We start from the raw sequence: 60,948 nt of genomic DNA, 5'->3' as shown, positions 1-60,948 counted from the left end.
GCAGAATTTTAAACAACAGGATCTAGTGGAGTGACCGACGATGTTGGGACCTGAAAGATGCAGGGGCTACTCCCAGCTCAGCCGACAACTGTCCTCCTACCCTCTGTGACCACAGCTTTCACAGTGGGTGTCTCAGTTTTTTACTCTAAAATAAGGGCAAGGGCTTTTCAAAGTTTGCCTAGCTATAAAACTCTAAGACTTACACCAACTTTTTGTTGATCGTTTCTTCAACGTTAGGGTTAGAAGTATACTTTACAAACCAGGAGGAATGAGCTTGTTTACTGGGTCAGGGTGCTAGGAGTGGGGCCCCTGGCAGGCCACAGCCAAACCCCTTCTAGAGTCTTTCTCCCCTGGGACTGGCTCTCCAGTTAAGAGCATTCTTCTCTCACGGGCTGGTGGTAAAACAGGCCTGGGGGTGCCTCTAAGCTTGGGAGGAGAGCCTGACCCCGGACAGTGTGTGGGATGACACGTAGTCTGTTTCTCTTTTAGATGTCCAGCAGCAAAGCCGTTCCTTTCTTTTCCTTGGATCTGCCTTTCCTCGCCATTGGGGTGGTAAGATCTCAAAGGCTGAGTTCAGGTTGTAAGCGCGGGCGAGAGGGGACTAAAGGACCACTGAGTCTTTTCTAAATGTTATAATGGGCCAGGGCTTCTCAAATCTGCTTGCACAGAACAAAGAGCAGTGCTCAGGCTCCACCCAGAATAATTAAACCAGACGCTGCAGGCAGGGCCCAGGCATCTGTATTTTTTTTTTTTAAAGTTCTACTGGTGATTCTAACATGCAACCAATACAGAAAAGCCTGACTTTAAGTCATACATCTCACCTGTAGCACAGGTAGAGGGAAGATTTCAAAATTAACACTACAGAATTCTTCAAATAATTCTGCTGTGAATGGTGGAACATGTTAGATTATTTATAAAAATATAAAATAAAAGACAAGAAACAAAAACACATGATTGCTAATGTTTTGATTGTATTCAAATTTTTATTTTTTGAACAAAAAACTTAAGACAATGATTTTAAATAATAAACATGGTATATTCTAGACACTTGGTGTTCTTTTTTTAGACGGTTTATTAAATTTGGACTCCTACAGTTCTGCTGTGATGCTTTCTTCATCATTATAATAACATTTGATATTATTTCTTGCCATTTTATCATCGCTCTAAACTTGCTAAACAAAGAATCACTCTGTCTGCTTAAGTGAAGCTTCACTGGAAGGAAATACTCCACTACCACATTAAAAACACACATATACAGAAGAGTCATTTTTTATATTTACAAACACAAGAAGTCTGTCCAGCCATTTGGGTTTTGTTGTTACACTGCCCATACCGAGATCAGCAAAAAGCTAAGGAATAAGCAAGATTTCACTTCAGCAGTGCAAAGGATGGCATCAACCAAACTTCGTTAAACAAACAAACAAATTACAAACACGGTCAGCAAAATTCAGCTTGCCTGATACTGACTTAAAAAAATAAACAGAGTGGGTCACAACTAGACTGGTTTTCGCTATGCAACTTTCCTCAGGGAACAATACTACCCCCATTTCACGTAGAAAGGAATATGCATCAAAGCCTTTGTTCATGAAGAAAATGCCCTTCAAACAAATTCATCATAAGGCAAAAAAACAAAACAAAACAAAAAAATGAAAAAACTGAATGAAGCAGTTTGGCCCAGAGAAAGCTTGTATATACCGTATATACTCAGTATACACACATTTACAGATATACTGCAATTTAAACCATGTATATACTCATTAGACAATTAAATGAAATTGGCTCAGTGAAAAAGTGTTTTTTATAAATATGCAGTTATTGCTAATATGTGACACATTATGCTTTGACATGGAAATTGCAGTAACTTAAGAGTTTGAAGCTGCCATATTGCCAGTGTCAGCCCTGCAGCAGGCATTCACATGGACAACATGCCATCCAATCCTGAAGAAAGAGCAAAACGTCCACTACAAAAAAAAAAAAAAAAATGAAAGGCTTATGCACTGTCCCTTACATTTCTGCCTATTCTTTTTTTTTCTTTTAAACAAAAACAAGTCCAGCTCACCACAAGTTAAGCACAACCTGACAAGCAAGTTTAGCGGCATGATGGGGAGAGAAGAGTGAAATACAGCATGCATTTACAACCAGAACTTCTCTAGTCTATTTTGTCATACAAACTGGAATACAAAAATCCAATTTAAATAAGACTAGTAAACAGTAATAGTAAATTAAAAAACAAAACAAAACACACAAACACACAGTAGACTTAGTTGGATACTGATTAATTTTAAGAGTAAAACTCATCCTGTCCCCTCTTAATACTCTACTGCAATTTATTTATTGATGGCTAGAATATTTATTTACTTAAAAAAGATATTAAATACCTGTATCATGAAATTACATTCTTTTTAACAATAAGACAGACCGTGTAAGAAAATAGCTCATGTGTGAAATGTGTCTGAAATGCATTTTTCCTCACAACTATCAAAACATCCATTCACACTAAAACAAACCCCCCCACCCCACCCCCTGCAAAAAGTTAAGGAAAGATGGGATGGGTCAGGTGAGGAGCAGGGAAGGAAAGACTTACCAGCACAGTGATTAACAATGGTTCAAGACAGAACCAACACGAGTTGGTCAAAAAGATGCCTTCAAGACATGGCTACAATTAAAAACCAAACTCAACCACTTTTGGTTCGTTGCGGTGAGACCGAAAAAATATTTCTCACAGATTCATATAAATACTAGACTCCAGCTCTTTTGTTATTATTATTTTTAAAGTTTTTCCATTTGTTTTTGCAAGGCCTAGCTACCATATTACAGTCTATATTTCCTCTGCAACGACTACAAGAGGTAGGCATAAAGCATGAAAAAGTTTCTCAGTTAGTACCTCACTGCAGGCAGTTCACTGCATTAATACCTTTCACTTTAGACATGAAAAGGGATTGCACCTTCTGCTCTTTTCGAGTCCCCTAAACAAAGCTGTTGCCATCCCATACATATTCTAAATGAGTGTACTCACCAATAAGAAACTTTCTCTACTGAAGGATACTGTCATAGTGTTTGTTGCAGAACATTCATATATATATAGATAGATTTATTTATGTATTTTTAAAAAGTAAACAAACAAACAACAACAAAAACCGAACCCAGGTTCCTAGAACCAATTCTCTTGATTCTCTACTTCCACAAAATAAAGTATAACCATTTGGCCAAGACTACAGATGTGGTTTTTTTTTTTTTTCTTTCCTTTTCACAGATGCAAGTGCCATGCAAAATAAATTAGAGAACAGATACCAAAACATACATGTGATAAAACTACGGAAGGTAGATTTTTTAAAAGCATTTATATAAACATAATTTATAATCCTCTTTTTTTCCTTATGTACAGTCACAAAGCTGTGGTTAGACATCTAGGATTTCCTCGGCTGTGCCTCCACAGCGTAGTCTGTAGCGACCAGTTCTCCAGCTTATCGTTGGGTCCCATAATGCCGACAAAAAAATGTATATTGTCATGGATTCACGGATGAACCAAGCTACTGCATAATCAAGTTTTGAAAAACACAGTGTGCCACCCTAGGAATTAAAAAAATTAATTATGTACTGTCAGACTAAAGACACAGTTTAAAAAATGAGATTCTTCAATTTCACTCTTTTAAATACACTATACAAAGTCAAGTCTGCTTCTTAAGATAATTCAACTGTCATGCTATATTGGTTAAGGAAATGTTAATTAGGAAGAAAAGCAGCATTAAAATAACTGCTATCCTAACATATTCTTAGTTTGAAGACTTGTTGATTTGCTTGACATCACTCTTTTTTTTTTTTGGAGCCTTAATAAAAGTGATTGTATAACCAGCTGAAAGTTGAAAATCAAGTTCCATTTTGTGTCCACGTTCCATTAAGGAAAGTAATGCTTAAACCTGATTTTAACCTTCACTGGGAGGCTGAAGAATGGCTCGGATAGATTTTCTTCAACCTCTTCTAAATCAAAAGTGTTTTAGTTCCACCAAATGACTGCCAACTTTCCCAAGCCTATCCACGTACCTGGACACCCCTGAGTTGAATGTAGTCAAATATAAACCATGCCAGGCAATGACACATGAAAAATACCATAATATCCCATCTGAATACATGGTGGGCTGCCCATCCAATAATTAAACTGGCAACAAAGCACTCTGAAATTGGCTCACAAATTATTGTTGCAGGAAGCATGTTAATTCGCAATTTGGTCCACCTTAAACAAACAAGCAAAAAGGGATTTTCTTTAAACAACAGCCTGGTTACAAGACTAATCAATTTTTCTCAAAATGATCAGCATTTTATCCTGTTATATAAAAGCCTTTTATATAAACTTTAAAGAGTATTTAATGAATCTCTTTTCTATTTTTATTTAGTATCTCAAAGAAAAAAGTCTATCAATTCATTTGTATGGCCTATACTCTGATGAATAAAGATCATAAAATTCAAAGGGTAGAAAGTTAGAAAATAGAGATTGGCATAAAAAAATTCAAAGCCTCAACATCTCTTTTTTGAAAGCTTTCAGTGTTACATAGGAAAGAAAATATATTTGGACGTTAAATTTATTTTAATAAGGAAGTTAACCTCTCTTTTTTGGAAATAAACAAAATCTGACTTTTAGTTTTTTTTTTAAAACGAAGTTAAAACCATGTAAAAATTACTCTCCCTTCCCCTTTTCTTTTAATAAAGTATAAAAAGAAGAAATCCAGCTGATTTACCTGATCATTCTGGATTGAAACTGAGAAATTGAATACGAGCCAGAGTTTTGCATTGCAACTTGAGTGGACATTGCAAACCTCCAACCTCTGAAAATTAAGACAATTATAAAATGAGCTATGATGATGAACACATGCAAGCATGACTGATTATGCATTTATTCATCCTTATAAAGAGTAAGAAGCATTATCTACAGTAGCCAAGATATGGAAGTACACACACACACACACACGCACTAGAATATTACTCAGTCATAAAAAAAGAATGAAATCCTGTTATTTGCAACAATGTGCAGGGACCTAGAGGGTATTATGCTTAGTGAAATAAGTGAGACAGAGAAAGACAAATACTTAGTGAAATAAGTGAGACAGAGAAAGACAAATAGTCTGTTATCACTTATATGTGGAATCTAAAAAATAAAACAAATGAATGACTAAACAAAAAAGAAAAGACTCACAGACTTAGAGAACTAGTGGTTACCGGTGGGGAGATGGAAGGAGCGAGGGGCAACATAGGGGAAGAGGATGAAGAGATAGAAACTACCTTGTATAAAATAGGCAACAAGGATATATTGCACAGCGCAGGGAAATACAGCCATTATTTTGCTATAACTTTAAATGGAGTATAATCTATAAAAATACTGAATCACTATGTTGTATATCTAAAACTATATAATACTGTAAATCAACTATATTTTAGTTAAAAAAGAAAAGTGAGCAACTGCCAGTGTTCAGGGTGAGCCTCGTCCCAGGATAGCACCCTACGTAGGGTATATCATACTTATACACATTTTAGTCATTACAGAGGCCCATGATAGTACCACCTAAGAAATGGAAGGAACAACTCCTCAGTTCACAGTTTAATAAACTTAAAATACAGACATTCTGAAAGTACTAAATGGAGTGGTTCCTGTATTTAATAGTTTAGTCTCTGAACACTATTAATCAAAAAAAAAGGGGGGGGGGCAGGGTGTGAAACCAAAAGTGGTATTCTGTATCTCATGAGAAACGCTATGAAACCATGGACCACATTAACACCATCAGGAGAGAAGTTTAAAAACATACTTCGATTTTTAAGATCGCATCTTTAGTAAATTATCAGACAAGGAAACGACCCCCTTTAAAAAAGCAAATGAGTGTCATTGTGTGATAGAGAAATGTTATTAAGCCAATCATGTGACTCATTAGGTGGCTTCTTAGCAAAGTATCAAATAATCTACTGAGAAATTTCAAAATTTGAAATCATATTCTTTAAATTTTCACCTACTGGCTTATGACTGCACTGACATTTTTAATTCTTCTAAAACACATAAAAATTTACATCCATAATAATGAAAATTTATAATCACAGAGAAGCTTCAATTTAATAACTTCAAACCACGCAGTTTTTTTTTTTTAGGGTTTAAATGTATTTATTTTATTTTTAAATTGAAGTGTAGTATAACATTAATTTACAATGTTGTGTTAGTTTCAAGTGTACAGTAAAGTGATTCAGTGTGTATGTATCTGTATGCTATACAGTAGGTCCTTGTTGTTTACCTGTTTTATATAGTGTATATGTTAACCCCAAACTCCTGAGTTATCTCCCCCCACCCCTCCTATCCTCGTTGGTAAACATAAGTTTGGTTTCTATGTCTGTGAATTTATTTCTGTTTTGTAAATAAGTTCATTTGTATCGTTTTTTTAGATTCCATCTATAAGTGATATTATATGATATTTGTCTTTCTCTGTCTGACTTACTTCACTTAACATAATCTCTAGGTCTAACCATGTTGCTGCAAATGACATTACTTCATTGTTTTTTATGACTGAGTAATATTCCATTGTATATTCAGACCACATCTTCTTTATCTATTCATCTGCTGATGTGCATTTATGTTGCTTCCATGTCTTGGCTATTGCAAATAGTGTTGCTATGAACATTGGGATGCATGTATCTTCAAATTAGAGTTTTCTCCAGGTATATACCCAGGAGTGGGATTGCAGGATCATATGGTAACTCTATTTTTAGTTTTTTTAAGGAAACTCTATACTGCTCTAGATACCACATTAATTTGAAGAATGTAGAGAAATTAGAACATTTATTTGCTTCATTAGTATATAACTGAATAATTAATAGGAATTACATTCTAAAAGTATTAAACTATTCTGTATTCACTAGCAAAAAATAAAATAAAATAGCTCTTAATCCATGGGTTTAACAAACAGAATAAACCAACAGAAGTTAGGAACCAAAATGTAACAGCCTAATTTAATTTAGTTTTCTTACCGGTCAGCTATTGCTTTGGCCATGAAGTAATCTTCAGCAATGTATTGAGCAAAAGCTATAAGCCCTCCTGCTTGATCTAACACATCCTTTCTCATTAAACAAGACATTCCCGTCACACATTTGAAACCAGTGACATTGGCAGAGATATAGGACCTTGGATGAGAGGTTCCAAAATACACCTGTCAAAACAAAGCCAAAAACATATGTATACAATTAGAATTTTATGTTAAAAGTATGATGTTTATAAATTCTTTTTCCTAATGAATTTAAGTATGATTGGGTGAATATTCTCTTATTCTTACATAAATTACCTGAATAAAAAGTGGTACAAAGTAATATTTACATATAGCAAGCAGTCAATAATTTCTTATTTGATTGACTACACTTGTTATTATCACCATTACAAAGAAGTATTTACTTCTAGGAGGGAAAAGTATATTTTATTCTCAAATAAATACTGTCTTCTCTAAAACTCCAAGATTTAAAGATTTACTGAAGTAAAACTTAATTTGGATTTAAATCAGACAGGTAAAAAATATCACTCACTTCATATAAAATATTAATATTTAACGTATTGTTCTCAGAATGTTCATGTAGATATACACACATCTACATATATAGGTATACGTATGTACATGTATATGTGTATATGTATGCATGTGGCTACACACATGCGCACATTCATACACACAATACTTATAGGTACATCAACCAATAGGACAATCTTATTTCTTAATTCCTTTTCTTGTGTCAAATAGCTAGCTATTTCCTGCCGGAGTCACTGAGCTTCCCAACTTCCCCATTTTTCAATGTATTTTTCATAAATAGGGTGGATACTAATATTCTGTCTTCCATTTTACTGCCCTTTTCCTAGATGTGCTTTGAAGTCATGAGAAATGCAAACTACTTAATTAATGGTAGAATTAAATGGTCATCACCCAACTTATCAGATATAAAACCTATTTATTATTTACATCTTAGATATGCTGCCTTTTGTAATTAGTCATCTTTCTGTATCCTAGGGGAATTGGTTCCAAGAGCCCTGTACCAAAATCCACCGATGCTATTTGCGTATTATCTACACCTGTCAGATTACTTGTAATACCTAATACAATGTAAATGCTATGTAAACAGTTGCTGGCACAAGGCTAATTCACATTTTGCTTTTTGTAACTTTCTGGAATTTTTTTTTCCGAATATTTTCGACCTACGGTTGGTTGAAGCCACAGATGTAGAACCCACAGATATGGAGGGCATTCTCAATGGCAGAAGTCACATACATGGCGTAGAACAAGGTAATTCTCAGAAACGATTACATATGTGATTCTTGCTACCTAACCTATGTCCAGACTGGAATGAAGCCCTAGTATTTGTAGGATGGGAGTGAATCAAACTTCTAAAACCAGAAGCACACATCTTAATTGCTTAAGCAGTTATTAAGTGAGGTTTTAGGAATGAGGTGGGACTAGGTACTGTGTTGAAGGCTCCCAGGACTTCTTTACAGAGTGGAATAATTCCTTTGGCCTATCTCCATTCACTCTGTATGACAGAGTGACCTTTAGGGATTAAACTTTTAAACTAAGGGAGAGGGTATAATCTGGGAGATATCTATTATTGACATACAAATCAAGTTGGATATTTCCAAAACAAAAAACACAACATGGTGCATAAGAATAAAAAGTTTTTGATTTTAAAGTAACTACCCAGAGCCTCTTTTACTAACCAAAAACTGGTATTTAAGACTAATGATTTCTTGCAGCGGGACAAATATACTCACAGGCAATATTAAGAAAGACCTCATGGTTCAAATTCCCAAAGATTAAATACAAGTTTCTACAATGTACCTTTCACCCTCAGATGATTGCAATTCAAAAGAACATAAATGCAGATATGCTTAAAAGCAAGTTGGTATATTTAGAGACTGAAACTGTATATCCTTCCCTTATAACATTAAGTCTTCCCTCCTGAATGTTTAACAGTACAGGAATGGTTAAGTATAGGACATACATATGATAGACTATGATAAAGCCAATAAAAATTATACTTTTATAAAATAATATTAATGATATGGGGAAAAGTTTATGAAGTGACAAAAATAAGATATAAATTATTTTGAGTATTATCTCCACTTTGTTTTTTAGAAGGTACATAGGAAGAAAAAAAGAGAGTCCTAATGCTAAAAGAAAAACAAACAACCTTAATTTTTAAAAATAGAAACTTCCTCTAATGGTAGGGTTCTGGGAGTGGTTTGTGTTTTGATCTTTTTGCTTATTATATTTTTCCCCATAACTTATATTTTCCTACACATAAGTTTATATTTCTGTTAAAAGGTGAGGAGTAAAAAGGGAAAACATAAAATAAGTTGCTCAGATAATTTTTAGAAGTCTGTTATAGCAGGAAATCAAATGGATTTTATAATGACTTGTATGAACAATTTTCCTTTTTTTATATATTTGAAATACTTCATGATACTTAAGCATTTCTTCACTAATGAAAACAGCTACTCTCAACTTGAGGATGCCAGAACTCAGCAGGTTAAAGCAGACTTAATACAGTTAACTTCAGGTAGCTCATCCCAACTCTCAGCATAGTCTCAAGCTTCTGGAAGATTAGGGATCTGATAACAAGAATATTATTTATAACCATTGCACTTACCTGTTCTAGCGTGGCGGCAAAGCCCTGTCTGTCTGCTACATATGGCAGCCCGTGAACCAGGCCTACTTTCTCTGTCATTTGGTTAACCATGTCCGTGAGTGTGTCTGGAATCACTAGGTTGCAAAAGAAAAAAAGGTGCAGAGGGAGAGAGGAAACAATTTCCTTTTAGTAAAATGCCCACTAATGTAAAATATAATTTATGAGTTATTAAATTCTTAATAAATGTTTTTCTTTGTATGTGGGTCTAATAAAATGAATCTCAATCACCTTTCTGAGTAGAATACAAAATTTCAGAGAGGTTAACTTATGGTAGCTAATTTATTCTGGACACTTGCAGGCTGGTACATAACTAATATGTAGCAGGGGCAGGATGTACCTTGAAAACGTTAACAGTCCGTTTCTGAACCTCCCAACTGGAATAACGGACAATATGTCCTAGTACAAAAGGTACAGGAGCAGAGGTCAAAGGGGCTCAGTGTTCACTATGACTCCTCCATTCCAACCATAGGGAATGAGCCTCCTCTTTCTGGGGGTATGAGATATTTTCTCTCAAAACTGCTAATTGGAATTGAATGAGAATATACTTGACAGAGACTGATACACTGAAAACATAGCAAATATATGATAGTAAATAATTTAAGATAGCAAATGTGAAAAACGAATGTAATCTCTGACCACGAATTGACAGATCTGTCATGATCTAATTAAGTAGGAGTGCCACACTTACTATTAATTTTCAAATTTGCACATTTCAAGCTGATAAAATTTAAATCATTTTCCCATTTTTAAATAGAAAAAAATCTCATATCATTTTATACGACTTCATTTTTATTTCCTTCAAGTATTTAAGAACTAAATCTACTGTATAAAAGTGTATTTGGACCTTAAATACAGGTAGTCTGGGTAGTGGTTCTCAGCTACTGCCCTGTAGGGGACATCTGGCAATGTCCAGAGACAGTTCTGGCTGTCACAACCAACAGCGGCTACTACTGCATCTAGTGGGTAGGGGCCAGAGATGTTGCTAACATCCTGCAGGACAGCCCTGACAACAAAGAATTACCCAGCCCAGAAGTGCTGAGGCTGAAAAACTTGAGGCAATTAGAATATAACAGAATATTACAGAACACCAAAATTATTGTAAGTATAAATGTTTAAAAATGCAAAAATACAAATTATAATGTCAGTATATTGATATTGAAATTATAATTTCAATATAATTGAAAACATTATTATTGAAATAATTCCTGATAAAATCAGCTAGGTAAAAAGCCATGAATGTATTCTAATAAATGTATGTAATTCTAGTAAAATACGCACCTATTAATTTCTGTCCCTTTGCATGAGACAGTACATTGCGCATGCCACAAACAGATTAAAGTAAAAGATGTCACATGAATAAGGGAAAACTTACACCTATGAAAAAGCTCATAGACTATATACCGGACCACGACTATTTTTTTTTTTTTTTGGCTGCATTGGGTCTTTGTTGCGGCGTGCGGGCTTTTCTCTAGTTGCAGCGAGCGGGGGCTACTCCTTGAGGTGTGCAGGCCTCTTACTGTGGTGGCTTCTCCTGTTGCGGAGCACGGGCTCTAGGCGCGCGGGCTTCAGTAGTTGTGGCTCGTGGGCTCTAGAGCGCAGGCTCAGTAGTTGTGGCGCACGGGCTTAGTTGCTCCGCGGCTTGTGGGATCTTCCCGGGCCAGGGCTCGAACCCGTGTCCCCTGCATTGGCAGGCGGATTCTTAACCACTGCACCATCAGGGAAGGCCCGACTATTTTTTTTTTTTTAATAGTTGGAATTTTCTCTTCAAAATGAAAACATTTTCACACATGTAACATTCTAGGTTAGTATAAAAAACATCAAAATCTTAGTAAGCATAACTTGACATATTACCATGAAATAATGATAAAATGAATTACTTTATTAGGCAAACAAATAGGATTGATAAATGTATTCTCAGACTGCTCTTGGCGTTTTATCATTGAATGAATAGTTCTGCAAAATAAATAAGAAAAACCTCACCTCTTATTCCACTATCACAAATCCATATAAGATCATACTTTGCAACTTCATATCCTGGCATTAAATTGTTAATTTTAGGATTAATGCCAACCTTTTTGCCACCTAAAAATTTTAAAGTACAGCAGTGAACAATTCATGCAATATTGGAAATATTTTCTATTATACATATACATAGTAGAGAGAAGTAAAAAGTACTTGCAGGTTTAATAATTTAAACAAACATACTTTAACATTATGTTTCTCTTGAGACACAGATGTAGAGAACAAATATATGGACACCAAGGGGGGAAAGTGGCGCAGGGTGGTGGTGGACACTGGTGGTGGGATGAATTGGGAGATTGGGATTGACATGTATACACCACTATGGATAACTAATAAGAACCTGCTGTATAAAAAACTAAATAAAATAAAATTCAAAAATTCAAAAAAAAAAAAGAAAATAGTAGGTGAAACCATCATACATAAAAAAAAGCCAAAAAACCCATTATGTTTCCTATTATTCATAATAATATATTTAGAAAAAAATTGTTCATTCTCAAAAAGAAAATTACATCATTTATCTTTGAAAATTCATTAGTTTCAGTTTTCTAATTCTTAAGTGCTTGCATTAATAGTAAACATTAATCAATATTTAATAGCAAATATACCTCTAATGAGTCTTTAGAATAAGCCTGTAGGCTTTTGGAAAAATATTCTTTTTGAAATATTACAAAAATGAATTCTATCCCTCAGTCCCAATTATAATCAATGAGATACAGAAAAGGCCATAGATTGAAAATATTAAAGAAACAAAAATAACAGACTCTCATGTCTGACTGACGAGTGAAACACAATTTGGGATAATTCTGTTAATCCTAGATATGAAAAAAAAACTTTGTCTTTATAACTTAAGTCTTCTCAAAAGGACAGAAACACCTTTCACTGTATCTAACAAACATGCGTAAAGTAAACATGCTAATAACTTAATGGGTGTCTAGCACCCTAATCTATAGTTTAATGCAAAGAAGATTACTGATATTTAATATATTAAAGCAAAAAGGTTATTGTAGAATTTGTTACTTACCTATAAACAATCTAGCATCAACATTTGGATATTTTCCAAGAAGCTTCTTACACACATCAATGGCTGGATCATCATGATCTTGGACACAGAGGAGTACTTCATACTAGTCAAAGAACACATTTTATGTAAATTAACCTCTTTTCCAAAGATAACCACTTATTATTAGCATTTACTGATAGATGAAAAAGCATTAAGAAAAACAAGCAATTGTACACACAAAGTTTAAAAGTTAAGAGAGTATTCATAATGGATGCAGACACTTAAAGGATTATCAAGTGTTGCTTTAACCGAAAACAGCTTCTCCAGAAGGGGCCTGTTTGCAAGCCAAAGAGAGAATGAAGAGATTGGCAGGGCCCACAGCTGAAGTCTTGCCATTGCCAGATAGGCATGGCCTAATGATTCAACTGGATTCTAAGCTTCTCCATGGCCTTCATCACTGAAGATTTACTAGATGCTCACAGGGTGCCTAGCAGTGTAAAAGCAACATAGAAAGCAACCAAAATGAACACACCCTTCGTTCCCTAGCTGCTTTGTCTCTGAACTTAATATCATTTCATCAAGGTGCTAAAAATTACATATTGAATACCACTATGATAAATTTAAAGAGGTTTCCCAAACTCTTCACAAGGACAAAGTGAGATTAGATGTTTTGTTGTATAATAATTTTCTGAAGTAAAATAGAATCTGATTTGATTAAAAATGTATCCTGAAAAGCACACTTAGCCTTTTAACTATGAAAACACCCAGGATTTTATTTTGCCCAGACCCATGTTTACTCTTTTTTTTTTTTTTTAATTTATTTATTTAATTTTTTTGGCTGCATTGGGTCTTCATTGCTGTGCGCAGGCTTTCTCTAGTAGTGGCCCGCTGGGGCTACTCTTTGTTGCGGTGCGCAGGCTTCTCATTGCGATGGCTTCTCTTGTTGCGGAGCATGGGCTCTAGGCCTGCTGGCTTCAGTAGTTGTGGCTCACGGGCTCTAGAGTGCAGGCTCAGTAGTTGTGGCGCTCGGGCTTAGTTGTTCCGCGGCGGGATCTTCCTGGACCAGGGCTCGAACCTGTGTCCCCTGCATTGGCAGGTGGATTCTTAACCACTGCGCCACTGGGGAAGCCCTATGTTTACTCTCTGATTGTACACTAAGGAAGTCATTTCTTAGCACTTGGCTGGCTGTGTCAAAATTACCCTCAGACAATTTTTTTAAAAAGAGAATACTGGGCCCTACTCTTAAACTTCTGAATCAGAGCATCTGAGGGGATTCTGACATGTAACTAAGTTTATAAAATCTTGAGCTCTAAGATACCATTTAGTAAACTACTGAATTTTTTTAAAGTGTTTGCTTTCACACATACAGATGCTACTCTATTATTTTGTGGGCTATGTATTCTAAGCAGTAATTTTTTTCAAAAGTGGTGATAAATTCATGCTGACTCAATAGCAAATTTCCAACCAAACCTTCTTTCTAAGACAGATTGAACATTTTTAAGCAAAGGAGGAAGGTTAATTATGTCCATGAGAAAATAACAAAGCTATGTGTTCTAAAAAATACAAAAAGTTGAGGACGCAATTTTTTAGGTGTCTAATATACAGGGACTAAAGCTAAGGTAATGGGAAGGCCTGTTTGATTTACTTCCATTGATAAGCATACACAAGTAAAAAGTGGAAATAAAATGTGTACAGTGCCTTGAGCACAATAATTACTGTTCACCTAATATATTGATACATTATCTCAGCAAAAAGTGGCAGCATAGAATTTAGTGGTTGAGCACATAAGGACCAGGACTAAGGTAAATAAAGGAAGTTTAGCTAACAAGGTAAGATTTTCTTTTTCAAGTGAAAAAAAAGTTTTCTCAATAATTAAGTAGAGACCTGGATGGACCTAAGAGTCTGTCATACAGAGTTAAGTAAGTCAGAAAGAGAAAAACAAATATCGTATATTAACGCATATGTGTGGACCCTAGAAAAATGGTACAGATGAACCTATCTGCAGGGCAGGAATAGAGATGCAGACGTAGAGAAGGGACGTGTGGACACAAGGTTGGGGGAGGATGAATTGGGAGATTGAGATTGATATATATACACTACCATGTGCAAAACAGATAGCTTGTGGGAAGCTGCTGTATAGCGCAGGGAGCTCAGCTTGGTGCTCTGTGAGTGGGATGGGTGGGATTGGGGGGGGTGGGAGGGAGGTCCAAGAGAGAGGGGATATATGTATACATATAGCTGATTCACTTTGTTGTAAAGCAACTATACCCCAATAAAAAAAAAAAAAAAGTAAAGGGGAAAAGCAATGTATACTTTCCTCATACTTTCTACCTATAGTTATTACATACTCTATCCAATATCTACCTCTCATGATGACTGACCAAAATTGCCACCTTAGAGGTATTGAAATAATTAAGCAACTTTACAGCCACTGGTCTCCAGAGATCAGATAAAAATCTGAGAATGGGATGGGCACCATTCCTGCCACACCCTGAAACTTCTTCAAGGGTTGACTCTAAGTCCCATAAAAAGTCAGCCATCCTCCCAACCAAAATGTTTGCTTGAGCCAACAAGACGCAGACCTTAACGATGAAGATTAGAAAGGTTAAGTGACTTTCCAAAGGGTGTAAGTAACAATTAGCTTTCCTACTATAGTGAGTTGCTCAGTCAGGCTTGCTCTAAAGAGTTCATTGTTTTTCCGAACATAGCATAGTTTTATGCTTTTATAATTTATGCCGTTTTACAGGTGTAAGTAAATATAGTGAAAGAATATGTTTATAAGTAATACAATTCCATAAAATATTATTAAAAACCTACTCTTGGCTTTTTCCTCAGTAAGAGAAAACTCTGTAATATATAGTACTAGACATCTACTCAATGGGAAGAAAAAGGCTATACTAGGTTGTAGCAAAAACTTTTTCAGAAGTATATGGTGTTAGTATAAGTAAGGGAGGTATAGTTTACCTTTATCCAAATGCAAGATTTAAAGTTTTTGTTTTTATTGATTACACCTCTTAAACTTAATTTCAAATGAAAAACAAATACCTCCTGATTAGCCAGAGCGCAGATGAAACTCAATTCACTTTATCTAAAAAATGTTCAGACTCTTATTAAAGATATAACTTTCCCTTAGTTGTTTCTGATATTAAAAATTATACCAAATTGGAGGTAGTATTCCAAGTGTTTTCTAAAGTATCAGATTTTAACCAAGAATCTTCATTTTTCAGCTAGAATCTCTATGTTTGATCAACATTTAATTTGCTAGGAATTTCTGTACTTAAATAGTTAAATCACTCCGACTACACTGCAATTGGTAAAACATAAGATATTAAGTTGGTTAAAAGTTTTCTTAGCTAACACAAAAATAATTTTTCAGATATTTTTATACTATCAAAAGAACTAGGCATAAATATGTGTTCAAAAATACAGCATTTATTAAAAATATTATACTTTAAAAATATTTCAAGAAAACATTTATAAACCTGAAAGAGATATAAGGTATAGTAAATTCCACTATGAATGGGCACAGTAATGAATACATAAAATCTAGAAATAACCCCAGAGTATTTTAGATGAGGTTAGCCTCATCTTAGTAAGCTTGCTATACAAATAGCTAAACTGACTAATTTTCCCTTTTTGTTTTCAAACACTGAAATGACTAAAAGGCTAAGTACAAGAGAGGTATAGACAATCCGTAAACTGGTATTTGGTCCTTTGATATTTAAGAATTAAATATCTGAAACTGCAATAATTATAAATTCTACTTTGCTTTTATGAATAAATTTAGATACATAAATAATATTCAATTTAGATATATAAATAATATTAAAAAATCTCCTCACTGATTCAGCCCTGTAGATATTAGGAATGTAAACTCTACCATACTAAACCACATAAAATATCCTCTTAAAATAGAAAAAATTTTTCAACATATATTAATCGATTATATTGCATATCAAGTAAGAATACCTTGAATTATTTATAAATTACACACGTTTAAAAAAAATGTTATGATGATATTTGGATTACAGCAGAATATAATTTCTACAACAGGAAGGACTTAGACTCCAAATGTCTAGAACATTCTCTGGCACTGAGTAGATGATGAATAGATTTGTTAAGTTAATACGTTTGTCCTAGGGTAATTTTGAGTGAAAGATAGATGCTTCCTTTGAGTGAAAGGAAGATGTTTTGTAAGAAAACTGCTCTGAATTCAAAGTTTTGATAAGTTATATCAAAAACTTACTTACTTTCAAGAACTAGGTAGTTTACATGATTTTTCAAATTTATTTGGTAAAACGCTAATCTTTCAGACGTAGTAGTTTTCTTACACGTATTGTGCCGATCTTTCAATAATTGAACCTATTTTCAATCTTTTTAAATTCTTTATTGTCATCAGTGACAATAAAGAATCCAAGTATGGCACTGGACTTATAACATTTTAAACCCATTCTATATTTGCAAAAAAGAAAAGAAAGTCACAATTACCATAACCTCACTCTGTTAATAACTCTACTCATTCATTTTAAAATTCTTCATATGGCCAGAATTTACTAAAGTAAAGCCATCAAGACACTTTAGATGCAGATTACTGAATCCTCCTACTATGGCTGAATTTCTGCCTAAATGCCTTCTTCTATGCTGATGCCAAATGAGTACTCGATTTTGTGAAAAATGAATTGCATTCATTTTCTTTATTCTTATATTTTTTCCAAGAATTTTTTTTCCCCAAGGAATAAATATCAATATAAGGTGGATTTACAAGATATTTAAAGCATGGATATCTTTCAGGGCACTTAGTATAATAACAGTCTCACCAAAATTTAAACCTAGAAATTCAGAACAAGTGTCAGTAATAAATCTTCTTGCACATGTCTAAAATTAAACGAAATTTTAGAATTTCAATATGTTATATACATATTTCCAAATGGCCTCTAAGGTTCCAAATCAAATAACAGAGGGAAAGAGTTACATCCAGAACAAAAACGTTTCCATACTTTTATAAAACAATGTTCACATTTGACAAATGGAGAATATTAAAGTGCGCTGGGCCTAGCAGTCACACAAATGTTCATTTCATGACTACATGCCTCCTTGATGACACAAACAACTCATGTTCACACTCAGATTTGTGCGATTTCAGTGGTTTAACTTCAGTCTCCTATAGAATTGCCATTGCGTTTTGTCTTTTAAAAAGCAAATACAGTGCGGTGAGATCAACATTTCCCTTTAGATTGCAGGTACTTTGCACTTTTGCTCTGCTTTCTAAATGTTCTTTTTACGCAGCTAACAATTCTTTTGTAATTAGAAAATAAAATTATGAATTAGAAAAGAATGAAAACAATCTCTTGCATATAATGTTATTCATTTTTGTAATGGGTCAAACAGCTTTCTCCTCAACCAAATAAATGTCTTAATGACATAACTTAAGTGGAAAAAGAACTAAGTGAAAAACTAGAGCTCTGGAGATAATTCCAAACTGTATAAAAAAAAACTTCATTCAGAAGAAGAAATCAATTATTGATTCATCCCAAATGTTCATAGTTAATGGATACATATGTTCCTGGGGTTATTTTAAGAAACTCTTTAAACCCACACTAACTTCCAAAACCATTTTAAATTCCAGGACTATTATATCACAAGAGCAGCAACATAAAAATTCCATAACTAAGTTTTAAGAGTGGTTGAATAGGGAAAGGGGAAAGGGTTGCATGATGGTTAAAAAATTGAAATTTGTGAGATTAAGTTTCACAAGGATAAATGCATATGGTTCCACACTATGCTCTGAAATTTATTCATAAAAAATCAATGAAATCAATGAAATCAATGAAATCAATAATCAATGAAAATATTCTTTCATTCACAAAAATAAATTCTCCTTTGCATTTACTTATATAAGGTGAGGCTTGAAAAACTTCCATTTTTCTTATTGCAAAGCTTATTTTACAATTAATTTTGTTTGTCTCATCCTCCCTGAATTATCAAAGGCCACTTTTTGCATTTTTAGTTTGAAAAAAAAAAATCAAGTACCAATCTTCTTATTTCTTCTAATTATATATTTAATTTATTGAACAGATAATGCATGCATATGATTCAGATCTCTAAAATTATTAAATATATGTACACACACAAACTAGAAGAAATACATAATTTTCTGCTTCAAATTAGCTTCAAATGCCTAGACTCCAAAACTCCAAAAGCAATAATATAGCAACACTAAAAAATAACTGAATGATACTCATGTCTACATACTGAATAAGAGCTGAATTAAGGCTACCACGTCTGTGTTTTCTTCTTCTTAAAAGAAAAGAAATAACAGCGTGAAAACCAGTCACCATGAGAAATGTGGTGTGTAGATGTCATCTTCTTTCTCACTACTTGGGCGACATTGTTCTAAAGAAATAGGAAGGAAAGAGTCTCCGACTGGCAAAAACTATGGAAAAACTGAGGCAATGACGGTAAAAACTGAGGAAAGTGAGTAGAGACCACAGAGGGAAAATTAAACTGGACTGAAAATCAAGCAGGTAGAAATTTAGACATATTTTCACAAGTAATCTACCACTGCCAGAACATGCTTTTAAAAGCAGCGTCTCAAATAGGCAATTGAAAAAGCTGCCATAAAACTAAATACAAAAATTAAGAAATATTAAGTTTTCCTAAGAAACTAAAGGGAAGAAATAAAAAGAATACTCCCATCTCAAGAAAACTGAAGTCTCCAAGGAAGGAAGTACATTGAGTTTATAGATAAACAGATTATATAGATAAAAGATATAAGCAATACAATTAGGTATTAAAACCCAGAAAAATCAAGAAATCAAAAATTAGGTGTTTTTTTTTAACATCTTTATTGCAGTATAATTGCTTTACAATGGTGTGTTAGTTTCTGCTGTATAACAAAGTGAATCAGCTATACATATACATACATCCCCATAGCTCCTCCCTCTTGCGTCTCCCTCCCACTCTCCCTTATCCCACCCCTCTAGGTGGTCGCAAAGCACCGAGCTGATCTCCCTGTGAAAAATCAGATATTGATGAAGCTCCACCTTACCACTAATTCTAACCCCAAAAGTCAGATTCTCAAGGGGATTTATCATTAGTTCTAGCTGTCCTGCATCCCATTTCTGACCACTGAATATTGCTTTCTCACTTTCACTGCGACTCTCATGGAATAAGATTTTCATACTCAAACTACCGGGCACTTAACACTGTCTGCGTTCCAGGAGCTTTATTCAGGGATTTCTAATTCAGGTTGACATATAGGTAGTTAGAAAAGGAATTTATACCCCTTCCTCAACCCCGTTTCTGTCCTGTGATGACAACCACAACCACAACAACTACTACTACTACTACTACTACTATTATTAGAGCATAAATATGATGAAGCCAACACCATCATGCATTTTTAATACCTTCACCTGATACAGTGTCAAAATTTCTCTCTAAGTGTTTATTATAAGAAAAAAAAAGTATGGTCTAGCCCGCCCATTCCTATGAGTACAACACTGTACTTACCTTGGGATAATCCAATTCAAAGAATGTTTCCAAGTTGTTGATTAGGTTAGGATCTACTCCTTTCAGTGGTTTCAGAAGAGACACCCCTGGGAGCTTGCTATATGGTTGTTTGTCTGTTGCCTTCTTGTTTAGGTGTAATCGGCTAAAAAGCGAATGATACATATATTAACATACATTTCTGGAGAACATATTAGGGCCAAATCTATATAAAGTATGTATCAAGCTACCAAAAATTACTGAATTTTTTTTTTAAGTGGCATCTTTCGAAAGGGATATCTGAAAATGAAAGAAAGTAGAACCAGGTAAGCTTCCAGTTGCGGAAAACCAGAACTAAGCAGGGTGAATGTTCCAGTGAAGGCTGAAGCTTAAGACTGTTGTTTACCGCTGTACTCTCAGAACCCAGAACAGTGCTAGGCCTGGAGCAGGCATTCAATAAATACCGGCTGAAGAAATACATGAGAGTGTTAGCCCACACATTAACTGCCCTTCCTCCCAAATCGCCATCAAGGTGGCCAAAGAACTATAAACATAGCAGGGAAAAAAAACCCCTATTTGCACCAGAAAAATATGGAAGAGTAACCAGAATTTGAGAAATTTCTATTAACAAACAGTCCACACAACCACTGATTGAAAGAACTACCAAGCCAGCCTGCATGGCAAGCAAGAAAATGGGATAACTATCAGAACTCCCAATGTCCACAATCTCAGAATGGCAGGGATGGAATAGAGGGAAATTGAAGGTAAGAAAAAAAATCTCAGTGATCACAGAAATGCCTATTAAGGACACTAGAAGATATACCAGTGCCACCAAATCACAGATAAGTTGGCCAAGGTTCTCAGAGCTGCTCCATCCTATGGGGGACGTAGCACAGGGCTCCCAATGGGGGGAGCCATGCCAATTAGAGAAGACAGAATGTGCTCCAGTTCATGTCAGGTTGTCACAATAAAGAGAGGAGATGCCCTTCAGCAGAGTGCTGAAGTTTCTAAAGAAAGTCACCAAAGGCGTCTTCCCTCCTTCTCATAAGCAGGTCTCCAAGCACTCAACAGTAATTAGAGGCTGGGACAATCACGGGGCCAACTGCAGGATATTTTAAGACACATTCTTCCACATTTTAACATCTCTGAAATCAATGGCATCTTATAGTTGCTGGCAGCCAGATGGCGGCCCGGACTTAATAGCATGAAAACCAACCCTTCTAGAAGATCAAGAAAATGCCAGTATCAATGCATAGTGAAATATACTATTCATCTATGAATGACTTCTGGAAGTATACCAGTACCATCATCCACAGAAGTTAGCCCCAGGCTCACTCCCCTAATTAAGGCAGGGGTGTGCTGCAGCAAACATCTCATGTTTCAGATAAGGCCATAAGCAGGGGTCCCCAACCCCCCAGGTCGGAGGCCTGTTAGGAACCGGGCCATACAGCAGGAGGTGAGCGGCGGGAGAGTGAGCGAAGCTTCATCTGCAGCTCCCCATGGCTCGCATTACCGCCTGAACCATCCCCTCCCCCCACCACCATCCATGGAATAATTGTCTTCCACGGGTCCCTGATGCCAAAAAGGTTGGGGACCGCTGCCATAATGCATCTTTACGGAAAGAAAAGCAGGTTACTACCTACAATGGAAAAAAATTTAAACCAACAAAAAATTTAAAGAACAGTGTGGTCTCAATTTTTCATCCGTAACATCAAACGCCAGAAAATAATGAGCACCATCTACAGCAGTGCTGTTCAGTGTGGCAGTGGTCCACAAGTTGCTTTTTACTGGCCAATGATGAAAAGAAATGGAGAGAAAGCATTTAGAAACTTTTATAGCAGCTTGACATTGCCATGCCATCCAAGCATATGATTAGTCATTTATTTTCACTGTAGTTTTACCAAAGTATCAATCCATGACAGATTGGAAAACTTTTAAAGAACTGATCCTTTGCCACAGATAGTTTGGAAAATATTGATCTACAGGGTTCATCTAGAGGGCTGGAAAGAGGTAAAACCATGATCTAAAATTTATATAACCACAAATATGACCACTATTCCATTTCTAACAAAATAGTAGACTAGATGTCTCGAGAAATCCACCCAGTACAGAACATCTAGACTGCCAGAAGGAAAAGTTTATATTATATACTTAATTGGTTGAAACATTTATGTATCCACATGGTTCAAATCACTAAAAATATCAAGAGGTTCATATAAAGAAGTCTCCCTGTCACTCCTGTCCCCCATCTGTCTTGCTGCCATCACCACCTCCTCAGCATTATTAGTTTCTTACTTATCTTTCCAGAGATTTTAAAAAATGCATATTCAAGCCAAAACATACACACGTGAAATTCTGACATAATATTTATAATTTTCTCTCCTCCTTCTTAATACAAACACACTAAAAGCATGTTTTTAAATATATGACTAAACTGTTAGAAATAAAAGGAAAGCGTCCCAAGTCAGAAATGAGGAGAAACTCCTGAGTGAGTAGTGCTGGAGACAATACTTGCACTGTGACCATCTGTTGGTCCCTAGTGACCTAGAGATGGTGACAAGCCTGAGACAGGAATGATGGTACATCTGTCTGAAGAACCTTGAATAAATATGGAATCTCTTACAGGCAAAGTAGAAAACTTCTGGACCACAGAGGGAAGATGGGGATGCTGCCTATCTTGGATTCAGTCCGAAGCAAAATGGAACAAAAGCAAAAAGGCTCCCTGGAGAACACCTAACCACGTGGGTTTGGAACCCAGAACACAAACTATAGGTGTTGCTTGAACAAAACCTAAGAGATGGAACGAGAGAGACCATCATATGTGACCACGAATATATGAAAAGAACTACACAACGTCTAGAAATGAAAATGGCGGTCACTGACATCAGAAACTCAATAGACAGGTCATAGAGAAGTTGCATACACACAGTTCAAAAGACAACTGGAGAACTGGAATCTAGATTTGAAGAAATTATCCAGAATGCAGCACAGAGAGAATGAGAGGCAATGACACTGAAATCATGAAAGGGTTTGAGACATGGAGGCTAGAATAAGAAGTCTAAAATCATAGCAATTTTTATCTATTGGTCCCATTGTATGCTCATTAAGTGCTATTAAATTGTAACAAAACATGCATGTGAGGTGATGACCAATTATGGAAAAACCTAGCCCACTAACACACTGCATTTGGCGAGGCTTTAGATGAAAAACAAGGTTAATTTAAACTGTGCTAAACAGTGTAGCGTTGATCCTGTTTTTCCCTTCTTCCCTTTGTCTTCATTAAGACATTTTACTTTAAATGCTAATATAGATATACCTCCTATCCTTTCATATCAAGAATGCAGCATTTTATCAAAGATAGGCTGACCTGCCAAACAACAATGAAGCCCTCTCCAGGTTTACAGTGAAGTGAATTGATGATAAGTACTATATCTGAAATTTCTACTCAAAATCATTATAAGCGCAACTATATCACAGGACCTTTAAAAAAATTCTCATTTGTGCCTCCTCCCAATATCTGTCTATCTATGTATCTAGTCCTCTCCCTCCCTTTCCCACCCCCCGCCTCTCTAACATACAAACACACACACAATTTTCCCTCCACACCCCAAGGGGTCATCTTACAGTTTGCCCCCTAGCATACAAGTATCCTACTTTGGAGAGTATTGTTTTGACTTATGTAATACAACTGACATAGCCCCTTGCTACAAATTACTTGAAATGCTTATCAAAAAAAAAAAAAGAATATCCATTAAGTCAACACGTGCACGCACACACGCAATCACATAACACTCTGCTGTGCACAGAGTGGTGTTCCATGACTACTCAGCGTTCCCTTATTGAACAAATCTATTCTGAGCCCAAACGTACACTAGGCATTATCCTATGCACTGGTGATACCATGACGAACAGACGGACTCCATACTGTCAAGGAGCTGTGGTTTAACGGGGGAGGGGCCCGCATACAGAAGCTCTTCTCCTTATAAAACTCCTACAGAGGCCAACAGAGCCACGCTCTAGAGCAAGAATACCTACCTGAACTCTGCCTGCCACACACAGAAATGATGCCGATGGGTACCTTGGCCATGGCCAGTGTGTTGTAAACTAATTTGTAGTTTTCAAATTATGAACAACAGCCCATTTGCCTGGAGTCTCAAAAGTGGCCTGAATGGTGAAGTCCCCCAAGTGGGCCAGTTTCATGAGTGTCTCTGACAGGGTCTTGCAAGGTTTCCTGGTTTCAAAGCAGTTTTTATTTAAGTATCTCAGGTCAGGGTTTCTGCATTACCTAGGTGGCATGAACGTGAGCTTACTGCCCTGACACCTTGCACAGGATTTCCTCTGGGTGCCCGTTTCCACCCTTAGCTTGATCAGGTAACTTGCTTTCTTGCAGGATCCAGGGTACAGCACTTTCTCAGTTTCAGCTGCTATACTGGGAATCCACTTCTACCTTCCCATCGTGCATCTGGCTTGAAGCCTTGACCTTTTTGTAGGGGAGCCAAGGAGTACTTTTTCTTGATATGTAACACATATAGTAAAGTCACATGTAAGTACACAGCTCAATGAATTTTCTCAAAGTGAAACACTCATGGAACCAGTACCCAGCTCAAGAAACAGAGTCTTACCAGAACCCCAGAAGCTCATGAACGTGCCCTTCTACTAACTACCCTCTCCTCAAGGTAACCGCATCCTGACGGCAAACACCATAGACTAATTTTGCTGGTTTAAAAATTTATCTAAATGGAACCTCGTAGGACATACTCTTTTGTGTCTGGCTCCTTTCACTTTACACCATGTTTGTGACCGTCCTTGTTGGTACAGTTATTATAGTTCATTCAGTCTCACAGCTGCATAGTATTCCTTGTATACCACACTTTATCTACTTTCTGGTGATGGACTTCTGGGTTGTTTCCAGCTTTGGGTTATTACAAATAGTCTGCGACTTTGTCTCTCACTTTACGTAAGTATAAAAACCCCTGGCTTCCCCTCTCTCACGCCTCAGGACTTCAACTTTTGGACAATATGAAGAAGCAGGAACTGGATTTACTCTCCCACCTGAAACAAACAAACAAAAAAAGCAGACAAACAATAGGAAATGGTTTTTAAGATACTGAATATCAGGTAAAGAAGTGATTCCTAAGACATGAAAAACGAATGAGGCGAGTCCTCCAACTGCCTCAGCTTACTGCTCTGAGACAATTTCCAGGCCAGGAGACTCCTGTTTTTTTTTTAAACGTTTAGTAGACAAAACGCCCACAGGCAGAAATCACAACTTACTGGACCATTCCAGCGCCTCAGAATCTGCATTTTCACAAACATCTCAAATGATTCTGATGCAGGCTAGCAGTGAACCACACTTGAAGACACACTACAGTAGGCTGTCAAGTCTCTAGGGTCCAACACAACAATGATACATAGTATGTTCACAATTTTAAAAAATGTTAAATAAATGAAGAGTAAAAAATGGTTGGCTAAATAGAGCTGGAAGGTATGGTTAGTCTAGAGATGAAAACATGGGAGTCGCCCACAGTTTGGTAAATACATAATCTCTCCCAGGTGGAGAATGCCATTAGCAGGTGGCCACAAATCAATATACTAATATTACAGAACCAGTAATGCATGAGGGAGATCAAGAGTGAGTGACCAGGAGAGTAGAAAGAGAGCCAGGAAGAAAGTGAAGTCACAGAAGGGTTTATTTGGCTGGGCTGTTTTCTTTTTGAAAGGGTTCAAGAAAGAAAAACATTGAATGCTGTCAAGGGCACAAGATAAGAACTGAAATGTCCACTGGATTGAAAAGTCCACAGAACTGAAATGTCCACTAGAATGTGTGAACACTGGTGACCTCAGGGTACTCTGGGCAAGGGGCAGATAGATAAAAATGGTTAAGAAGCAAATGAATGAGAGGTGAGCTGTGACAACAGTGAATAAACACTAGTTTCTCCTGAAACCTGACAGTGAAAAAGAGCCGAAGAGTAACTAGATGGAGAAGGGTTTTTCAGATTAATTTTTAATTATTTTTAGTTTTTAATCCTTGAGTATATATGGTCAGGGGAAAGAGCTAGTCAAAAGGTAAATAGAGAAAAAATAAAAATAATTAATGGCATGATAGGATCCACAGTGTGAAGTAGGAGTGAAGGTAATGTGACAAGAATGAAGGTAAAATGGTGAAGATTTAGAAGAGGTGCTGCCAGTCATGGGTGTCAGAGCTAAAAACAGAAACAAAGTATTGCCAGACACCAGCGTAGGCTTAGCTGAGATTTGAGACCATGAATGTGTAGTAGTACCAATTCACGTGGCTGCGTGATTACCTCTGCAAGATTCTGAAAGTTGAGAAGCTATAAATTATGAGATGGATACAGGATAATAGGGCAGACTGATATATGAGGGAAGGCAAGGGGCAAGATAATGCAAGGCAAGTGATGAATTGTAATGGAGAATTAAGTGAAACCAAGAGGTAAGCAGGTAGAGGCCACACCTGTGGATAAACTGCCTAGAGCAGCTGGTTCTCAGCCTTGACTGTACATGAAAATCATCTGGGGAGTTTTATTTTTGAAAATTCCTGATGCCCAGACCAAATAAATCTGAATCTCTTGAGTTGAGACCCAGGCAGCAGCATGCTTTTTTTAAAAAAACAAGACAAAACAAAACAAAACCTCCCCGGTGAGTCCAAAGTGCAAAGTTGAGACCCACGGACCTAGGAAGGCTAGATTACTGTAAGAACAGAAGAGGGCTGAGATGGAAACTCTCAGAAAGATCAGCAGTTATGGGATGGATGGAAAACAAGGAGCCTGTAAGGAGCCATACAAGTGGCACGAGAATGGGGAAGGGTTGTAGAAGAGAGAAAGTAAGGGCTCTCTCCCTAGTGATCTAAATGTTGCCAGTTATCAGAAACTTAAGATTCATAGCAACTGGAGAAATTCCCATACAGATTACCCTATCCCTATGGATTACTTCTGAGGTTATTTTTAGGTTATCACTGGCAGTGTATATAGCATACTGGTTTAAGAGCCAGGGCTGGAGGGGGACTGCCTGGATTTCTGTACCAGCTTCACAGCTAACTAGCTGTGTATCCTTGGGCAAAGTACTTCTTTATCTCAAGTTGTTCTTGTTGTTGTTTAAAGTGTGAATAACAGTACCTACCTCATAAAGTATTGATAGTTGTGAGAAACAGATGAGATTAAGCCACCAAGTAAACATTCAGTGATAGCTATCACTGGTAATTTTTTTCAAAAACTGCTAATTTTAAGGACATTTTCCACTAAATGTAACTTCTCTGAATTACCATAGTTCTGATAAGAGATTTAGAGATATCAAACATTGATGCGACATATAAACAAAAAGGAAGGACTGGAAATTCATAGATTTAAAGATTATTTCATATATATTTAAAGATTAGACCATTATGTTGGTTTTCTTTTTTTTTTTTTAGCATATGTATTGGAGTATAATTGCTTTACAATGTCGTTAGTTTCTGCTGTATAACAAAGTGAATCAGCTATATGTATACATATATCCCCATATCCCCTCTCTCTTGCATCTCCCTCTCACCCTCCCTATCCCACCCCTCTAGGTGGTCACAAAGCTTGGTTTTCTTTTTAAACATAGAGTCAACTCTTATGTATTAAGAAAGATTAAAGGGGGGAAAGGGAATCATCAAAAGTCTCAAATCATGGTTAAAACAGAATAAGTCAAAACATGGGATAAAACATTTAATGTAAAGTTTAAATTGTATCCAATATTTAAGCTAAAATTGTATTCAAGGTTTAAATTACACTCAAAATTTAGGAACCAATTTAAAGTTCTATAGGCGTCATCCAAAAGTATAAAAACAATGCAAGTATGAGAGTGAGAGGCATTAAATGTCACAAATTATTATTGCCCAAAATGACCTGTTACTGTTTTCTTAGGTGAGCTCTCCTTTAAGACTATTAAATGGGTTCTCACTTGGGCAGAGGTGCTGCATAGTCCTGGCTTCTCGAAATTCCTCTATCCTCAGAGCCTGGCTCAAAGTGTTGGATTCTGTAGCCACATGAATCCCCCCCTTCACTTGGCTCTGCTCGAGGGAGAGACTGTCACCCTCAGAGCTGACAGGCAGAGGCAAGATAATTGCCACAATGCAGCAGGTACAATGTACAAAGCAACTACTGGTTACTATGTAATCCAATCAATACCACCGTCTCTCATGAAGATATTTTGAGGCATTCCAAAGGGGACTGTATTCTGTTTTGTTGACCATTAAATCACCACGCCTAACACAGTCCCCAAAGCAAAGACTACAATGCAGCCTTCCTCCCGGGGGTCCAGGCCTGAGAGAAAGCCCCTCCCCGCAGCCCCTAATACCCCGCAAGCTCTCAGTCAGCGGCAGCATGTCCAGGCACCAGGACCAGCAGATCCACAGTCTGGGATTTTAATACTTTTCTTAGTTTTCTTGAAACAGAATCTCCCCTCCTAACATGCATGTCCATTTGATTTTCAGAAATTTGATTTTATTACATTTTCAGAAACACATTAGGTAAAAGAGATATGAACCTCATATACTAGCCAATGGTTTTGATTGGCTTCATTTTTGAAGAATAGGGGGCTTCCCTGGTGGCGCAGTGGTTGAGAATCTGCGTGCCAATGCAGGGGACACGGGTTCGAGCCCTGGTCTGGGAAGATCCCACATGCCACAGAGCAACTAGGCCCGTGCGCCACAACTACTGAGCCTGCGCGTCTGGAGCCTGTGCTCCGCAACAAGAGGGGCCGCGATAGTGAGAGGCCCGCGCACCGCGATGAAGTGTGGCCCCCGCTCGCCGCAACTAGAGAAAGCCCTCGCACAGAAACGAAGACCCAACACAGCCAAAAATAAATAAAAAAAAAAAAAGAATAAAATGATCCTGAAACTAAGGGAGCAATTGGGGAAGACAAGAAAGCAGGGTAAATTTTCAATACGTGTCATTTTCCCAAGGAATTATTTCTAAATTACATTTGAAATTGAGAGCTGGAGTCAAAAGAAAGAAAGAAAATCGAATTCATGTAATTAAGGCATGTCACTGTCAAGGACAGGGAGGGGCAGATGCTCACAGCGAGCTGCTGCAGGGATGTACCTGCCAGCTGCAAGGACAGGGAACAGGATGGTAGGTACCATCTGAGTTGCTTTCTCAGAGTAAGAGTCACTTCAGTCTAAAAGGTCACGAGAGATGAATCACGGGCAAGAGAGACAGGCCTTCAGGGTCCTGCTTTCCGTTGTGAGCTAGAAGGACATCTATTCAGGGAACACTTCAAAGAACTCCAAGGGATGGTAAGGAGTATTCAGGAATATTCTGCTGGACTTTATGGCTGCTTTGGCTTGATGAATCTTCACTGCGTCTCTGCATAAGCGTTTTCAACTTGTTAGCTGGTGGGATGGCCTTGTTCTTCCTCGTTGATTTTTATTTCCTAACATCTCAGTCTCTAAAATTGTTACTGTCCTTCCCGTCATTTTAGTTTATTGTTTTATCTTTCAAATCTTTTAGTCTCCTCTCTGCCCCTACTCAACAGTTTATTTAATGGTTTGCACCATTTTAAAATGACTTATTGTACAGTTTTGTATTCAAATTGAGTTTTGAGTGGGAGGGGGGCCTGGAATGAAGGGACACTTCTGGGAGGGGGCTGGCTGTCCTCGTCCCCTTCTGTCAGCCCCTTGCAGCAACCTTAAGACGGCACTACACCTCCCAGAAGTGAGGCACAAGAATCTCCCTAGAAGCTTCTAAGGGAGAATACGGATTCCTTGAGGGCAAAGTTCACCTTGCTCAACAGTCCCAGACTGTGCTGTGCAATTCAGCTGAACCAACTTATCTGACATTGGGAATTTTCTCCTCTGCTCCATGCCATCAAGGTTGTTAATATTTCATGTAAAATTAAGTTGATTGCTTGATCAGCAGATCCCCTACTTCATATAGTCCGTGCCAGCAATTCCCAATGATAAAAGGCTTCTGTTGTTGTTGTGAGCTATGACTGTGCCCTGGAAGGCTGTTACTGTGTTTAATAATCAGTATGTGTCATGACTAATGTTACTTCCATATAGCACTTATCTTGTCAAAAATGGTACTGCAGCAAAATGGGCTTCATCAGCAACACAAAGCATACCTGGTGCAACGTTAACTTTGTAGGCACAAGATTCCCCAGAGGACACAGAACAACCAATAATGAGTTAGCTTTACAGGAAAACACAGACTATTTCCAATGGACAACGGACTTGTACACTACAAAACACAAAAGATTCCATCACCATAAAAAACAAAGAGGAGATCTTTATTAATTTTGCTCCCCCTCCCTCCCCAAAAAACTCCACTCACTCACCCTTTGGTGACAAGAGTCAGCCCTAGTGTATGGGAAATAAATAGATCAAGGTATTTTGCTAACAGCAACTAATGGCTTTGCATTTCCCAAAGGGCAGATCTAAGTGTAAAGATTATGATGGCACGACAGGTATTCCCTTTGGAAAACCTTGGGGGGAAAATTCAAATCTAACAAATAATTTGTGGGTGAACATGTTATTGATACGGCCCTGTTTCTATTTGAACCACGATTAGTTAGAAATAGTGAGATAAAGATTCCATTTGGTCCAATTAATTTCATTAAAGACCATGGCCACTGAATGCATCCCAAATTCTGTCCATCTACCTCAAATCACAATGGCCAAATGACACTAAGTTAATGAGTGAGCAAGAATCCCATCACTACTGCTGGAAAAAATTCAAAGATCATTCATTCGACATGCAATAATTGAGTGCCAAGTAGCACTGAAGATACAATAGTAAGACACCTCCTTAAGGCAAGGATATACAATGGAGAAAAGACAGCCTCTTCAATAAGTGGTGCTGGGAAAACTGGACAGATACATGTAAAAGAATGAAATTAGAACACTCCCTAACACCATACACAAAAATAAACTCAAAATGGATTAAAGACCTAAATGTAAGACTGGACACTATAAAACTCTTAGAGGAAAACATAGGAAGAACACTCTCTGACATAAATCACAGCAAGATCTTTTTTGACCCACCTCCTAGAGTAATAGAAATAAAAACAAAAATAAACAAATGGGACCTAATGAAACTTAAAAGCTTTTGCACAGCAAAGGAAACTATAAACAAGAAGAAAAGACAACCCTCAGAATGGGAGAAAACATTTGCAAAAGAATCTACGGACAGTGGATTAATCTCCAAAATATATAAACAGCTCATGCAGCTCAATATTAAAAAAACAAACCACCCAATCAAAAAATGGGCAGAAGACCTCAATAGACATTTCTCCAAAGAAGACATATAGATGGCCAAGAAGCACATGAAAAGCTGCTCAACATCACTAATTATTAGAGAAATGCAAATCAAAACTACAATGAGGTATCACCTCACACTGGTTAGAATGGGTATCATCAGAAAATCTGCAAATAAATGCTGGAGAGGGTGTGGAGAAAAGAGAGCCCTCTTGCACTGTTGGTGAGAACGTAAATTGATACAGCAGCTATGGAGAACAGTATGGAGGCTCCTTAAAAAACTAAAAGTAGAATTACCATACGACCCAGCAATCCCACTACTGGGCATATACCCAGACAAAACCATAATTCAAAAAGACACATGCTGCGACTTCGCTGGTGGCACAGTGGTTAAGAATCTGCCTGCCATTGCAGGAGACACGAGTTCGAGCCTTGGTCCAGGAAGATCCCACATGCTGCAGAGCAACTAAGCCCTTGCACCACAACTACTGAGCCTGTGCTCTAGAGCCTGTGTGCCACAACTACTGAAGCCCGTGCACCTAGAGCCCATGCTCTGCAACAAGAGAAGCCACCGCAATGAGAAGCCCCCACACCGCAACAAAGAGTAGCCCCCGCTCACCACAACTAGAGAAAGCCTGCGCACAGCAACAAAGACCCAATGCAGCCAAAAATAAATAAATAAATTAAAAAAAAAAAAAGACACATGCACCCCAATGTTCACTGCAGCATTATTTACAATAGCCAGGTCATGGAAGCAACCTAAATGCCCATCAACAGACAAATGGATAAAGAAGATGTGGTACATATATACAATGGAATATTACTCAGCCATGAAAAGGAACGAAATCGGGTCACTTGTAGAGACGTGGATGGATCTAGAGACTGTCATACAGAGTGAAGTAAGTCAGAAAGCGAAAAACAAATATCGTATATTAACGCATATATATGGAATGTAGAAAAATGGTGCAGATGAACCGGTTTGCAAGGCAGAAATAGAGACACAGATGTAGAGAACAAACATATAGACACCAAGGGGGGAGAGTGGGGGCAGGTGGTGGTGGTGGTGGGATGAATTGGGAGATTGGGATTGACATATATACACTAATGTGTATAAAATAGATAACTAATAAGAATATGCTGTATAAAAAATAAATAAATAAAGATGTAAAAAAAAAAAAAAAAAAAAAGACACCTCCTTACCCTCAAAAGCTTATAATCTAAGTGGGGAAAGAGACAACGGAACACCTGTTTGTTTAGATGGGTAAATTCAAGATACTGTGGAAGGACATAAGAGGGGGTGCCAATTCCAATAAAGAGCTAAAGTCGACAATGACTTGAATGAGCAGAAGTTAGTAAAACAAAAAGGAAGGAGGAGGGAAGGAGGGAGAGAAGGGGAAAAAAAGGAAGGAAAGAGAATTCTAAAGAAAATTACATTGCATATTCAAGGGAAGGCCAGTAATTCAATGTTGCTGGAGAAACAGGCTCAGGGGATGGCTCAGCTCCTACAGAACTATACATGTCTTGTTAAGGAATTTGAATTTTAACCTGAAGGCAGTGGGGAACCATGGCAAGATTTTAAGCACATGATCCAAGATTACTGCACCAGAAAGATTAGGTTACAATAAGAAAAATAAAGTAGATAAGGAGCAAAGCTGTAGGTAAAGATACCAGAGAGTAGAGAGAGTTCAATAATCTAGGGCAGAGATAACGTGTACTGAACTAATAATGTAGGTAGGAAAAGGGAGGAATGATGAATCAAGAGAATCATCACTAAATATTAAAACTGAATTACAATTTCCTTTTTGCTTTTTAAAGCTATCACAATATAGTCCAATTCTGTATCTACCCCAGGCTCGGGTTCAAGGGGCTCAATTGCCTTATTCGTGTACCCAAAAGTGGTTCTGGTAGCAATGACCCTGACTGATCAACATCTGTCTAAAGTCCAAGTGCATCCTCAGGAATAAACCCAGAAAATAAGCTCTCAATTTACATTCTACTAAGGCTCAGAACATCAATGTATTAATGAATTTAAGGCCAAAAAAAAATCATATTATCTAAAAATAATATTTGAAATGCTAAAATTCACATTAAAAACACAATTACTTTCTAACAGAAAGTTTATCACAGTTATCCTGATACAGTGAGTATTTAAACTCCATTCAAAAGCTGTGCAGCAGGTATAAAAGTTGTTATACTAGAAAAATTAGGAAAGGCAGAATTAACTTGAGAAAAAAATCTTCAGGAAAAGGACCTCTGCTTTAGTAGAGGGCAGTTAATATTTACGGATACAAGTACTTCCACCATACCCTGGCACCTCCAGTCAATTAATAGAAAAGATAAAGCCTATCACTAAACATTAGGATACCATGTGTAGAGGGGAAAAAATGATAAATCCAAGGAGGCAGAGGGATGGGGGGAGTGAGAGGAGAAAAAAGCAAGGTGTCTTGCTTAGATACTCTTATCTAGCAGTATGGCTCCTAACGGCCAAACAGGGAAGAAAACAGCAGCCCCCAAGCTATCAAACCACACTAGCTCTCAAAAAAGGAAAAAAATCCATAAAGATCACTTAACCAACTCCGCCTACAGAGGATATAATCATTAGTTTTTTTGTTGTTATTTTTTGTTTTGTTTTGTTTTGTTTTAGGAAAATATAATCTTCAAAATAAGAGCCCTGAATTTTCAAATGCTATAATCTGAATGTGATCTTTAACATTATAGGGGAAGTCCCTGGTGGTCCAGTGGTTAGGAGTCAGCACTTTCACTACCATGGGCCCGGGATTCAATCCCTGGTCAGGGAACTAAGATCCTGCAAGCTGTGCGGGGGCGAGGGGGAGACATTATAGGCAAAATCCCACAAATGTCTGCCATCTAAAATATGTTATGAAATGATTAGGCATCAGTCGATACTAAATCTGGAAAGGAGCAAAGCAGTAGGTAGAGATACCAGTGAGTAGAAAATATTGAAAATAATGGTTCTCTAGTTTATAAATCATCTCAATTTTTTAAATTGTAGGCTTATAGGAATTGTAAGATATTTATGAAATTGGAGCAAAAAATTTCATTGAACAACAATTATTCACTGTATTAATCACATTGAGCTCCATTTTTAAACTACAGGCCAATACTTAGCTCTTTATCTCATTTTAAGAAGTTACAGGCTTCCCTGGTGGCGCAGTGGTTGAGAATCTGCCTGCCAATGCAGGGGACACGGGTTCGAGCCTTGGTCTGGGAAGATCCCACATGCCGCGGAGCGACTGGGCCCATGAGCCACAACTACTGAGCCTGCGCGTCTGGAGCCTGTGCTCCGCAACAAGAGAGGCCACGACAGTGAGAGGCCCGCGCACCGTGATGAAGAGTGGCCCCCGCTTGCCGCAACTAGAGAAAGCCCTCGCACAGAAACGAAGATCCAACACAGCCAAAAAAAAAGAAAGAAAGAAAGAAAGAATTATTAAAAAAAAAAAAAAGTTACAATACAATAGAACATTGAATCTAAATTAACTAGATACCTACACACTGTATTTAATTTTTTAAAAATAACCACTGGTTTTAAGAAAGAATGTTTTATCGTTTCTCTCAGCAATTTCACTACAATGTTTGTATTACTTAAACATTTTTAAACATTAGTAGCTCACAGATTATGCTCCTTAATCTGACGACCAGATATGGAGCCATATAAGGTTTTGAAAATAGGCTCCATTTCCACCAGTTGCAGGCACAAGGTTTTAGGAGAGGATCGATATATGATTATTTTATTTATACTTTACCTCGCTTAAAAAGGATTTGAGAGGACACAGAACACCTGCTCAGAAAATATATTCTTCAGTAAAATACAGAATGCTTAGCACAATATTTTAACCAAAATATCATTGCCAATGTTCTTTAACCTTGCTTGTCAAAATGTGGAGATTATCAAATTTGCTATTTTACTAAATACAGAAGAGAGAAGGAGAGGACAAAACCTTAGGGCTCTGCTTGAAAACAACTCATTAAATTGGGAAGTATCTTTACTTCAGTAAGAAAGGAATCAAATCAAACAGGTAAATAATTTTGATGGTGGGATGAGATGAAAGGAACTTAATTTTTAAAAAGGCAAGATTTAATTTATACATAAATTAAGCTGTTGATTATTTACTTTATGTTCAGTTATCCATTTCAGAAAGATAGTCAGAAGATTCCTACTCATCTGTTATAAACTAATTGTATTTTCTCTATTCTATTTTCACATAACTTTTCTGAATCCTGTTACTGTCAATATAAAAGGTAACTTTATGGGGCACTGGAAAAGAAATACAAAGACTCTTTACAGTATCTTAACTAAGCTAAAGTTTGTACTAGTCTCAAAAACTAGAAGTATTTTAAGTAAAAAAGTATTTAAGAAAATTCTGCAGTTTATCATGAAGCACAAAATAACTTAAAACAATTCTGGAGTTGTCACAGTCTAAGAGTATAAACATTCCCAAATGGTTATTTGAAGTATTAAGCTACATCACCAGCATTAAAGAAGTGTGACTTTATCATTATGTATACATCATAGAGGGAAGGGGATCCATCATGGTCCTATATTGAAAGAAGTCAACTTTCTTCCAATCAAGCTGTGAATTTAACAACTCCAATTTAAATACAAGATTACTTACAGTCTGAAAAAAAAAAGGTCCTAAAGTTCATTTTTAAGTAAAAATATATAAAAAGTTTAAAAATTTGCAAAAGAATAAGGAGGGGCTGGACTCGCCAGTAATATGGTAATAAAGGTAATAATACTTCATTCATTAAAACAGTGGATACTGTTACACTTTGTAAGGGTAAAGTGTAAAAAAAAATCTAAGAAAACTCAAAATACTAGAAGAAAAACAGATACTTACTATATAATAGTTGGGGGAAATGGAGAAGATAAAAAATTTTACCAGAGTCAGGAGAAAAAAAAAAAGACTACCTAAAACACACAGGTACACACTTTTTCTCCATGTTAAATACATGTACAAAGTTGAAAGACAAAAAAAACCAAAACCAAACCAAAACAAAACAAAACAAGCTGGGAAAAAACTGCAACATATCACAGAAGAACAATCTTCCTATTAAAAAGATTATCACAGCAATACATTGCAGCACAAGCAAAAGATTGAGTATGAAATTTACAACTAAATGTAACTAGTATTAAATATATGAAAAACATTCAATGGAACTAGTAATTAAAGAAATGAAAATAAAAAACAGAAAACAGTAAAAAGCCTGATACTTAGTAAGGGGAAATGGGGACCATCATACAATGTTACAAGGACTATGAATAGATACAACCTTCCTATAGGGCAATATGTAACAAAGTTTAAAATGTACCCCACTTCTGGCCCAATAATTCCTCTTTCAGAATGTAAACTAAGGAGATCATCTCGCAAAGATGTAAGCATATGAATTCATCACCATGTTGTTTGTAATCTTGACAAATTGAAAATAACCTAAATGCCCATCAATAATAACAATGAATACATATTAGTACCTCATAAACAAAAATGTCATGCATCTATTAAAAATGATGGAGAGATCATACATTTATTTTATTTTATTTTATTAATTATTTATTTATTTATTTTTTGGCTGTGTTGGTCTTTGTTGCAGTGCACGGGCTTCTCACTGAGGTGGCTTGTTGCAGAGCACGGGCTGTAGGTGCGTGAGCTTCAGTAGTTACAGCATGTGGGCTCAGTAGTTGTGGCTCGCATGGTCTAGAGCGCAAGCTCAGTAGTTGTGGCACATGGGCTTAGTTGCTCCGTGGCATGTGGGATCTTCCCCAACCAGGGCTCAAACCCATGTCCCCTGCATTGGCAGGCGGATTCTTAACTACTGTGCCACCAGGGAAGTCCCTCATACATTTACTGACATGAGAAAATTACTCAACACATTTTACATGGACGCTCCATGTGAGCAGGGGCCCTGGATGTATTGTTCTTCAATCTTATTTCCAGCACCTAGAACAGTGCCTTGTATATAAAAAAGAGCTTCCCAGCAAGTATTTATTAAATAGATGAATTTTGAGGCTGGTGAAAGAACAACCATAATATGGTCCCTTTCTCTCTCCCTCCTTACCTCCCTCCCCCCACAGAAATATAACTGGAAGGATAGTCACAAAAGGTTGACAGGTAATGGAGTTTTGGTGTGTGTGTTTAACTTTCTTCTTTCTTCCTCTCTGCACTAAATGCTCTATATAGTAAGCATGTCTTATTTTTATGATTGGAAAAAGTGACAAAATTGTTTTTTAAGAACTCATATATTTAAAATGAACTCCAGAATGTTCAGTGCCTACAGCTCACAAACTCCAAAACCTAAGATCAACAGTATCCAAGAAGCATTTTTCTTTCATCTTCAAAGAAATATCAGTATGCCTTGTACAATGTAGCATCTTTCTCCAGTACCAGGAAATGCCACACTATACTAATAAAATGCAGCATTTCCAAAAGGAAAAAGCACACTTTTTCTGTAGTGAAAAGGAAAAAGAACTATAAGTAATTAATTTCTTAAAGTCCTCCCCTCTCTTCTACTAACATATACCCTATTCTAATGGGTGGTAAAGATCACTATGCACCATCATCTTTTTGGGGTGCTAAAAATCCAGTGAATCCAAGAGTAATGCGCTCTATGCCAATTCTTTCATATCCTCATGAAGGCTTCCTTCATTTTAAAGACATTTGAACAATTGAAATATCAAAAGTAGCTACAGACTCTATGTCATATTCATCCATTACCCGGTTTTATTTTATTCATAGTCTTCCTCACTATCTGAAATAACCTTATTCGGAATTTTATTATCTGTCTCTCCCTTCTGGAATGTAAGATCTTTGAGGACAGGAATTCTGTCGTGCTCGCCACTGTGTCCCCAGTGAAAGGCATCTAATGAAAAGGTGGGGGGGGGCACATCTAAACAAGATAATAAATAAGGAATTGGGGGAAAAAAAAAAAAAGGAAAGAAAACCACACTGAAATGTACAAGCTGACATGACTCAAGGCTACAACGCCAGCTCAGAGATTTGGTGGACATTTTTCAAGGTGGACAGGTGCTTCACACCTATCTAAGGACACAGAGCTCTTCCAGGAAGAAGAAAATCCACAGGGAGGTCCCCAGGTGGCTGTGTGCAGCTCACCGAAGAGTGGAAACGATCATCACCATAATAGAAACGTGGCCCAGGTCGAGGGAAAAAAACAAAACAAAACACAATACACCCTACATCTTGGCCCAGATGAAAAATCACACGAATCCCCAACACAATCAAACCAAGCAAGCAACCTTCCGCCTGACACGTAAAAAGAGCATAGTCTCCTTTCCCCTGGCTGTGCAGTCGCCTGAAGCCCAGCCATCCCCTCACTCGCCACTTTTCTCTTCCAATGAACCCCCTGCCCCAGCTGATGCAAAGGGAGAGGGAATGGGAGGAAGAGTCTGAGAATTAGCTTTCTCCACCCCCATCCGATCCCAATCCCCTCCAAAGCGAAATTCCTCCCACCCTCGCCTGTCCCCAGGCCTCGACCCCCGCCACGGGCTCCTCCAGCTGCCCCTCACTCACGTGTAGATGATGGCCATGAAATGCATCAGCCACAGCACCAAGAAGAGGACGAACCCGAAGACGGCCATTCCCTCCAGGGCCAGGTCCAGCAGCGCCATCCCCCGGCCTGGCCCGCTCCGGCCGCCGCAGCGGACAGCGCTCCCGCAGGAGGACAGGGTGGGCGCCCGGCGCGGGGTCGCAGAAGTGGAGAGAAAGGTGGCGAGAGGAAGGGGCGGAGGGGGGTGGGGGCGGAAGGGGCGGGCAGGGCCTGCGCGCCCCCGCCCGCGCGCACTCGCTCGCGCGCTGGCCTGGGCGCGCTCGCGGATGCAGGCGTTGCGGTGGCCGGACTCAGTGGGCAGGGCGGCCGTGGCCCCGCGCTCCGGCTCGCCTCTCCACCCCCTCACGGCCGCCGGCCGGACCCCACACGCCTGCGCCTCCGCCGCCGCCGCCCCGCCGCCTCCCTGCCGCCTCGCCGTCGGGCTCCGGGCAGCGCAGCTCCGTGCCCTGCTTTGCAGCCGCAACTCCGCGTACTAATCGAAACCGCCGGCTTGCGCCCAGACTCCCCGGCGCACCCGGCCCCGCCCCGGCCCTCCGGAACCGCGGCGCCCCCCCCCCACCCCGCCTCCGAGGGGCGGTACGCGCCGCTCCTCTCCGCCCACCCTGCCGCCCTCGCGCCCGTGGCGTCACTGTCGTGAGCGCGCCCGTGGGAGGCTTCTCCAGCTGGACGCAGGCAGGGTTTTCCCCCACCTCCGGACTCAGGCCGCCGCCCACCTCTCAGTGACCGGCGGAGGCTACCCGGGCGGCCAGCACTGCAGCTCTGGGCCAATCTCCGTCGGCGGAGCGGGTTCCTGTATCCAACTCGGAGGACACTTTCCCTTTGTCCGGTTCTGGTGTTCCAGGGCGCCCCAGGAAAAGACCCGGGGTTCCAGGCAGCCCCCGAGTTGTCTCGCAGTCCAACTTCCAACGCTGTGTTCGCAGCCGCTGCGCCGGGCATTACTCGGAGCGGCTCAGGCCCTATTCCAAGACACGTTCCTGGGCGCCAGGGTATCCCATTGCCTTCCTCCCTCGCTGGTTCTAGTGCTGTGGAGTCTTGGATCACAACGGACCGAGAGTAAAAATAATCTCCTTGTGCTTCGCAGATCTCTAAGCACCTTAGAGGCAGCGTGTAACATAAAAGAAATTCTCAAACTCAGAATGTAAAGAATCAGCTAATACTGAAGTCCTCAAAGACTACTCCTGCGCAATACTGTAGCCATAGGGGGTATTGAGCGCTTGAAATGTGGCTGGTAGGAATTGAGATGTATTGCGAATGTAAATCATACACCTGATATCGAAGACCACCTCATTTATTTTATATTGATTACATGTTGAAACAATATTTTGATATACTGAGTTAAATTATTAAAATTATTTCACTGTCTTTGCTGTTGTTTTACTTTTTAAATTTGGTTAGCTACTAGAAAATTTTAAATTACACAGGGGGATAGCACTGCTCTAAAATGGAAAGAAATGGCATTTTGGATAGTAAGGTAACTTAGTGTTTATCTTAACTTTAAATCAGTCCAGGGAGATGGGTTAATCTAGTACTAAATGTTTGTTTCTTCAGCCTAGATGAGTTTATATAGTTTCTCTGTTGTTTTATGTTTAGACGATGTTTATTCAAGTGATTTCCTTTTAAATAATCCATGACCTCCCTTGAGAGATTTCAGAATGGAATTCAATTTTGAAAAGAAGTTTATTTTATTATTGTTATTTATTATAGTTAATATTGATCGAATGAGCTACCCCAATCTATAAGTAAATGATAAACTACAATCAGAAAAGAGTTTTAATTAATGTCTATAGTGAGAATCAATCCTGGATTTGCTATACCCTTTGTTTTACCCGGTTAAAGTCAGTAAGAAAGAACAGGGCTTAGAAACCAAACTTCCATTGTTGAGAGTTACTGGTTGATAAAGTTAAAGCCCAATAGTATATTAGCATGGAAATAACACTACAAGTGGAAATTTTAAAACATCACTATTTTAGTTAATCAATTCTAAGACATACTTTTAAAAAAACATTTCATTTTAACATTTCTTAAATAGAAATGCATCTCACAGTCAAGGGCATCTTACAACAAATAGGTAGATTTTTTTTTTCTTAATCGTATATAAAATAATACTGCATTCAATTAATGTACTCTAAGATTTGATGAACTACATCAATTGGTCAATTGAAGCGTTTTGTTGTACTCTACATTTCTCCAAATGGTTTTTGGAACCTTACAACAAAGGATTTTATACAGTATGATCAATGACTTGGAAAAGGAGGCCAAAGAAAGTTGAAAGAACCCGATATTCTTAACAGTTAACAGAACTCCTCTGATTGAGTATAATCAGTAGATAATAGATCAGCTATGTTGTACTTGAGCCTAGTTAAACTTGGTCTGTCCAAACCTGGTTGATGAGTTTAAAGTAGCAGCTTTAGAATGTGCAATCCTAACATTCTATAGATATAGAATATTCTATAGATATAGATATATATATTCTATAGATATGGTAAAAGTGTAAATTTTTTCCATGTAGCACAGCAGCATAGGAGTCTAGCAAAGACCCTGTCCACCAATCTCACTTTTGGCAGCTAACATTGTTTTGGTTGTTTGTCTAAAGGGCTCTCCTCAAATTCTACCAAGTTCAGGGCCTCTGACTTTTTCCAGTGGCAATCTAGTAACATTAGTATATATTAGAATTCATACATTTTAAGAAGCAATGTTTTTAGAGGTAAACAAAAGCCAAATTTGACTGTCATTTAATGGCCCTAGATAGTTTAGTTATAAAACCTTAACCAGAAAAGAATGCAAAATGTCTGGTTCAAACCAAGTAGTTGGAACACATTTTCAGTTTGAACCAACTCCAAGCCAAAATAATTGTAGCTGATTCCAACTGAAACTGAAATGAAATTATATTGGTTCTAGTCACATGTCCCAGAAAAGACAAGAGTGGAGGCTGGGAGAACCCAGGTACATAAGTTACCTCAGAGAAATGAAACAAACTTTGGCAAGTTGATACTCTGTTATATTGTGCCCCAAATGCGTATATATAAAAGTTAGTTTTACATTTTTTAAAGTTGTAATATTTTCAATAATCAGGATTCTTTTTTTAACGATGTATTTATTTTTTTAATTAAGTAATTAATTAATATTTGCCTGCATTGGGTCTTCGTTGTGCTGCACACGGGCTTTCTCTAGTTGCGGCGAGCTGGGGCTACTCTTCATTGCAGTGCGCGGGCTTCTCATTGTGGTCAGTGGCTTCTCTTGTTGCGGAGTATGGGCTCTAGGCACACGGGCTTCAGTAGTTGTGGTTCGTGGGCTCAGTAGTTGTGGCTCGTGGTCTCTAGAGTGCAGGCTCAGTAGTTGTGGTGCATGGGCTTAGCTGCTCTGTGGCATGTGGAATCTTCCTGGACCAGGGATTGAACCCCCATCCCCTGCATTGGCAGGCAGATTCTTAACCACTGTGCCACCAGGGAAGTCTAATAATCAGGATTCTTGATTTGGATTGCATCTAAGAAAAACATCATCTTTAGTGAGATTTCTAGAAAAATCAAGTTTAAAATGTGACACAAAGCCTATGTACAGAAAAAAGACTAAAAGAAATTACACCAGTTATGAGTACTTATCTTTGAGGAATGAAACGTGTTGATTTTTTAAAATCTACCTGTTTATATTGTTGACTTTCTATAATGAGCATTACTGTTTCCATGAAGAAAAATGACCATTTTCTATTTTACAAATGAGTTATCAATGATGAAAAATCATGTAGAAATTTTTCATAATTTAAAAAAAAATTACAAGTGATACAGTCACTTTGGAAGATAGTTTGGCATTTACTTACAAAACTAAACATACTCTTACCATACAATCCAGCATCGCGCTCCTTGCTGTTTAGCCAAATGAATTGAAAACATAACCATACAAAAACCTGCACACGGATGTTTATAGCAGCTTTATTCCTAATTGCCAAAACTTGGAAGCAACCAAGATGTCCTTCTGTAGATGAATGGATAAATCCATTGTCTGGTACATCCAGACAATGGAATATTATTCAATGCTAAGAAGAAATTATCAAGCCATGAAAGACATGGAGGAAACTTAAAGGCATATTACTAAGTAAAAGAAGCCAATCTGAAAAGGCTACATACTGTATGATTCCAATTATATGACATTCTGGAAAAGGCAAAACTATGGAGACAGTAAAAATGTCAGTGGTTGCCAGAAGGGAGAGAGGGAGGGATGAATAGGCAGGTCACAGAGGATTTTTAGGGCAGTAAAACTATTCTGTATGATACTATTCAATATAATGGTAGATACATGTACTATACATTTGTCCAAAACCTTAGAATGTACAACATCAAGAGTGAACCCTAATGTAAACTATGGACTTTGGGTGACTGTGATGTGTCAATGTAGGTTCATCAGCTGTAACAAATATACCACTCTGGGGCAGGATGTTGACAGCGGGGGAAGCTGTGCGTATGTTGGGCAGGGAGTATATGGGAACTGTATTTTCTGCTCAGTTTTACTGTGAACCTAAAACTGCTTTAAAAATAGTCTATTTTGTAAAAAATAATTAGTGAGTGCTCCATTTGAAGTACTGGAAATGTTATAAGTCTCTGAATTAGTGAGATAAAGTAGTTTGTCATCAGATCCCAGGGCTTTCCACCTTCTAGGCACACAAATATTTGTTGAACAAGAGAATTAGTTTATTTAAACTGATCTACACTGAGAGAAGTCACTAGAAAAATTGTTCAACTTTCTCCTTTGTTTGCAAATACTTTAAATATGTTTTTTTTCTCTGTGGAAAACAAATACACATTAACTACTCATAACCCTCCTTCAGATTACAAAATTAGACCACAGAGTTAGAGTGAGTGAAAGTAACTACATATTAGTTCACCTAATCACAACCTGAAGACCTGCTCCAAAGCCCATGCTCTACTTGACAGAGTCAACAGCATCATTTTTATGTCAATATTGGACATACAGTTGACCCCTGAACAACAGGGCCCCACTTACATGCAGATATTTTTTCAGTAAATACTACTACAATACTACGTGATCCGAGGTTGGTTGAATGTGGTTAATGTGTTATTTTTAAAAGATAGGTATACTGTAAATTTTCAGCCCTTATAAAAACTTTTTTAAAATGTAAAAAGTGATCCTCCAGAAATTGGGTAAATTTGAAGTTTCAAAAACAAAGTTAGAATCAATTGATGTGAAATTTGTTGTGCTAATGCCCAAAGAAACAATTTAATTCTTGTCCTTTTTTTCCCCTAAGCATGTTTGAAATTAGTAGAAAAATGCCTTATCTACTTAGCAGTTCAGGTGCTTAACCTACAGTGGTTTTTTTACCCATTAAATGGTAACTTTGTAAAGGCTTTCAGATCCTGAGATACTATATCACTATGAAGACTTCAAATGTACAAAGGTTCTAGGCAAATTGTCAGTTCAAGGCCTGATCTTGATAAACCACTGGTATAGTGTGTTTGTATGTATAGGTGTGGTCCAGGGGAGTGCCTAGAGTTTACTAGAGTTCGTTTCATTCTCAGCTGTTTTGCTAGCTCATATGCAAATGACTAATTAAAATGTTTTACCTCATACTCATTTCTTTTCAAATTTCATACTTGATTTTGTTTTAATCCATAGTGTGCTAGGTTGAAGCACTGATGTTCATTCCTAAAGGAAGCTAAATTCTAAAGATTTCCAAATGTGTCCCATGTAAGTATCAATTATTTTCTTTTTCAAAATGTTTTTGAAATTGCTTTCTTTTTAGATAGATATTCATGACTCAATTCAATTTATTTATTAAAGTTTATAATGTCAAAACTTTCACCTAGGCTCTGCATGTGTGTGTGTGTGTGTGTGTGTAAACAAACTTGGTAGATTTATTGGAGAATGAGAGAGAGACAGAGACAGAGACTGAGACTGTAATACAGTCCTCCCTTGGTATCAGTGGGTGATTATTTCCAGGACCCCCTCAGACACCAAAATCCACAAATGCTCAAGTCCCTTATATAAAATGACATAGTATTTGCATATAACCTAAGCACTATAGGTATGTATTATATAAGCATATAATCCTGTATACTTGAAATCATCTCTAGATTACTTATAATATCTAATACAATATAAATGCTACGTAAATAGTTGCCAGGACATGCAGCAAATTCAAGTTTTGCTTTTTGGAACTTTCTAGAATTTTTTTTCAAATATTTTCTCTTCTGGGTTTGAATTCCAGTTGGTTGAATCCATGGACTCAGAACCCACGGTTATGGAGGGCCAACTGTATTTACTGAACACAAGAACATAAGTTATGTGCCAAGCAAATTTTAAAATATTAACTTGACTTTCACAAATGTCATGAAATATATAATTGGAAGCCAAAAAGATAAAGTTAACTACCAAAGTTATACATCTGATAAGGAGGGAGCTGGAGTTTGGACCCAGGTCTGTCAGACTCCAAAGCCAATGCTCCTTATATTAAAATGTACAATATTAAGTTAATTTAAACAATGTAGAGTAGATAATCAATCCTCAAAGTTCAGATCACGAAGTAGATTTTGGTTTAGCATTATTTAGTTTGATAACCAATACTCTGTAGAAGGCAATTTCAACATCTGAGACATAGGAAAGTGTATTTAGAATAGACCATATATTTCATGCTAAGATGCACTAAACATCTTACTCTTTACCACATCTTTTACTTCAATTAAGAGGAATTTCACGAAATATACCGTCATTTCAGAACAATTCATCTAAGAGAGTAAACAACAAGTAGGAGAATTTAAAAGATCAGAAAAATGACAATAAAATCTGTTTCTTATTGTATTATTTCATAGTATTAACAACAATATAATTAAATGTGAGTTTAACTTTTACTAAGGAACAAATGCTGTGGAGATAACCTAGATCTCTGGAGTTTAGGATCTCTTCAAAATACTTTCTATCTGAAGAAAGCTTTGTTTGAGGATACAGTGTAGACTATCAGTTAAGCACATACATACATTGTGAATGTCAAACTGCCTGGGTTTGAATTCCAGTTCTACCATTTACCAGCTATATGACCTGTGTTGTGAGGACTAAAGTTAACATATATAAAATATTCAGAAGAGTAGCAGACATGTGTAAATTTTTTGAAACTTTTATTGTTATTCCTTAACAGAGAGCATTCCTTCATTCTAATTTCATCTAGATCACTAACTTATTTTCTCAATTTCTTCCTTTACTGTTTTTACCTATGAAAAATAAAATTAACTATACTTAAAAGGATTTTTTTTTTTAAAGCAAATTGGTCTCTCTGTAGCAGAAGCATCAACACTCAACAATTTTTGCTTATAACACAAACCAGGATATCCTTTAGATCTCATCATTTTGCTAACATAACTGGTTTATTCAGTCAGAAACAAATGCAATTAGATGATAATTGTATAGAATAGGAATAATATCATAAAATAGTAAAGAGCAAACCAAGATACTTTTATTCCATAAGAAAAATAAATTTCAGGGCTTGAAATAAAATATTCTATACAAGCAAAGAATAAGATTTAAAAGGTATTTAGATACACATGGGGTCTTCTGACATGTAAGAAACAATGATATTGAGTGTTAATATTATTTTTGGTAATAAATACCTTAAAAATACTTAGAATAAAATGCATCAGGATATCAGGATTAACAGAAAGCAGTTTTCAGAGTCTAGTTTACATGACAATATTTTTTTTTTAGCTCTGAATTGGTTTAAAAAAAAAAAGGAACATCTGCATGAATGAGACCAAACTAACAATGAATTTGTGAAGAAGATGAGCCCTACACCCAGTCTAATAATTTAATTGTTCAGAGATCATATCAGATTATTTTTAAGTCTTTATTTCATTGTGAGTATAAATTTGAAGCATTATCTCAAATATGAAGAAGCATGAAACAGTCCACTGGACAATTCAGGGTAACAGAAACAACTCTTGGGGGTTTTCTATATTAAGCTCATCCTTAAATTCAATTGCCCATTTTAATTATTTTGAGATCATTTGGGCTTGTGAGGCATCATTAATGGTTAGTTGCTACAATGGAAAATATTGAGCAAAATTAGTTGAACAGACTGTTAAAATGACAAAGCAAACAAATGAATGGCTTTCCTATCCAGTTATTTCTTTTCCTTTATTCCTCAGCAAATATCAAAAGAAACTATGTTCCAGGAGCACATTGTTCTCATGCTTTGGATACAAAGTTGAAAATGATATAATCCTTTTTCAGGAGATGTTCCCAGTTGGCTATGGAAGATAAACACAAGAACAGATCATTGTAATGCAATGTTATTGAGTATTGATAAAGAGGGATGAGGAGAATTGTGTGGGAGTTGGGAATGGTTACTTTTATTTAGAAAAGTCTAGAAAGACTTCATGGAGAAGTCCTAGGTCCTGAAGAAAGAGTAAGAGTCAGAATGTTTCATTTGGTTACTTTTTGAATCTAAACAACTGAACAATCTGAGGGAGGATGATGGGAGGTAGCCAGAAAACAGTCAAAATGGACACAACTTGAAAACCAGTTGACCTTAGTTAACTGCTAAATTGATTGATATGTGATTGAAAATCCAATTATCTTGAGTGTGACCATATAAATGAAACTGGAACACTTTTCAGAAAGAGAAAGGGCACCATTAACAATCAAGCTAGGAAAACTGGTGTAAACTGAGACTGTCTAGGCAAATTAGCCATATGGTCACACACTACTTAAAGATTATTAAAAGGACACAGGAGTCCCGCAAGGCTCAATCAGGGCTCTTGCTCCATTTTTCTGAGATAGTCTTGGCTCTCTCCTTCTCTGTGTGTCACTTTTGTCTTCAAGCGGACTTCTCTCATGGTTGGTAGATGGCTGCTAACCTGTACCTCATGGTTTTCCCTTTACATGCAGAAAAAGAGAAAACGTATTAGTTATTCACAACCACCTAACAAAAACCTGGGCTTTCTCTCCCCCACCCCGGCCCCCACCCCACTAATTGGAATACCCTTGATGCCACTTGTGTACTGGCTTAAGGTATGGCGAAGAAAACTAGAATGGTCAAATCAGGACCCATTGAAGCTGCTAGTAAGGATAATCACACTCAAACTGCATGGCAGCTATGTAATGGATGGGGAAAATTAGAATTGGAGAGCTAACCATAATACCCACTACACTGAGTTTTCGCGAAACAATGGGAAATTTCTAGGAAGTTTTAAATATGAAAGATGCCAGTTAAACTCCTTCAGCTTTTTGTTTTTACTAACAGCTTTATTGAGACGTAGTCATACCATAAAATTCACTCTTTTAAAGTTTATAATTCAGTGACTTTTTGTATATTCAGAGTTGTGCAACCATGACCACCTAACTTCAGAACACTTTCATGACTGCAAAAAGACACCCCATACCCATTAGCAGTCATTCCCCATTTCCCCTTCCCCCTAGCTCATTGCAACCACTAATGTAATTTTTGTCTATAGATTTGCCTATCCTGGACATTTAATAAAAATGGAATTATACAGGGGCAGAGTCAAGATGGCAGACTAGGAGGACGCAGAATTCATGTCTCTGCACAACTAAGGCACCTACCAGGCACAGGTGGGGGACCATGGACACCTAAGGGGACAGAAGGAACCCCCAGCGACTGGCTTGCAGGATCATGGTTCCCAGGCAGGAGGTCGGGCCTGAGCTCCTGTGGTGGGAGCTCCTAGTCCAAACCACTGGACTAACACAGAACCTCAGACCCCAGGGAATATTAATCAGAGTGAGGCCTCCCAGAGGTCCTAATGTCAGCACCAAGACTGGGCTCTATCCAACTGCCTGCAAATTCCAGTGCTGGACAGCTCAGGCCAAATAACAAGTAAGACAGGAATACAGCCCCACCCATCAAAAAAAAGAAAGAAAGAAATGACAAAAAAATATGTTACAGACAAAGGAGCAAGGTAAAAACCTACAAGACCAAATACATGAAGATGAAATAGGCAACCTACCTGAAAAAGAATTCAGAGTAATGATAGTAAAGATGAGCCAAAATCTCGGAAACACAATGGAGAAAATACAAGAAACATTTAACAAGGATCTAGAAGAACTAAAGAGCAAACAAACAGTGATGAACAACACAATAACTGAAATTAAAAATACTCTAGAAGCAATCAACAGCAGAGTAACTGAGGCAGAAGAACAGATAAGTGAGCTGGAAGATAAAATGGTGTAAATAACTGCCAGGGAGCAGAATAAAGAAAAAAGAATGAAAAGAATTGAGGATTGTCTCAGAGACCTCTGGGACAACATTAAACACACCAACATTCAAATTATAGGGGTCCCAGAAGAAGAAGAGAAAAAGAAAGGGTCTGAGAAAATACTTGAAGAGATTATAGTTGAAAACTTCCCCAACATGGGAAAGGAAATAGTCAATCAAGTCCAGGAAGCGCAGAGAGACCCATACAGGATAAATCCAAGGAGAAACATGCTGAGACACGTATTAATCAAACTAACAAAAATTAAACACAAAGAAAAAATATTAAAAGCATCAACGGAAAAGCAACAAAAAACATACAAGGGAATACCCATAAGGTTAACAGCTGATCTTTCAGCAGAAACTCTGCAAGCCAGAAGGGAGTGGCAGAACATATTTAAAGTGATGAAAGGGAAGAAACTACAACCAAGATTACTCTATCCAGCAAGGATCTCATTCAGATTCGACAGAGAAATTAAAACCTTTACAGACAAGCAAAAGTTAAAGAGAATTCAGCACCACCAAACCAGCTTTACAACAAATGCTAAAGGAACTTCTCTAGGCAGGAAACACAAGGGAAGGAAAAGACCTGCAATAACAAACCCAAAACAATTTAAAAAATGGTAATAGGAACATACATATTGATAATTACCTTAAATGTAAATGGATTAAATGCTCCAACCAAAACATAGGCTGAATGGATACAAAAACAAGACCTGTCTCTCTACAAGAGACCCACTTCAGACCTAGGGACACATACAGACTGAAAGGGAGGGGATGGAAAAAGATATTCCATGCAAATGGAAATCAGAAGAAAGCTGGAGTAGCAATTCTCATATCAGACAAAATAGACTTTAAAATAAAGACTGTTAAAGGAGACAAAGAAGGACACTACATAATGATCAAGGGATCAATCCAAGAAGAAGATATAACAATGGTAAATATTTATGCACCCAACATAGGGGCACCTCAATACATAAGGCAAATGCTAACAGCCATAAAAGGGGAAATCAACAGTAACACAATCATAGTAGGGGACTTTAACACCCCACTTTCACCAATGGCCAGATCATCCAAAATAAAAATAAATAAGGAAACACAAGCTTTAAATGACACATTAAACAAGATGGACTTAATTGATATTTATAGGACATTCTATCCAAAAACATCAGAATACACTTTCTTCTCAAGTGCTCATGGAACATTCTCCAGGATAGACCATATCTTGGGTCACAAATCAAGCCTTGGTAGATTTAAGAAAATTGAAATCATATCAAGTATCCTCTCCGACAACAATGCTATGAGACTAGATATCAATTACAGAAAAAAATGTAAAAAATACAAACACATGGAGGCTAAACAATACGCTACTAAATAACTAAGAGGGCATTGAAGAAATCAGAGAGGAAATCACAAAATACCTAGAAACAATTGACAACGTAACACAAAATGACACAATGATGCAAAACTTATGGGATGCAGCAAAAGCAGTTCTAAGACGGAAGTTTATAGCAATAAAATCCTACCTCAAGAACAAGAATCATCTCAAATAAACAACCTAACCTTACACCTAAAGCAATTAGAGAAAGAAGAACAAAAAAACGCCAGAGTTAGCAGAAGGAAAGAAATCATAAAGATCAGATAAGAAGTAAATGAAAAAGAAATGAAGGAAACAATAGCAAAGATAAATAAGACTAAAAGCTGGTTCTTTGAGAAGATAAACAAAATTGATAAACCATTAACCAGACTCATCAAGAAAAAAAGGGAGAAGATTCAAATCAACAGAACTAGAAATGAAAAAGGAGAAGTAACAACTAACTGCAGAAATACAAAGGATCATGAGAGATTACTACAAGCAACTATATGCCAATAAAATGGACAACCTGGAAGAAATGGACAAACTCTTAGAAAAGTACAACCTTCCGACTGAACCAGGAAGAAACAGAAAATATGAACAGAACAATCACAAGCACTGAAATTGAAACTGTGATTTAAAATCTTCCAACAAACAAAAGCCCAGGACCAGGCGGTTTCACAGGCGAATTTATCAAACATTTAGAGAAGAGCTAACACCTATCCTTCTCAAACTCTTCCAAAATATAGCAGAGGGAGGAACACTTCCAAACTCATTCTACAAGGCCCCCATCACCCTGATACCAAAACCAGACAAAGATGTCACAAAGAAAGAAAACTACAGGCCAACATCACTGATGAACATAGATGCAAAAATCCTCAACAAAATACTAGCAAACAGAATCCAACAGCACATTAAAAGGATCATACACCATGATCAAGTGGGGTTTATCCCAGGAACGGAAGGATTCTTCAATATATGCAAATCAATCAATGTGATAAACCATATTAACAAATTGAAGGAGAAAAACCATGTGATCATCTCAATAGATGCAGAAAAAGCTTTCGACAAAATTCAACACCCATTTATGATAAAAACTCTCCAGAAAGTAGGCATAGAGGGAACCTACCTCAACATAATAAAGGCCATATATGAGAAACCCACAGCCAACATTGTCTCAATGGTGAAAAACTGAAACCTTTTCCTCTAAGATCAAGTACAAGACAAGGTTGTCCACTCTCACCACTATTATTCAACATAGTTTTTGAAGTTTTAGCCACAGCAATCAGAGATGAAAAAGAAATAAAAGGAATCCAAATTGGAAAAGAAGAAGTAAAGCTGTCACTGTTTGCAGATGACATGATACTATACATAGAGAATCCTAAACATGTTACCGGAAAACTACTAGAGCTAATCAATGAATTTGGTAAACTAGCAGGATTCAAAGTTAATGCACAGAAATCTCTTGCATTCTTATACACTAATGATGAAAAATCTGAAAGAGAAATTAAGGAAACACTCCCATTTACCACTGCAACAAAAAGAATAAAATACCTAGGAATAAACCTACCTAAGGAGACAAAAGACCTGTATGCAGAAAACTATAAGACACTGATGAAAGAAATTGAAGATGATACCAACAGATGGAGAGATATACTATGTTCTTGGATTGGAAGAATCAACACTGTAAAAATACAATACTACCCAAAGCAATCTACTGATTCAATCCTTATCAAACTACCAATGGCATTTTTCACAGAACTAGAACAAAAAATTTCACAATTTGTTTGGAAACACAAAAGACCCCGAATAGCCAAAGCAATCTTGAGAAAGAAAAACAGAGGAATCAGGCTCCCAGACCTCAGACCATACTACAAAGCTACAGTAATCAAGACAGTATGGTACTGGCACAAAAACATAAATATAGATCAATGGAAAAGGATAGAAAGCCCAGAGATAAACCCATGCACATATGGTTACCTTATCTTTGATAAAGGAGGCAAGAATATACAATGGAGAAAAGACAGCCTCTTCAATAAGTGGTGCTGGGAAAACTGGACAGCTACATGTAAAAGAATGAAATTAGAGCAGTCCCTGACACCATACACAAAAATAAACTCAAAATGGATTAAAGACCTAAATGTAAGGCCAGACACTATAAAACTCTTAGAGGAAAACATAGGCAGAACGCTCTATGACATAAATCACAGCAAGATCCTTTTTGATCCACCTCCTAGAGAAATGGAAATAAAAACAAAAATAAACAAATGGGACCTAATGAAACTTAAAAGTTTTGCACAGCAAAGGAAACCATAAACAAGATGAAAAGATAACCTGCAGAATGGGAGAAAATATTTTCAAACAAAGCAACTGACAAAGGATTAATCTCCAAAGTTTACAAGCAGCTTATGTAGCTCAGTAGCAAAAAAAACAAAGAACTCAATCCAAAAATGGGCAGAAGACCTAAATAGACATTTCTCCAAAGAAGATATACAGATTGCCAACAAACACATGAAAGGATGCTCAACATCGCTAATCATTAGAGAAATGCAAATCAAAAACTACAGTGAGGTATCACCTCACACCGGTCAGCATGGCCATCATCAAAAAATCTACAAACAGGGCTTCCCTGGTGGCGCAGTGGTTGAGAATCTGCCTGCCAATGCAGGGGACACGGGTTCGAGCCCTGGTCTGGGAAGATCCCACATGCCACGGAGCAACTGGGCCTGTGAGCCACAATTACTGAGCCTGCGCGTCTGGAGCCTGTGCTCCGCAACAAGAGAGGCTGCGATGGTGAGAGGCCCGCGCACCGCGATGAAGAGTGGTCCCCACTTGCCGCAACTAGAGAAAGCCCTCGCACAGAAACGAAGACTCAACACAGTCATAAATAAATAAATAAATGAATAAATAAATAAAAGAACGTGAATTTCTTTAAAAAAAAAAATCTACAAACAATAAATGCTGGAGAGGGTGTGGAGAAAAGGGAACCCTCTTGCACTGTTGGTGGGAATGTAAATTGATACAGACACTATGGAGACCAGTATGGAGGTTCCTTATAAAACCAAAAATAGAACTACCATATGACCCAGCAATCCCACTACTGGGCCTATACCATGAGAAAACCATAATTCAAAAAGAGTCATGTACCACAATGTTCATTGCAGCTCTATTTACAATAGCCAGGACATGGAAGCAACCTAAGTATCCATCGACAGATGAATGGATAAAGAAGATGTGGCACATATATACAATGGAATATTGCTCAGCCATAAAAAGAAACGAAATTGAGTTATTTGTAGTGAGGTGGATGGACCTAGAGACTGTCATACAGAGTGAAGTAAGTCAGTAAGAGAAAAATAAATACTGTAGGCTAACAGATATATATGGAATGTAAAAAAAAAAAAAAGGTTCTGAAGAACCTAGGGGCAAGACAGGAATAAAGACGCAGATGTAGAGAATGGACTTGAGGACACAGGGAGGGGGAAGGGTAAGCTGGGACGAAGTGAGAGAGTAGCACTGACATATATACACTACCAAATGTAAAACAGATAGCTAGTGGGAAGCAGCCGCATAGCACAGGGAGATCAGCTCAGTGTTTTGTGACCACCTAGAGAGGTGGGATAGGGAGAGTGGGAGGGAGACACAACAGGGAGGAGATATGGTGATATATGTATATGTATAGCTGATTCACTTTGTTATACAGCAGAAACTAACACACCATTGTAAAGCAATTATACTCCAATAAAGATGTTAAAAATGTTTAAATATATATATAAACATATATATATATTTTTTTAAATATTTATTTATTTATTTTATTTATTTGGCTGCGTCAGGTCTTGCTCACACAGGATCTCTGTTGCAGCATGCGGGATCTTTTTGTTGTGGTGCGTGGGCTTCTCCAGTTGCAGCGTGTGGGCTTCTCTCTAGTTGTGGTGCATGGGCTCAGTAGTTGCGGCACGTGGGCTCTCTAGTTGTGGTGCTTGGCCTCAGAGTATACAGGCTCAGCAGTTGTGGCACGCAGGCTTAGTTGCCCCGCGGCATGTGGCATCTTAGTTCCCCGACCAGGTATCAAACCTACGTCCCCTGCATTGGAAGGCAGATTCTCAACCACTGGACCACCAGGGAAGTCCCTGCTTATTTATATTTTGAAATAATTGATTTGGATCTTTTCCTTTTGTGGATGTACATACAAAATTTTACCAGCCAAAATACTACCTCAAAGATAAACAAATCTCAGTTCCTTATAAGCAGAAGCTAAAAAGAAAGTCATCCTGAGAGTGTCTGAAGGTCATTCTGAAGCATATAAACTTTTTAAAGGGCTACCAGATATAGTTATGCTCAAGGTGGTCCAGTATTAATGTCATTAATATTAATCCTCCATAGACAGTAAAAACTAATTGTGATTTTAAAAGGAGCTCCAACTCAGTTGTACTAAAAAATCTTTACGCTGGTTCAATGTCAGCTTTGTGATCACTTTTGAGCCTTGAAATGGAAAAGTCTAAAGAAATGTGCTGCTCCAGTTGGAGCTTATTACCAAGTCCCCAGAGCTGCTGATATTTCTCTCATTCAAGCAGTTTTCAGTGTTATAATAATAATTACAACCTTTGGGTCCCACACAGTGTATTTCCAAGGAGTGCAGTAAAGGTGAACCAGTATTTATCTCTAGGATATCACTGATTCTCTGTTACTAGCTCCTTTGTTTCTGAAGTCCCCAGCAAACTTTTGTTTCATTCTGACAGTGTGTGAATAACAAAGGCTGTTCCAAAATTATAAGTAATGATTTGAAATTAAGTTGCTTCTCACTGGAGCAAGTCTATCTAGTATCTTCCATGGCAGGCTATGCTCTAGAGAGGAGAAATGAGAGAGAACCTCCTGAAGGGTAAAAGGATGTGCTCCTCTGAAAGGGGAACTGAATGACACAGTGACCATCCAGGCTACACATATTAAATCTGGTTACGTATATGCGTATGCCACCTGGTTTTCACTTACAATAAAAAAAAACAAGACATATAGAGTATATTGCTTGCTTAGACACTGACTAAATTAACAAAAACCAAAACTTACTATACCCCCCAACCAAAGAAGGAATATTTGTATACACATGAGGGGTTTACTTTCGATATGAGGAAAGAATTACATCATGTGATCATACATAGAATACATGACCTTTAAGCCCGTGAAATTATTTTTATCATTATAGCAGCAGCATGACTCATAAAGTTACATGTTTCTCTTTTTGCTTCTATTTTTATTGTTTAGGTCTCAGCTTAAATATTACCTCTTCAGTGAGGCCTGCTTAGACCATCAAGTCTAAAGTCACTTGGTTTTAATTTTCTGCCAAGTACTTATTATATCTGATTTTTTAAACTTATCACTTTACCTCTATACTTTTGGTCTCCCCCACTTTAAAATGAAAGCACTATTTCGTGAATGCAGGAACCTTGTCTGTCTACTGCTACAGCCTCAAAACCTAAAATTAAGCTCGACATGCCATAAATATTTACTGACTAGAAGAATTAATTAATGGATATGCATGGCTGAGTTGCTTTGCTGTGCACCTGAACCTATCACAACATTGTTAATAGGCTATACTCCAATATAAAATAAAAAGTTAATAAAAACAAACAATAAATAAAAGTAATCAGTTAACCTTAAAAAACAAAAGAATGAATTAATGAATGAGCATTGAAAAATTAGCAAACTTCCCATTTTATTATGTAAACCTAACACAATCCTCACACCAAAACCAGAATTAGCACATACAGAAAGAATACTGGCCAGAACAAATTTATTAATGAAAATAGGTGTGAAAATTCTAAATAAATCACTAGAATAACAAATAAAACTGCAAATTAATAGAATTTAATACCACCATGACCAAGTAGGGTTTCTCTCAAGGTTTTGGTACTTTTTTTACTTTAAAAAAATATTATCAAAGTAAACAAAGATGTGATTTAATTCTTCATAATAGGCTAGAAGCATAGAAAATTAAAAGTGAATGTCTTTTATAAATTCTTACTCCCAAATCTCATCCCACTTTCTATATTTGCTCCATTACCCCTACCCCTCGACTTCCCAACTTCAGCCAGATACACTGATATTGCCAAGGTTAATAACATTTTATCCCTTTCATTTCTCATAAATAATACTTCTATGCTCTGTGGCAAATGATTGGTTCAACACGAAATCAGAGTGCTAGACAGTGGTCAGATCATTCAGGGCATAAATAACTTTTAGTCTAAATTTTAATATAGATCTGAAAGTTCTAGTCAATGTTGCAAGATGCAAAATAGATATAAAAGGTATAACTCTGAAAAAGGATCAGAGAAATTTAAAATTATTTGTTAAAACTAAATGCGAAGGTACAAATCACATACTTAGTAGTTCAATCATATTTATTTTATCTAAATCTTCTAACCTTATTTATTTTCTGTCTACTTAATGTTACCAACTGGTAGTGTTGAGTGAAAATTCCTGATACACTTTTTGTTTCTTTCCATTTCATTTTGTATTTCTAATAGTTTTTATTTATGCATTTTGTACAGTTACATAGAACATGAAGTTCTAATGATCCCATTTGAATACAAAAATATGTCTTGCATTTATTATTTAACAATGGAGATATTTTTGTCTCATTTACTTCAATTTTTAATCTACTACATAGTGTTCTAGTATATGAGTGACTCATACTTTATTTTAACCAGTCACCCATCAATCAAGGGCATATATCGGACCTTTGCCCTTGCTGTTCTGTTTGCCTGAAATGTTCTACTCTCAGTTATCTGCATGATTGACTCACTTCCTTCAGATTTCTGGTCAAATGCCATTTTATTAAAGATGCATTTTCTGGCTGCTGCCCACTAAGATAGTGTGCATGTGCACACATATGTGAGCACACACATACACACACACACTGTTACCCTTTAGTTCCTTTTTCAAACATACATATACATACAGTAGAAACACTTTTATTCAATGAAGTCAAGATTATCAGTGGTGGTTTAATCAAAAAAGTAATAAAATAGGAAATAATAAAAAATTATGTATTTTTGAACATATTTTAACAATTTAATTCTAACTTAAAATCTTTTCTCTGGGTGTGAGTTTATTTATTAGCGTTTCATGTTGCTTTTCTTGAATAAACTACATACAAAGTGCATTTTCCATGCTTTTCATTTAAAGCAAGCCTGTAATTTTTAAAACATTATTTATGTCTCAGTAAATGAAGACTTAAACAATTTTGAAGCAATCTCATCACAAAATCCTTCTTGATATTTCAGTTTTCCCCCAATGATTTTTAGTTGTTTCTCCCACAGCTAATTTGATAGCTTTTTTTTTTTAAAGAAGTCAACTTTATCAAGTCTTTCCAAAGCATTCACATAAGTGATGGCTTCTTTTGCACTCAGTTTTTAATTAGTTTATATAACATTTAATTTAATTACTTAAATATAATAATACCCACAATTGGCATAAAAAGGCTTAAAATAAATACAACTGACTTTTGGTAAGCATGAAACTCACCTGGTAGAAGCCATCATGTGGATACCATAGGTATTCATTGTGTGTTTTACAAGAAGAGTGAAGGGTGTTGGTTAATCTTATGAGTCAGTTAAGTGGCTATTTGGTTAAGAAAGCATCTATTTTGAGTGGAGGTATGTGTTTATGTGTGTATATGTTAGTATACACAGAGAAACTTTCTGGTTGAAAATTCAAGAAATTGCTAACAATAGTTGCCTCTGAGGAGGAAGAGTGGAGTAAGATTTGGGAGAGGGAATGACATCTCATTGTACTGTTTGAATTTTTTGCCACATGCATATATTACTTTTCTCATTAAAAATACTTTTAGAAATTATCTGTGTTTATCACATTTCAGACTACTGTTTTTGCTTGTTAGGCATTCCTTCTACCTCTTCTGGCGAGAGATCCTGAATCTCTTGCCTCTGGCCCAGGTGAGGCAAATCAGAGTACCATCCCCTATGGACAGTGATTGGTAGAGGGAAGAGCACAAGACCAAGGCCAATAAGGACTAGGCTAATCAGGTTCTTCCTTGTGTTTTTTTCTTAATTGAAGCATCTTTCTGGTGAAGAAGCTGTATGAAGAGAGTCCTGTTCCCACTTAGGAGGTAGAAAGCCTCAAAAGACCATTACTCCCATTCTAACTACACAAAAAAGCCAGATAATAGACAAAATCTTAATTTTTTTGAGTCCATCACAGAGCTCAAGTCATAAGGCAATCAAGTAAACTGAATTCCAAAGAGTGACAAGCTACTCCAAAGAGAGATGGAACCCACAAACTCTCTCACCTGTGGCAGATCATGGGAGAAAAAGGTTACCAAAATAAAAACAGGTAAGAAGAAACTGGCTAAAATGTTAACAAATTCTTGAGGGCCAAGTGTGATCTAGTGTCATTTTGAAATGACTAGAATCCCCAGACACAAGAAAAGTTTGCACTCACTAGCAAACTCTATTCCTCGGCCTCCACTGAGTACTCACAAGAAAGACTGGGGGCAGGATAGGAAAGTTGTGAGAGGCTCCCCACAGAAGGTACAGGCATGAAGAAAGCGATCAGCTGCTACTGGGGGTCAGGCACAAAATCCCACCCAATTTCCCAGACCCTTCTCTCAAAGGAAACAAAAGCCTTAAGCCACTGGGCAGGGACAGCAAAATTTCACTCCCAGAGCCAGGCAAAATTCTGTGGCCTGTGGGATAGGAGTAGAAGCAAAACCAGTCTAGCACCAAGTAACAAGTAATATCCGTCTACTATTGGTAGCAGGGGGCAAGAGTGTGGAGAGAGACCCCATCTGTGGCACAAGTATACAGGAATTGCTGAAAGCTGAGAGTGAAGCAAGAAAACAGATAAATTTTCTAGGATGCCAGGCCCTACTATAAGCATAAGGTAATAGCAACCAACTGCTGGAGGAATAAGAAGATTGCGGAGCAGTGAAGGTAATGAAACAACAAAACCCAAACAGCTCAATTCGTGACTAGGTTGACTAAACTCTCACAATATTAGTCTGACAAAAGAAGAGGTATACTCATTTCTGGACATAAATACTATTAACTCAGTCTCTTCTGCCTTGCTACACACATTATCTAGCATTCAATAATTTTAAAAAATGACGAATTATACAAAGATCAAGAAATAAACAACCTATTGCCCAGAGATAAAGCTAATTAACAGAAACAAACAGAGATAACCCAGATGTTGAAACTATCAGATAGGGAGTTTAAAACATCTATGATTAACATGTTAAAGGATCTAGTAAAAAAAAAAAAAGGTGAACAACATGCATAAACAGATGGTAAAGTTCATTAGGGAGACAGAAACTATAAAAAACAGTCAACTGGATATGCTAAGGAAAAAACATGAAAGGAATGAAGAATTCCTTCAATTGTCTTGGTGGCAGATTGGATATAGCTAAGGAAAGAATCAGTGAATTACGTCAGTAGAATTGTCCAAACTGAAACATCTTGAGAAAAAAAAATAGAGAAAAGAGCATCCAGAGTTGCGGTATCAAACAGCCTGATAACTGTATAACTGGAGTGACAGAAGAAGAATAGAGAACAAAGCAGAAGAAATACTTGTTGAGCTAATGGCCAAGAATTTTTCAAAATTAATGAAAGACACCAAGACATAGATCCAAGAAGCCCAGAAAAGCCACAAGCAGGATTAAAACAAAACAAACAAATCTTCCCAGATACCTCAGAGTCAAACTTCTGAGAATAAGAAGTTAAAGAGGAAATCTTGAAGGCAGTCAGAGGGAAAAAATTACATGCAGAGAGTCAAAGATAAGCATTATAACAATTTTTAACGAAAAAAGAATTACAGCATACTTAGAATTTCGGCCCAGAATTTCATGCCTCATGAAAATATCTTTCAAAAATAAAAAAAGGCAAACTGAAGATTATTTTCAGACAAAAACTGAAACAATTTATTGTCAGAAGTCCTGCACATTAAGGAATGCTAAAGAAGTTCTTCAGGCAGAAGTATGATACCAGATGGAAATTTAGATCTATACAAAGAAATGAAGAGCATCAGACATGAGAAAAATTATGATAAATACATATGAAAGACAATTTTTCTATTTTTAATCACTTTAAAAGAAGCTTTAAGGCCATAAGTCTACAACTTCTGTTCAGCTTCATTAGAGAAGTCTGTAAGAAAAAATTCAATAAAGAGTAAAGAAGCAGAGATGAGAGATGGGAGGGGAACGCATACGAACAGCATTCAAATCCTTTGTTTTGGTGAACCCTAAGACAAACGCCATTTCTGTCTTTCCCATGATTTTGTAATCTGCTTGAGCTAGCATGAGTTGGGTTTCTGTCACTCTTAACCAAAGATTGTCCAACTTGCCATCTTCTTTG

General features: G+C 37.2%; 1 protein-coding gene across 2 annotated transcripts; it reads right to left on the bottom strand.

The window, feature by feature from the left end:
• Nucleotides 1-958: 958 nt before the first annotated feature.
• On the bottom strand, nucleotides 959-39,351 carry UGCG (UDP-glucose ceramide glucosyltransferase). Of its 2 annotated transcripts, XM_059926546.1 has the most exons (9): nucleotides 38,984-39,351; nucleotides 20,228-20,369; nucleotides 12,737-12,839; nucleotides 11,674-11,775; nucleotides 9,655-9,767; nucleotides 7,000-7,178; nucleotides 4,734-4,820; nucleotides 4,042-4,231; nucleotides 959-3,570 (listed from the first exon to the last, which is right to left on the bottom strand). In XM_059926546.1, exons 1-9 carry the CDS (start codon nucleotides 39,079-39,081, stop codon nucleotides 3,400-3,402), a joined length of 1,185 nt encoding a protein of 394 aa, XP_059782529.1. In that variant the 5' UTR covers nucleotides 39,082-39,351; the 3' UTR covers nucleotides 959-3,399. The 2 variants fall into 2 exon arrangements, with proteins under 2 accessions (XP_059782529.1, XP_059782530.1); XM_059926547.1 differs by lacking the exon at nucleotides 11,674-11,775.
• Between the last annotated feature and the right edge of the window lie 21,597 nt (nucleotides 39,352-60,948).

Source organism: Balaenoptera ricei, chromosome 6 (assembly GCF_028023285.1).
Source record: "Balaenoptera ricei isolate mBalRic1 chromosome 6, mBalRic1.hap2, whole genome shotgun sequence".
In the NCBI taxonomy this organism is placed as follows: domain Eukaryota; kingdom Metazoa; phylum Chordata; class Mammalia; order Artiodactyla; family Balaenopteridae; genus Balaenoptera; species Balaenoptera ricei.
Note: the sequence above shows the minus strand (reverse complement) of the source record. Positions and strands in the feature narration are given on the sequence as shown.

Excerpts from the sequence above, each read along its gene's own strand:
- UGCG (XM_059926546.1), bottom strand. The coding sequence starts at position 39,081 with ATGGCGCTGCTGGACCTGGCCCTGGAGGGAATGGCCGTCTTCGGGTTC. Across the intron at positions 4,821-6,999 it reads GCCAAAGCAATAGCTGACCG|AGGTTGGAGGTTTGCAATGT; the intron begins GTAAGAAAACTA and ends CTTAATTTTCAG. Across the intron at positions 4,232-4,733 it reads TTTCAATCCAGAATGATCAG|GTGGACCAAATTGCGAATTA; the intron begins GTAAATCAGCTG and ends TGTTTGTTTAAG.